Genomic DNA, 72089 nt, shown 5'->3' with positions numbered 1-72089 from the left:
TTCCCACGAACAAGCACTCCGGGTACTCTAAGAAAGAAAAAATTGTAAGGGATCGAGTGAAGAGATCTCCAGGAATTAGTTCCCAAAGTGTAAACATCAACAATACTGCCCTTATATCCCTCCAATCCTACAACTTTGGTTAATTTGTAACCATATATTTGGGAATCATAACCAAATACACAAATGTCAACTTTTTCTTTGAAAACTACATTTGGTGACTTAGGTAATGTAATGATTTCCGCTGTAATTGGATTCCAAATACGAATTACTTCCTTAACTTTATCATGATGGCTTTCATACCAAAGTGCAACAAGTCCATTATAAGTACCCAATAACTCAATTCCAAAATAATATGAATCATTATCAAAATGAATCATTATCAATATGAATTAACAACATCATCATCATTGTGAAACCTAATATCTTGACTTCAAGTATACACTAAACAATCAACATATTGGTGTCTAAAGACTATTTTTGGCTTGTTTCTCTGAAGAGTAATACTGAGATGCAATTTGAAAAAACTGGGATCAGAAATGATACCTAACCATGTTTTGCAGACACACTTACAGCTGGATGTCGATCTGGATGGTACCCCTTGAAAGAATTTCATAAATTATCTCTTCTGAAAATACTTCTCGATTCTCCATCTTCTGATTCTTCCGGCGTGAGTCAGAGTTTATCTCTTCCAAATCGGTCGACATTGCTTGATTCGATTTTGTTGGGAGTTTCAGTTTTCAAAGAAAAGAGAGAGATTGGGAAATAACCAATCAGAACATCGTGGATGGAAGAATCAAGAAGAACATCAGAGAAACGATTGAGGATGGGAGAATCAAGAAGAACATCGGAGAAACGATTGAGATTGCAGCAGACTAGTAAAAGATTCAGTAAATATAGACATGATCTTTATAATGCTGATTCTTTTTCTTTTCTGTTGAGTGATACGAGAGTATACACCCGGTATGTAATGACAATAACACCCCTCAAGGCTTCCGGTACACTCTTTTAACTCTTCCGGAAGTCAAGATCAAGAAGTCAGAAGTCAGTTTGGCTGTCAAATTTTAAAACGATTTCTAAAAGTCAAAAAGTTCGCTTTTTATGAAGCAAAATAGTTTTGCTTCTAACTACGACTTCAGAAGCAGATTTATCCAAATGCGCTAAACTATGTTGATGGAGAGGTTTGGTCATGAAGAAGAAGATTATACTTTGTTGGTCATATTCATCATCGTGTGTTGGGACTGTGTTTGTATCCTAACATCGTGATAATAGATGGAGTCCATCTTTGGACTGGGAATATGGTGGAGGAAACCCTCACACGATCTATCTTTTCTCAAAAGCATTATGATTTATTCTCTCAAAATAAAAGTAACTCCTCCTAATTGTCTTTCATTTTCTTTAAATTATTATATTTATCTTCATTCATTTGCTTTAAAAATAACTTTGTAGTTCTATTTGTTCTAAACTTGGCACATGGAAGTGTATGCCAAGGGGTCTATGAAATTCCATCTGTTTAGATTTAGAACTTACAACAATTTTAATGTTTTTGCAACATCAACTTTGCTGGTTATGTAACTCATATGAGATTAGATTTGTCTAGCTTATAGGACCAACTTAAAAAATTACAACATTTTTGCAACTGATTTTTAAGAGGTCAAGTAATAGAAGTCTCGACCTTGTACACTTTGAAACCATATTTTTGTTTTTTCATGCTAATGTCAGTGTGGGAGATGCATGGTTGGCCTTAATGTTAGATATGGCTAAGTGCATATTTCTTGGTTTAGGTCTAATGGAAATAGTAAAAGTAATACTTCACTAGAAATAACTCGTGTCATAACGGTACTGGTTTGATCGTGTTTTGTTACAGAAAATATTAGTCGCGCAACCACCTAATTATGAGACGGTTATATTTTGTATCTTGCAGATTTAATGTCCATATATACTCACACTAAAATCAACGCCTCTACATGACCGAAAAAGCGACAACCTGGTCCTTAACTTAACATATGTATAAGATTGTGCGAAGTTATACAAATTACAACTGAAAAAAGAGACTTAGGTGAAAATTCCCCGATAACACCAACAACTATCTAATTTTGTTCATGATCGGATTACTCCTAAATCAACGGGGAACTCACTTAAAACACCAATAGCCAATATAATGCAATCGTGAAAAATTAGCCCAACATATTCCAAAAAAAATAGACAAAGTTAGTACAATGCAATTATTATAGATCCGAATACGTATAACAACAAAAAAAGAGCAAAATGTATGATATTAATGACCAAGAATCTAAATTTTCAATCTAGTGGATGTTTTACATCACATCAAAAAAATTTAACCTATAGGTTGATAGAGTCCGACGCATAATCCAAGTTTTCAGCAAAGGAAGATGGATGCTAAAATGAAAAGAAACCAATGGAAAGAAAATATACATAATTAATTTTTCATAATGATAGGAGATTACTATCTAAAACTTTGTATCTTCATTTATATTTACTCTGTATATGATCCACATAGTAGATAGTGATATTCAAATCATATGAAACCAAATCTTGATATCATCGATTTGAGAAGCAAAAAAGAAGTTGGCCTTATTTCGATTTAATTAAGAACACACTTTCGTTAATAATACTTAGAGAAAATGATTATCTAAGAAGCTATCAGCAAAACTAATATGCTTCGAAAAAAGAAGAAAAAAAAAACTAACATATCGAAAAGAAACTCCTTTTTGAAGTTTTGTAATATAGTTTAAGGCAGAGAGACTCTAAAAAAAAGTTTCACCATTGTTTTTGGACCGTTCCACAAAAAAATTGTAATTTCTTGAAACCTGCAAAAACATAAGTAATGCAATCAAACTTAGCAGATTATACATATAAGGAGGAAATAACAGATCTTTAATTATTAGCCAGAATAAATGGAAATATACAATATGAAGAAAAACAAAAGGGGCACATGAAACTGATTTCTTTCTTAATCAGGGTTAAGTCTTACAACCTTAAACACAAATAGGTAATACTTGTTTTTTCAAAACCTTACTCCATAACACAACCTAAACAAAAAATCTTTACACAGCTTGTGAGAAATGGATTATAAAAAAAATACAACGCGTCAAATGTCTGAAAAAGCTACCTACCCGGGAAAAAAATTCATTAAAGAAAGAAAAACATTATAAAAAAATGCTAATTGAGAACTCAACCAAATACAGTCATGAATGAAGAAACACAAATGGCCTATTACCGTGAAAGAAGTGTCCTTTTGCAATAGGCAACAAAACAATAGTTGTATCATACTTCAAATCAATTCAATATTATAATTACACATATAAACCCCTGAATCGATTAATAATGTTTGTCACTCCATTTTATTCATTATCAAAACCCGACAAAAATTTTTTGCCGGATATTAATGGATTGGAATCTTTACCAGGATAAGTGAATTAAAATTTCTACAGAATTTTAAAGATTGGCTAGAATGTTATGACTTTATTTGAATTAAAATTTACCATAACATTCTTTACCATAACATTTGAATCAAATGTTATGACTTTATTTGAATTAAAATTTATGACTTCACTTATCACTTTACCAGGATAAGTGAATTAAAATTTCTACAGAATTTTAAAATTTCTACAGAATGTTATGATTGGCTGTGATCATAACAGCCAATCATTGAGAACAAAAAGAATCACATATATAAATATATACTATCAAATGAATTAATAACACGAATCCCCCCAGTACAAAGTTACTCACCTTTAGAACAACTATTGACTTATATAAAACTTCAAATTGTCAAAAACTTCTTGATTTGATGCATACGAATGGAAGATGTTCTCATAACATTTCGATGAAAGAGACGTGTCTTGGATATTTATGGTAGATTTTCTCATTTATATTTGAAGACTCTTCAAGATTGGCACCCAAAAAAATACGTTTTTGTTTTTTGTCTTGTTGATGAAACTATTATATAGATAATTGTTTTTAATGCACAATTCTTTAAGTTGTTGGAATTTATTATTATTATTATTTTTTCTATATCATTGTTGATAAGTCTCTGAGATTGATTTTTTTTTCACTTGATTGATGAAGATTTTTTTTTTTACAGATATATACATCATGCTTGTAACTCCGAATTCCAAAAAACAATGAATAATCTTAATTTTTTTGTATCATTTTTACCATTAAGTTTTGTAACTTATGAGTGGAAGCCCAATTAATGCAAATCTATAATGATGGAGGTTACAACTTACAGGACCGTCAGATGTCCTTGTCTGGGATGAGAGTGCGCCCTGTCGAGAGATCTCCAAGAACTAGTTCCCAAAGTGTAAACATCAACAATACTGCCCTTATCTCCATCCAATCCTACAACTTTGGATAATTTGTAATCATCTATTTGGGAATCATAACCAAATGCACAAATGCCGACTTCTTCTTTCAAAACTACATTTGGTGACCTAGGTAATGTAATGACTCTGTAATTGGATTCCAAATACGAATTACTTCCCTAACATTATCATGATCACTTTCATACCAAAGTACAACAAGTCCATTAGAAGTACCCAATAACTCAATTCCAAAGTAATATGAATCATTATCAAAAGGGTATGGTACTATAACAACATCATCATCATTGTGAAACCTAATATCTTGACTTCTGATATACACTAAGCTATCAACATATTGGTTTCTAAAGATTATTTTTGGCTTGTTTCTCTGAAGAGTAATACTGTGATGCAATTTGAAAAAATTGGGATCGTAAATGATACCTAACCATGTTTTGCAGACACACCTACAACTGGATGTCGATCTGGATGGTACCCTTGAAAGAATTTCATAAATTATCTTTCTGAAAATATTTCTCGATTCTCCATATTCTGATTCTTCCGGAGTGAGTCAGAGTTTATCTCTTCCAAATCGGTCGACATTGCTTGATTCGATTTGTTGGGAGTTTCAGTTTTCAAAAACAGAAAAGAGATAGATTGGGAAATAACTAATCAGAACATCGTGGATGGGAGAATCAAGAAGAACATCGGAGAAACGATTGAGGATGGGAGAATCAAGAAAAACATCGGAGAAACGATTGGGATTGCAGTAGACTAGTAAAAGAACCAGTAAACATAGACCAAATCTTGATAATGCTGATTCTTTTTTCTTTTCTTTTCTTTTCTCTTCTTTTGTGTTGAGAGTATACACCCGGTATGTAATGACAATAACACCCCTCAAGGCTTCCGGTACACTCTTTTAACTCTTCCGGAAGTCAAGATAAAGAAGTCAGAAGTCAGTTTGGCTGTCAAATTTTAAAACGATTTCTAAAAGTCGAAAAGTTAACTTTTTATGAAGCAAAATAGTTTTGCTTCTGACTACAAATTCAAAAGCAGATTTGTCCAAATGCGCTAAAACTATGTTGATGAAGAGGTTTGGTAATGAAGAAGAAGAATATACTTTTTTCGTCATATTCATCATCGTGTGTTGGGACTGTGTTTGTATCCTAACATCGTGATAATAGATGGAGTCCATCTTTGGACTGGGAATATGGTGGAGGAAACCCTCACACGATCTATCTTTTCTCAAAAGCATTATGATTTATTCTCTCAAAATAAAAGTAACTCCTCCTAACTGTCTTTCATTTGCTTCAAATTATTATATTTATCTTCATCATTTGATTTAAAAATAACTTTGTAGATCTATTTGTTCTAAACTTTGCACATGGAAGTGTATGCCAAGGGGTCTATGAAATTCCATCTGTTTAGATTTAGAACTTACTGCAATTTTAATGTTTTTGCAATATCAACTTTGCTGGTTGTGTAACTCATATGAGATTAGATTTGTCTTCTTACAGGACCTTACAACATTTTTGACTGTTATTTTGTAACAGATTTTTAAGAGGTCAAGTAATAGAAGTCTCGACCTTGTACACTTTGAAACCATATTTATGTTTTTTCATGCTAATGTCAGTGTGGGAGATGCATGGTTGGACTTAATATTAGATATGGCTAAGTGGAGATTTCTTGGTTTAGGTCTAGTGGAAGTAGTAAAGTAGTACTTCACTAGAAATAACTCGTGTCATAACGGTACTGGTTTGATCGTGTTTTGTTAAAGAAAATATTAATCGCGCAACCACCTAATTATGAGACAGTTATATTTTGTATCTTGCAGATTTAATGTCCATATATACTCACACTAAAATCAATGCCTCTACATGACTGAAAATGCGACAACCTGGTCCTTAACATATATATAAGATTGTGCGAAGTTATACAAATTACAACTGACCAAAGAGACTTAGTTGGAAATTCCCCGATATCACTAACAACTATCTATTTTTTTCATGATCGGATTACTCCTAAATCAACGGGGAACACACTTAAAACACCAATAGCCAATATAATGCAATCGTGACAAATTACCCCAATATATGCCGCAAAAAATAGACAAAGTTAGTACAATGCAATTATTACAAACCCTAAGACATATAACAACACAAAAAGAGCAAAATATATGATATTACTGACCAAGAATCTAAACTTGAAATCTAGTGGATGTTTTTCATCACATCAAATTTTTTTTAACCTAATAGGTTGATAGAGTCCGACGCATAATCCAAGTTTTCAGCAAAGGAAGATGGATGCTAAAATGAAAAGAAACAATGGAAAGAAAATACACATAATTCATTTTTCAAAATGATAGGAGATTACTATTTAAAAATTTGTATCTTCATTTATATTTACTCTGTATATGATCCACATAGTAGACAGTGATATTCAAATCATATGAAACCAAATCTTGGTATCATCGACTGATAAAAGCAAAAAAGAAGTTGGTCTTATTTCGATTTAATTAAGAACACACTTTCGTTAATAATACTTAGAAGAAATGATTACCTAAGATGCTATCAACAAAATTAGTATGCTTGGAAAAAAGAAGGAAAAAAAAAACTAACATATCAAAAAGAAGAAACTCCTTTTTGAAGTCCTTATAATATAGTTTAATGCAGAGAGACTCTAAACAAAAGTTTCACCATCCAATCAAACTTAGCAGATTATACATATGGGGAGGAAATAAGAGAGCTTTAATTATTAGCCGGAATAAATGGAAAATATACAATACGAAGAAAAACAAAAGGGGTACATGAAACTGATTTCTCTCTTAATCAGGGCTAAGTCTTACATTAGCCATAAACACAAATAGGTAATACTTCTTTTTTCAAAACCTTACTCCATAACACAGCCTAAAAAAAAAACTTTACACAACTTGTGATAAATGGATTCTTAAAAAAAATACAATGCGTCAAATGTCTGAAAAAGCTACCTACCCAGGTAAAAAAATTATTAAAGAAAAAAAAAACGCTAATAGAGAATTCAACCAAATACAGTCATGAAAGAAGAAACACAAATGGCCTATTACTGTGAAAGAAGTGTCCTTTTTCAATAGGCAACAAAACAATAATTGTATCATACTTCAAATCAATTCAATATTATAATTACACATATAAACCCCTGAATCAATTAATAATGTCTGTCACTCCATTTTATTCATTATCAAAACCCGACGATTTTTTTTACGGGATATTAATGGATTGGAATCTTTACTCGGATAAGTGGATTAAAATTTCTATAGATTTTTAAAGATAACTGTATTGTGATCATAACATCCAATCATTGAGAACAAAAAGAATCACATGTAAATATATACTATCAAATGCACGAATCCCCCAAGTACAAAGTTACTCACCTTTAGAACAACTATTGACTCATATAAACTTCTAATTGACAAAAGATTCTTGATTTGATGCATACGAATGGAAGATGTTCTCATAAAATTTCGATGAAAGAGCATGTCTTGGATATTTATGGTAGATTTTCTCATTTATATTCCAAGACTCTTCAAGATTGGCACCCAAAAAAATACGTTTTTCTGTTTTTTATCTTGCTGACGAAGCTATTAAAAAGATAATTTTTTTTATTACAATTCTTTATGTTGTTGGAGTTTATTATTATTATAATTATTTTTTATATATTTTTTTTCTTGAAGCATGAAATTTTATTAACTACTAAAGGGCTATTACAAAGTGGTACGTGATACCCGTAAGATCGAATACAGTTGGACAGATAAGCCGAGAAATAATAATAACATGGTATTGAATCATAATGCAAGTAGCATTCGCCAGATTTAAATTGCAGCGGTTGTCGTTGGAATTGGAGAGGATGAGTTTGTCAAGGCTTCACAGAGCTTCGACGAATGCTTTCCACAAGAAAAGCTGTGTTTTTGACGGACGTTGTGTCCAGAGGAACTTGGTTGTTGGTGCTGTGGTTCGTTGCAATTGATCTGAGATGTTGGTTAGGCATTTGTCTCCAGATGTTGAGGAGTACTGCTCAATTGATTTCTGCCAATCTTCTTGTTTAACGGCTTTATCCATGACTTCAAACTGTGTTTTTTTGGATTTGATTGTGTGTGTTGAAGTAGAATCCAATCTCTGCCCTCAAAGGATGAAGCTTATTTCTATATCATTGTTGATAAGTCTCTGAGATTGATTTTTTTTGTTTTTCTTTTCACTTGATTGATGAAGAATTTTTTTTTACAGATATATACATCATGCTTGTAACTCCGAATTCCAAAAAACAATGAATAATCTTAAATTTTTTGTATCACTTTGACCATTAAGTTTTTGTAACTTATGAGTGAAATCCCAATTAATGCAAATCTATAATGATGGAGGTTACAACTTACACGACCGTCAGATGTCCTTGGATGAAATGAGACTGGATGGTCGGATCAGCCATTTGTCTCTCAAAACATTATCCGACCGTCGGTTGCTCAAAAAACCCTTCTGTATTGTATTATAGATTAGCGGAATCTCGTCTTCCCAAGTCTTGTCGAACTGTGAAAAACCTTTGAATTTCAGCACAACAACAAACAAATGCTCACACAGCTCTAAGAATTGAGTGATAAACTAGAGTTTTTGATGTGGAGAAGAAGAACCAGATGAGAGGTGGCGGAAGCCAAAGAAAAGAGTTTAGTGGAGTGCGAGCACATTGGTTTTTGGGATAGGGTTTTGTTCAATAGTTTGTTGTATCCTTCATTTAACATCAAGGTTTTGATGTTTTAGAACCTGCAAATGCGACATATGGAAATAAAATAATTAGACTTAATCTGAGTCATTGATCTTATGATCGAATACTAGCAACTAAGCACATGCTCAGTAAGTGACGAACCACTAGTCGGGTCATTTAAGTATGTGGCCACCTTTTAGCACGAGAAAAAATTTGAGCAATTGAGATCTTTCTATGACAACAACATAAATTTTGATTTCTCGCCTACAGATCCTCGGATACCACTCTTTAACTCATGGGGAACCAGGAATTTTTGTACGAATGGGATTAATTTGTTTTCCATGAATACTCATCCGAAAAAATTATAGGTACAGTAAAGTTGTAAAAGTACTTAAAGTTGGGAATAACATTATAGTTAAAATGAAAATAAACATATTTTTTAGAGCTAAATAACACGGTCATACTTGAAAATAAACTTGACTAACATCCAACACTATGCTTATATATAGTTAAACTGACTAACATGTCAAGATTATTTCAATAGTTATCATTTTGAAAGTAGGGCAGTTAAAATAATCTAAAAGTAAATTTGTTGCGTCGAAAAAATAAGTTGTGCTCTCAAAACCAAGATGAAGATTGTGTACACAATCAGATGGGGAATAGAGAACTTGTTACAACTAATAAATCCTTGATATTTCTTTTTGTTTTTGAAATGTACCTTAATTAATATCGAACGATTCTAGCTATTTAAAAAAAACATAAAAAAAAGATGAAGATTGTGTACTTTATATGTAATAAGCTATTGAAAAGGATTTTTCTTAAATATAATTTAAACTCATAACTAAATGTAATTATAAATACAATATAAGGGCTAATCTAAATTTATAGGTGGGTTAAATATATATTTTTTTATGAAATTATAAGGGTTCAAAGATGCTTTTTAGAAATTTGGAGTGGGCTAAACCCACCTTAGCCTCCCTCCGTGCTACTCATAGATTAGTGTCAAAACATTCATAATACAATTATAGATTATATAGGTTCTTTAGCTTTAAATTATACATTGTTACGGTGTATTTTGGAACATATAGGGTGGAGTGTGTCATTATAATCACACCGGATTTATTTGGTTTTGGGAATTGCTATTTTCATTTTGGGTTTCATAAGAGTGTCGGGGTCGGAAATTAGCCCAAAATCACTGTTCAATTATGATATAAGGGCACAACTACGTTGAAGAGCTTATTTCAGTAACTGACACATATACATATTGCCCGACATGGAAACCTACGACAACAATGGGTTCTCAAACTGTTACATACATGGGTCCTAGTCAGACGGTTGAATTACGTGACGAAGTTTTTATGTGTATAACTCGAAGCATTATTTATTTTACCCAATTCAATTTGGTAAACTAAAAGATTTTATTCTTTAAGAAGGATAATAGTATTTCCTCTGAATCTGAAGCCAAACATATATTTTGGCAATGTTTCAAAACAATCCATTCATACATGATTAAGTACCTTAACACCAAAATTTCAACCATAGTTGTAAAAACAAAAATACACCACTATTTTTTAGCAACCGCCCTTTATTGTTCTGGCCACTTTAGGACATTATGAAAAGAATAATGAAAAGAATGAGGACTAATGAAATTAAATATCCCAACAAACCACTGACAAATCTATTGAGTAAAAGTGCAATTTCACAGGATACGGTCAAGGTTATCTTGATTATTTTCACGGAAACACCACGTACTAAACCCTTTGTTCGTAACATTCTTTTCTTAGCACAAATGTTGTTTGCTATCTACCAAAAATTACTTGAAATTGAAGAATAATACTTGGACGATCTCAAAAATTAATATCTAAGATCAATCTAGTCATATCCAAGTAATCAAATCGTAATTCTTCCAAGTATGAAACTTGTTATCCATCTTTCAAGATACAAATTCTACAATAACGATATTGGTAGGTTTCTAAAAAGACCTACAAACTAATACCGCAAGTGCACGGTGTCGATTGTAGCTTGTGCAAATACGGGTCGAATCCACAGGGACTAGGGTGTGTAAGTTGAAGTTTCCTAAACTGTTTTCTAAGCTTAACAGAGAACAAAGGCAGTAGCCAAAGGCAAGGCAGTGAAGTAAAATAAAGACAATGAAACAAAGGTAACAGTGGCAGTGAGGCAATGAGGCAGTGTGGGAAAGAAACAGTGACTTTAGGCTTAATCACTAAGGCTTTTGATTCCACCTCTAACCTATGCTAAGTCAATTTTCAATGCTAACTCATGTTCTTGCCCCTTGTTTAGATATTAGTGAGATTCTAGCCTCAGCTAACTATCTAGATAGCAGTGGAGGTTCAAGCCTGCTGCTTATCAAAGAGGTGGTTTTAAGAGAAGGATTTAGGGTCACTAAGTTAAGTCTAGTCCTAGTAGTAATTGGGGCTCTCACACTGCAACTACCCGCAGATAAGCCACTTAGATGATTAAACCTTTCTAAAGGATAATCTAATTACAGCTAAAATGTTCTTCCATAGCACTAACTGTCTGATTAGAGCACAACTAGTCTAAGGTTTGAACAATAAACATTAATCATGAGCTGCAGCACCATCAATCACAGGGTTATCCTAACTACAATGTATGCTTGACATACACCGTGAGAGCAATGTGATGAAATGCTTAAATTATAACTGTCCTACACAGTTTCAGAACACAAGAACATTGTCTACACATTAACCAACTAGCATTAGCATGGAATCTTCATCTCAACCTTAGCAAGTGATAAATTAAAACATGATGAATATGTGAAAATAAAACTGAATTTGAAAGTGAAACAAAAACAGAACATGAACAATTGAGGAACTGGCTAGTCCAGTCCTCTTGGTGGTGCACTGGCTAGTCCAGGCATAACCACAACACATACCCACACCTTCTATTTATACCTAGAATTCAAAATTAGGGTTTACAATGTTTTCCCCCAAATTCCCAAATTCAACAGTGACAAAATTAGGGTTCCACTCACCTAATTCGATTAATTAAATCACACCCATGTCGTCTTTGTTCTTCTGCTTGCTGTATTTTCTCCGTCCTCAGCTATTTTTCTCTGCCACGTCCATTAATTCTCGTTCCCAATTTTCAAAACCCTAGCAGTAGGGGAAATCAGTGAAAGGAATTGGTAGACGTTAGAGAGAGATAGGGTAGTGATGGGTTGGTGGTATAGGGTGGTGATGATTTGATTTCTCGAGCTCTGCTCGAGTTGGTGGAGGCAGCAGGAGAAGGTGGTGGGAATGGTGGTTGCAGAGGAGGTGAGGGAGAGAAGAACGAAGAGAGAAGGGGGTTGTTTGGTTTGGGTATAGATATTTAGTGCTCGGGTGTTGGGCGGTTGTAGCAAATTGGATGAACAACGAGGATGAGCCGTGGGATGTGGAGATGATGGATCGATCTAACGACGAGATGGAAGGAAGCGAGGAGCGACCGTTGGATGCGGAAGTACAACGAAACTGACGTCTCAAGATGGAGTTAAGTGCTATAGTGTTTTTCAGGATCTTCAGATTTTGATGCACTATGATGAAGCGACCGTACGATGCTGAGATGATCCAATCTGACGGCTGAATATGAAGGCGGGTATGGATATTGGAAATGGGTTTGGGTGAGGGTTTTGGGCCTTGGGTATGCCAAGCCCATATCTTCTTTAAGAACAATTCTTCCTCTTCAAGCCCAGTTCTAGCCTTTTGGTCTTGCGCACAACATTCTTCGCGGCTTCCTTGTGTGATTCCTCTTGGCTTCCACCAATTTTCTGCTCTTTTTGCTCCGCTATTCATCCAAACTTTATTTATTACCTAAAAATGCAAAATTAGTTAATAAAAATATTTATTCTTGAAAACAAAGAAAATACAGAATATGGGATAAAATGTAGAATTAATGCACAAAAGATGAGTTAAATGCCAAGAAAAATATATTGAAATATGCACTTTTTAGGACTCATCAAATACCCCCAAACCTGAATTTTACTTGTCCTCAAGTAAAACAAAACTAAGGAAATCCTACCTATACCACTGTCGCTGGTCTCTCGAATGCATTTAGCATATGCACTAAGCCTTTTAAACCACTAAGTGTCCCTAGTGGACGAGTGAAGTCTCGTGAAGGTTTGCTTAGAACGTACCTACAAAGTTCTAGGACAAAATATAAGCTCATATTCCATCAAATGTGACATGTGCAAGACAGTTTAAGCTCACAGCAAAATGGAGATGTCATTCTAGCTATCAAAGGCACAATCCTAGCACTGATAACAAATAAAGACACGTGATAAGAGTGTAAAGTGTATCTACACATGTTTCTAGAATGACCTGAAGTTATGACTACTAATCACCAAGAGATAGTTTTTAGTCTAAGAACCGAATTCTAAGCCAAGCTAGCTGCCCGGCTTTACGAGAATTGTGAATGTTCACCCAATGAGTTGGTGATATTTCAGTTTATCCGCGTTATACATCGATGGCTGCACCCTCCTTGCTTATTACAAGACTATTTACAACAAAAAGATGACTCTTTACATGACTCTTATTTACGTTGATTACTCTCTTTTATTTTTGGAACAAGAGAGAACTATTGTCTTTAACATGACAAAACATGGAATAAATAAATACTTGATTTTTTTTTATTTTTTTCTGATATTTTTTTGATTTTTCTGAATTTTTCTGATTTTTCTGATTTTTTTTTTTTTTGAAGAAATAACTTTGATCTTTACAACATAGTGACACTTTTGATACATGAACAAAAAGAAAAACATAATTACATGACTCTTAGCAAGAGGTGGCCCTTATCGAATGCATCCGGTCAAATTCTATGGTTGCTTTTCTTAACGTATCCTCCAACTTCTATCCCAGCCAACCAAAGAACAAGCTAGTCAAGTCTCATTCAGTATTCTAAAGTGATTAGCAATCTAACTTCCTATCAAACACCTTGAAGATCGAGGCTATACATGTATTGGTAGATCGTGCGCATGCAAGTTTCTTATCACATGTGAATTGTGCTAGAATCAGGGTGCCTAAATATCTAGACTAAGACTCCTAAAATTTACATATTTGCACAAGAGTCAACATTTCAAGGTAAATGAGCTCCATTTTTATGTTTTTATCATTTTTTAATTTTTTAATTTCAATTTTTCAATTTTTTCAAAAAGAAGGAGTTATTGTTTTCAATTATAACATGTTATCAAAGTATCTACTCTTTACCCCCAAACCTAAACTAAACATTGTCCTCAATGTTTCAAAATATGAAAAGAACTATAACATACGAAGAGGATTATGCTGAGTAGAGAAAAAGGAAAGAGAATACCCGATTTGACGGCGAAAGCAAAATTAGAAATCCGTTATTCAAGGCAAAAATCCAACATATTTCAGTTAAGAGTCACATTGGATTAGCAAAAATATGTACAAAAGAAACAAAAGATTTAACTAAGAAACTATCTACTAGATTCTATACAAGAAAATTTGGTTTTTAATGGGATTGGACTTTTTGGGAAAAATTTGGTTTTGTCGGAAGACATTTGGTTTTGTTGGGAATGAAAAACATTTGGTTTTTGATGGGAAAGAGAAAATTTTGGTTTTAGGGAAAAAGAAAATTTTGGTTTTTAGGGAAAAAGGCCCAGCTGACAACTTATAGTTTGAGTACGAGGCCCAACTGTTCAGTAAACCAAGCCCAGAAGTTAAGTTTCAGTTGGGTTTTGGGCTAGCTGTTTATCCAAAAGACTAAGCCCAACTGGGCTTTGAAAACGTTTTACAAATTTTTGTTATGGGTCAAGCCCACAGTTCAGAAATTCAAATTTCAGGGTTGAAACCCACAGTTCAGAAACATTCAGTTGCTTGCAATCATACAATTTCAGTTTCAAATTTTTGCTAAGAGCCCAGAGTTTTAATGGGAGAATACAATACCCCAAACCCAGTAAACTGGGTTGTATGCTTAGCTGGTTTTTGCCTCAGCCCAGTTGTTCTGTTTTTCTTTTTAGTTGCACAGCCCAGTTGTTCTTGGTTCTTTGCACCAGGCTCAGCAACAGCAGCTACAGCAGGTTCAGGCTTCAGCAGCAGCACAGCAGCAGGCTCAGCAGTAGCAGCAGAGACTCAGCAGCAGCAGCAGCACCATAAGGCACAGAGCAACAACAGAAACAACAGCAGCTGCAGCAGCTCAGCAGGCAGCCAGCAACAACAGCAGCAACACCAGCACCAGGCAGCCAGCAACAACAGCAAGTCAGGAAGCAACAGGCCAGCAGCAAGGTGGCAAGCCCAATGGTACCTGCACTCAACAGAGATGATCAGTCTCTTTGAAGAAAAGTGAGGCAGAAGCAAGGGAAGAATGCAATAATGAATATGTAGTGCAAGATGCAAAAATGCAAGATGATGCAAATATGAAGATGAAGATGCAATGATTACAGCTAAATGCAGATGATGATGCAGGAGATGCAGAACTACAGTTACATGCTAAGTTACAGCTAAAGCAGCTAAAACAGTTATACTAAGTTACACTAAACAAGCTAAGTTACAGCTAAGTTTGAAAAACAGAAAAGCAAGAGCACAATTTTTTTTTTTCAACTACACAGCATCAGTCCCTGGCAGCGGCGCCAAAAACTTGGTATGTTTCTAAAAAGACCTACAAACTAATACCGCAAGTGCACGGTGTCGATTGTAGCTTGTGAAAATACGGGTCGAATCCACAGGGACTAGGGTGTGTAAGTTGAAGTTTCCTAAACTGTTTTCTAAGCTTAACAGAGAACAAAGGCAGTAGCCAAAGGCAAGGCAGTGAAGTAAAATAAAGACAATGAAGCAAAGGTAACAGTGGCAGTGAGGCAGTGAGGCAGTGAGGGAAAGAAACAGTGACTTTAGGATTAATCACTAAGGCTTTTGATTCCACCTCTAACCTATGCTAAGTCAATTTTCAATGCTAACTCATGTTCTTGCCCCTTGTTTAGATATTAGTGAGATTCTAGCCTCAGCTAACTATCTAGATAGCAGTGGAGGTTCAAGCCTTCTGCTTATCAAAGAGGTGGTTTTAAGAGAAGGATTTAGGGTCACTAAGTTAAATCTAGTCCTAGTAGTAATTGGGGCTCTCACACTGCAACTACCCGCAGATAAGCCACTTAGATGATTAAACCTTCCTAAAGGATAATCTAATTACAGCTAAAATGTTCTTCCATAGCACTAACTGTCTGATTAGAGCACAACTAGTCTAAGGTTTGAACAATAAACATTAATCATGAGCTGCAGCACCATCAATCACAGGGTTATCCTAACTACAATGTATGCTTGACATACACCGTGAAAGAAATGTGATGAAATGCTTAAATTATAACTGTCCTACACAGTTTCAGAACACAAGAACATTGTCTACACATTAACCAACTAGCATTAGCATGGAAGCTTCATCTCAACCTTAGCAAGTGATAAATTAAAACATGATGAATATGTGAAAATAAAACTGAATTTGAAAGTGAAACAAAAACAGAACATGAACAATTGAGGAACTGGCTAGTCCAGTCCTCTTGGTGGTGCACTGGCTAGTCCAGGCATAACCACAACACATACCCACACCTTCTATTTATACCCAGAATTCAAAATTAGGGTTTACAATATTTTCCCCCAAATTCCCAAATTCAACAGTGACAAAATTAGGGTTCCACTCACCTAATTCGATTAATTAAATCACACCCATGTCGTCTTTGTTCTTCTGCTTGCTGTATTTTCTCCGTCCTCAGCTATTTTTCTCTGCCACGTCCATTAATTCTCGTTCCCAATTTTCAAAACCCTAGCAGTAGGGGAAATCAGTGAAAGGAATTGGTAGACGTTAGAGAGAGATAGGGTAGTGATGGGTTGGTGGTATAGGGTGGTGATGATTTGATTTCTCGAGCTCTGCTCGAGTTGGTGGAGGCAGCAGGAGAAGGTGGTGGGAATGGTGGTTGCAGAGGAGGTGAGGGAGAGAAGAACGAAGAGAGAAGGGGGTTGTTTGGTTTGGGTATAGATATTTAGTGCTCGGGTGTTGGGCGGTTGTAGCAAATTGGATGAACAACGAGGATGAGCCGTGGGATGTGGAGATGATGGATCGATCTAACGACGAGATGGAAGGAAGCGAGGAGCGACCGTTGGATGCGGAAGTACAACGAAACTGACGTCTCAAGATGGAGTTAAGTGCTATAGTGTTTTTCAGGATCTTCAGATTTTGATGCACTATGATGAAGCGACCGTACGATGCTGAGATGATCCAATCTGACGGCTGAATATGAAGGCGGGTATGGATATTGGAAATGGGTTTGGGTGATGGTTTTGGGCCTTGGGTATGCCAAGCCCATATATTCTTTAAGAACAATTCTTCCTCTTCAAGCCCAGTTCTAGCCTTTTGGTCTTGCGCACAACATTCTTCGCGGCTTCCTTGTGTGATTCCTCTTGGCTTCCACCACTTTTCTGCTCTTTTTGCTCCGCTATTCATCCAAACTTTATTTATTACCTAAAAATGCAAAATTAGTTAATAAAAATATTTATTCTTGAAAACAAAGAAAATACAGAATATGGGATAAAATGTAGAATTAATGCACAAAAGATGAGTTAAATGCCAAGAAAAATATATTGAAATATGCACTTTTTAGGACTCATCAAGTATCGTAATCGATCACAATTAAAATGGACGTATCTATTAGAATTGAATACGTACTACTTGTGTAATTCTATAATAAAGATATACAAATAAATGCGGAAAATGAAAAACACAAGACACCAGAAGTTTTATTAACGAGAAAATCGCAGCTGCAGAAAAACCCCCGCACCTCGTCTAGATTTGAACACTGATCAAATGTATTAAGACGATACAAACACTAGCCTACTATCAACCTTTAGACTGGAAAGTTGTTGAGACCGAATCAACCCTATAAGAAATTCAGCTGCAGGCGTGCTCCTTACGTGTCTTGAACCTCGCAAGGATTTACACAATTGATTCCCTTATCTGATGTCCTTTACATCCTAAGAGTTGCTTCATACTAAGTAAAATTTTTGATAGCAATCTTCCTCTAACAGATAAGCCTATTTGATTTCGCTTTAGATCAAAGATCACGATATGGAAATCTGTTTACATTAGACAAATTTAGCAAACTTCACAAATATGGAACACTTACACTCGGTTAGCTGAGAAGCCTGGATTCTTAACCACCACTCTAGAAAAATCGTGAACTAATCAATTAAGAATAGTTTTCATATACCTATATTTAGGAACCACAAAGTCTGAGACGAAGAAAACTTTGTGATTTCTATCTATCTCGATCCTGAGAGATATCACTAAGACCTCAATAACAAAAGTCCAAGCTCCAGATACATGAACTATCAAGCTAAAGATAGTCGGTCCTGGCTTCAAGAATCCCAAAATGTAGTCTTTCAGTTGTTTACCTAATTATGTTTCTCATAGGAAACTTAGATCAACAGAGTAAGACTCTAACAATTAACTATGACAAAGAAGTTTCGGGGTTTAACTTCCCAGTTGAATGAGTCTCTCTATTTATAGATGCCCAAGACTGAGGGTTGTTTATAGTTCAAGCTAATATAACTTGATATTCAAGCAAACACTTTCTCTGTTTATATGAAACTCTAATTAGGGTTTCAAGTAAGCATGTGAGAAGTTTGTCTTGAAATCACAGAATAATATACATTATAATCCGGGTTCATGAACCGTGTATAATGGTAGTTCTTGGAAAATATGCCTTTTGAACTAGAAAGCAATGTCGTTTTTATTTAAACACTTAAGATTTTAATTATGATGCACATACACAAGGTGTTTTAATGATAAATGATGTCCTAGAGGTGTTTATGAGAGTCATAACAATTCTAAACAAGTTTATAAAAATTTTCTTTGAGCATCTGCTAATATTCACTGGGACGGTTAGTAAAACAGTTCGTGAACCGCTAGCCAGTTCGTGAATTCAGGGTTCTACAATTCGTGAACCGGGTTTGATAGAATTTTAACCTATATGTGAAATAACCATAATCGCACGACGTCTACAATGTAGAAGTGGCAAATACGGGTCGAACCCACATGTAATGTGAAAATACTACTACTAACTAATACCAATAACTAACTAATTAAATCCAATACTTCCGAAATCTAAGGAACTATGAAAGAATAATAATAGAAAAATGTAACGAAAGATGTGAGAATCGGTAACCATGGTTTTAGGCTATCCACCGCTACTTCTATTTAATTACAGAAAAGAAACACAATCATGAATGTATGTTTCTCTTCCGTTCTATTCACATCACCTATTATAAGCATATAGTCGCAAATGTCACTAGTATACTGTATACATAAGCATATCACATCAAAAGATTAAACCCAAGCTGCACTATCAAATTGTATTAACGAAAGTCATACGAAATAAATATTAGTTTACAAATATTATTTGGCAATTCTAAGCATAACCCATTACAAAAATTAACCCAAACATGGCCTATCAAATAATTAGTCAAACGTATTTGTAAAACTATCAATTACGCACATAAGTTTTTAAAATCGGTAAAGCAACATCTTATTTTCCGATCAATCAATAAAACATATTAAGGAATTGATCTATTCAATATAATGGTTTATTACTATAAAATTCAACTCAAAGTAGCCTAATAACCCAAGTAGTTTCGACTAGAGGCGAAGCTATTAGAGAGATGGATGGGTCACTGAACCCACCTAATTTTTCAGTAAATATCAATCATGTATTAGTAATCTATCCACTATCTAGTACTAGTCTCATGCTCGTCTATTGGTGGGTACACCTACTCGACTACCACCCATATATAGCTTCCATACAATCAAGTAACACTTGTCATATTTCTGTATAATTAGATTACAATCGTCCATTTTTTTGTTATGCTAATAGCATATCTATGACTATTAGAGTGATAATCCAAACCATTTCCAATTGGCTATTACAGTTATCCATTCTTATTAAAAAATTACTTCTTTAAATTCCAAGACTAATAAAAAGTTTATAATTTGTTAATTTTTAGCTAATATGATTAATGTAATGTAAATATGATATTAACATTTTCGTTTAATGTTTATATTGAGATTACTAGTTATTGTTAATTCACATGTTTCTTATCACTTTATATTAAAATTACTCAATTTTAATCTTCGAATTAATTTTCGCCCTAAGAGAATTAAAAATACATTATTTTCTTTAGTAAGTACGAGGAAGTAAGTATTACAAAGAGTTAGGAGATGCATGTCTAGTTATTGTTACTTCACATGTTTCTTATCACTTTATATTAAAATTACTCAATTTTTATCTTCGAATTCAATTTCGCCATATGAGAATTAAAAATTGGCTTTCCTTTATATACTCCCCACTAGTGATACCCCTAACTGTTAGTTATGTTAGTTGCGATTCTATTACTATGAAAAACATAAAATTATTCAATTTTTTTTTATAGTTATACCCCCTCTCTCTTCTCAAAATTTTGTTATATTTACGTATAATTAGGGCACATATCATATAGCCATTGAATAACGGTGAAAGAAAATTATTGATTATCATAGAATAAATTGCAATCCGGGGGGAAAAACTATTTTGGGAAAAAAAGGCAAGTGCCCGAATCTCGAACATCAAGCAATGAAATCGAATTAGGTCTCTTGTGGGATCAACTGACAGTTGGTTTATCATGGAAGGAATCATCACAATTGAAACAAAAACCAAAACAAACAAGTAACTTAAACATTAGACTGATGGCGGATCGATTCATTGGTATACCTACTGATGCCAGGATCAATTCATTAGTAGTACATCAAAGGTTTGATTTCCATGACTGATATTGAAAAGACTAATGCATGCAATATTCAATCTAAAACAATCCAAATGTCACAGAAAAAGACGTTAAAATATATGATCACATTGTCCACTTTTAGCTTCCGATCTTATATGGCCATAGCCTCTTATAACTAAGATAAGTGAGGGTTGGGGTATTTACATCAATGATCAATAGGATTAAAAGTTAGAACTGAACTTTGTGTTCAAAATATTGCTAATGGTTGGTGCGATCGTGTGGGTCATGCGATAAAATCTATTTTCTTTTGTTTTTTTAATTCAACATTAAACGCAGTGCGTTCTTTTCAAATTGATCTGTTATGACTCGAAAAAAAATTGAAGTGATCATACTTAGGCGGAGTTGTTTATCATACAACAAAAGACTTTGAACGATGAATCTAACATTCAAAATCAAGTATCTAACTTCATGCGAGTGAGGGTTTTCTACTGACTTTGTACATATCTCTTTCTCATCCGTGATTTTTTTTTTTTAATAACCTATATCACGATGTATATAAAGTTAACACATTTCATGGGTAGGTAGATAAACAAGGATGGTACAGAGATAATGGGATATCGTTAGTATTTTTAGGAGGTATATAAAAGAATGCCCATAAAAATACATTGTTTTCTTTGAAGGTACGAAGAGGTATGTATTAGGAGATGCATTTCTTTTATTTTAATTTTTTTTCTGTATTTTCCATAATTTGTGGATTAACTTTTTTAAGAATCTCCTCTATTTTAACAATTTTTTCTTTTATATTGTGTGATGCAAACTATTATGACTTGTTTATAGAAAGAACATCAATTAAATTGCAAAAAAAGAAGAAAAAAAAATCTATACAATGCTCCACCCAACCAAATATTTCTGCTTCCCCACTGATTTCAACCATAGACCTAATTACAAAAATTTAGCAAGACATGGCTTTTTCAAAAATCAAGAAATAAAACTAGCTAAATAAAACGAGGACAAAACTTCAAACCCCTCTTTTCTGTTTTCCGCTCTGTAGCCGCATCCCCCAGTTGAGTTTCTCTCACTGATAACATCTCGATATTGTTGTGAGGAAGTCCAATTACTACCTAGCAGTGTCAAGGCCCAATGCACCGATATCCAAATCCAACTCCTTCCTAAACTGACCACATCACTACTCTATTCCTGACCATCTTAATTCCTGCACCCACCAATTTCTGTCCATCTCAGAACCTAAACAGCTACCATTAGCCAGCTCCAAAATTAGCTCGAGCACAACACCATCTTCAAACCTCCTCATTATAGTAGCTTGACCCCAGATTAGGCCATCTCATTCGAACCAAAACTTGCACCACCAGCTCCGTGATTGTCATATACTCGAATTGTTTCAAGAATTCTCATACAACAAGCTATCTTTCACGACTTGTACCCATCCTTCCCTGTTCCGGACTCACTCCACTCGAACCCTCTAAACTAAATTGTCAAGTCATGAACGATAAATTGTTTCAGCAAGATCGAAACAATTTTTTCGAACCCTCTAAACTCAATCTCTTGTGACAATCTAGAGGTAAGGCAACATGCCATTCCGTATATTAGACAAGAATCCATAAAAAAATGTCTAGCAATCTATATTAATATTGTTATAATTAAAATTATCTTAGTGATTAATGATTAATATTGTAAAGAAAAATTAAAATTGTTAAGGAACACTGAGAAAAATCGGAACTTGCTGTTGTTTACTGCAGTGAATGATTATACATCCATGCTTTCTTTCTTTTTTTCATCAGAATCCTTGTTTCTTTGTACCTAATTATTCGTGGCAAAACAAAGCTCATTTGTATTTGCATTTCTGAAACACCAATCTGCAACTTAGTTCCGATCTCCATGTTGTATTTGCGAACCAATGAATTCCAATTAGAGCCAATCAAGACTGGTAGGCCCTCACCTTGGCCCTCATCTACAGTAACCAACACCAAATCTTGAAATCAATTTCTGATTTGGTTCCATCTGGCTCAACCAATGTAACTCTGAATTCCTTCTTCTCCTTGCTATTACTCATCTGACCCTGCAAAACCCAGTATTTTCTATGCTCGGCAGGCGTCAGAAGATCTCTCACTGCTTGAGATATAAATATCCTTCCTTGTCGGGGTGAAACATCGCTCCTACGTAGAGTCTTCTCGAACAACCAATATACTGGTTTTGTGCCACCAATTTCCATAACAGATATCCGCATGACTTCAGGAATATCTGGAGGTAGTGGTGGTGGTTGGTTCATCGCCATTGCCTGATTATAAAAATAGCATAAAATTGAAAAACAATACATGTACAAATAATTTAGGTTCTAACTAACAATCATTATTGTACATTACAGTTAGAGATGATGAAAATCCATTGGTAATGACCTCCTAAAAATATCACTGTTAATCTGGCATGATCACGCCAAATTGTTTTTTATATCGTACCGTAATTTCGTTGTAACATGATTTCTCTTTAGAAAAGATCTAATGAACTAATCTTAAAAATACCTATAGCTTGCTTTTCCTCCTCAGAAGATAAAGACAATCAACACATGAGCTATTTTTTCTTTAACATGAACTACTTCGGAAGATCGAAGATAAAGAAAATCAATACAAATGGGTCGAGCTACATAACGCACATCAGTGAGTAACAACAACACACAATGTGCGTATCCTTAAACTATCACACAATGATTTGCATCTCTGTAATACAAATTTGACGGCTTAGCTAGAATTGCGTTGCAAAATAAATATAATATGAAGAAGCAGATATATCAAGAAATTGCTGCTTCAAAAAAAAAAAAAAACAACAAGAAATTGCTTTAAAAGAAGAAATATCTGGAAACAAAAGAAAAGAAAAAAGAAAAAAAAAGTTACCATTTTTATGCAATCAACGGACAATTTGGCCGAGTAAATCTTTTTGTAGAGCACCGTATAAGAGAAGAAGCTAAGTTAAGAGAACGAGGTCTAACTCTCCATAGTATTTACAGTTGAAGCAATTTCCTTATTTGTAATGCTTTCTTAATACGAGTTTAACAAGAACTAAGCTAACTTGGGATTAGCCTAGGTGGCAGGGGTTGAACTCCTAAGTAATCAATGTTCTAAGGAAAGATGGTGTCTATATATGATAGACAAAGGACGGCGGAAATTATTTCTAAGCTCGACAGCTAAGATACAATTAATGGACAGATCTTGTAAAAAACAAGATGTCAATGGATCCGTTTTCTTAGTTATAAAATAAGTAGTTTGCACAACTATTGTTTTCAGTCTTAATGTTTTTTTATTTATAGAATCTCCACTTCATAACACGGTTGAATTCTTTTGGTTGCAAAAAAAAATCGTTAACTCGTACCTTGGGTTAGATGACATCATAACACATCAAACATTTTTTTTAAGGCAAAGAATAAAATTTATTAAAAAGATTCTTTATCACTAAAGAGTGATATAAAGACCTGATAAACGTTACATGGATGTGGAGATAACAACATCCCAATAACACATAAGACTAGAAAGAGTGAGACCAGCAAAAATATCTGAATGCATAGCCCAATTGTATAATAATGCTTTAACTTCCATGAGAATCTTCTTAGTGTGTCTACTCAAATTATTGTAAAGTATGTTATTCCTTTCTCTCCACATACTCCACCAAATAGACAGCCCTAAAGATGTTTGATCCTCTTCTTACTTTTCTTATTATTCCACCCCACAAAGTTTTTCTAATATCATTTGCAAAAACCGATCTGATTCCAAAACTAAGCAAGAAATAAGACCATACCTCAAAAATTGTTTTGTAATGCAAAAATAGATGAGGATTGGTTTCCTCATGAACGCCACACAACAAACAGTTAATGTTCTGCACTATACCTGCCTTGTATAAATAATCGTATGTTGGGGCCCCATTATACCAGAAAATCCAAACTAAAAATGAGACTTTAAGTGGTACGTACCTTAGAATTCCAAAATTGTTTATCTTGTGAAAGAATCAAAGCCTTCTATTTCTAGAGCCTTGCAAAAATATCATCTTTATATAAATTGTACCTTACAATTATATAAATGGTACCTTATAAAAGCTTTATTATTATTGAATCATCTTTACATAAGTGACAGGGAGATGCTGTCATGAATTGCACAAGTTGGTAATAGTGGCTTACTGGATTTAAGATAAGATTTCATTGAGAAAAAGAGGGAAGATGGCGATCCATAAATATAAATATTACCCTTAGAGCGTCCACAGTGGTGCGAGCATAACTAAAGACCAAAGACTAAAAAAAAAGATCAAATTTGGGTTTAGTCCGTCCTGTGACGTAGCGGGTGACGAGTAAATTTGGTCGCGCGTTGATATAAAGTCCGTTTCATCGTCCAGCGTAGATAAAGATTACGCCTGGCATGGGGCGTTGATAAAGATAACGCCTGGTATGGGGAGTTGATAAAGACAACGCCTGTATGGGGCGTGAACTATAGCAACGCCTGGTGTGTGGGACGGAGATTATACGTTCGCCCGGGTTCAAAAAAAAAAAAATGGGGCGTTGATAAAGACAACGCCCCAACCAAAGTTTTGTAAACTTTTCAAATTTGGGTTCATGACTATATCAACGCCCCATTCAAATTTGGTGTCCGGCGTTGATTATACCAACGCCCCATCCAGGCGGACATTATACCAACGCCCCATGCCAGGCGTTGATTATACCAACGCCCCATCCAGGCGGACATTATACTAACGCCCTGCATCAGGCGTTAACTTTACCAACGCGCGGCTACAGGCGGACATTATACCAACGCCCGTCGGGTAGGCGGACATTATATAAACGTCCGACTATATTTGGATTTGGTCTTAATCGCCGACCAAATTTGGTCCGAGTTTTACTCTTTGGTCAAATTTTGATCGATGGTCCGTCCCATTACGCCAGCCCACTCGACACCAAATTTGGGTTTAGTCGTCCAATACAGTTGCTCTTAGAGCATAATAGGGTGAATTTGTTTTACTCAACCCATAAAGAATTAAACGAATATAACAAATATTGATTGGTGTAGTTGGGTCAGGATTTAAAAGGAGAATTGGTAAAATCTACGCACATGTTGGTTAAAGCAACTAATACGACAAAACCATGATCCTTTGCAAAAAGTACAAGGATGCTCGATAGGATTGTTAAATGTGAAAAATACTAGAACCCCCTATTATATGGGTTCAATATATAGAAGCCCCATTAAATGGATCATTCACTGTCAATTCCATACTTTAGGAAAATGATATTGCTAGGCCCAAAATATCAATTTTTCTTCAGATCTGACCCATAATTAATTATTACAGATTTTGATAATGACAATATTACCCTTTAGTATATATACAAGAGAAATATCATAAGATATTTTCATTTCTTTATTCCATTTCTCTCTCTTCTTCGTTCGCTCTCTCTCAAGCTCTTCATTTCTGATTTTTTTTCTCTCTCTCCAGTTCTTTCAGAAACACATTTTAGGGTTCTAAATTGATTTTGAGCAGAGACAATCGATTGATGTAATCGATTAATTTCGTGATTTCCAGTTTGATTAAATTTAGGTTTGAATCGATTAATTTCGATAAAAACGCCGTTGTTGTTGTAACCTCTTTGTTCTTGGTTTGTTCTCTGAAATTGGAAAGATCCAAGAGTTTGAACAAGTGTTGTAATCGATGAAGACGATAGAGATCATAAATCCACCACCAAAAGAAGGAGGAGCATCAATTGCAGTTGAAAACATAAATCCAAGAAACAGATTTCAATAACTGATCTGCAGCTTCAACACGAATTCATCAACAAGCTAAGTATACAGGTAAGTATCCTTCTCTTTGTGATGATGCTTCAATTGAGAATTTTTAGTTGATTTAAGTCAGAATTTTTTTCTTCAGAAAAGTATATTAGGGTTTTAGAAACCTAAATCTTTAGATGCTTCTCAATTTACTTATATGAATCGAAATCAGAGCTTAGATTTACAATTATCCGCTTACTTTGGTTGTTTTAATGTAAACTTTTTGAAAAAATTTGAACAAATTCTCGGATCTGTTCTTCGTTAAATTCGTTGTATGTATTTATATCTAGTTTCAATCTATCTGTTGATGTTGATGAGAATGGTTTTGATTATTCATCTACGGGTGAAGCTTGGATAGGTCGTAATTCATTTTGAATCTGTTTGGAGTTGATGTGTACATGCAAGTTAGGGTTCGATTTGGTCTTTATTGATTTTGAAATCAAGAAAAGAAGATGGTGTCGTTACTGATGTTACTAGAGTTGTAATGGAATTTGGAGATACATTGAAGAACAAATAAAAGATGGATGGAATGACACTAAGGTTTTGATCTTGGATTTGGTGTTGAGTAGAAGCCTTGAAGAATTGTTACAGTTGGTGGATGCAAAGAAGAGAAGATTGATTTCCTGAGGTTTGTGCTTGTACTTGATGTGTTTCGCTTCCATTTATAACTTGTTCAAGTTTGTATTGTTGGAACTGAATGTAATTGTTGCCAAATGTAGGTGGCGAAGATTGTTGCAGACTGTATGCATAATTATCTGCTCTTTGAGCACTTGTTGCAAGTTCATATTATTCCAACAGAGAAACTTCATCCTAAACTGTAAGCAATTCTTCCGATTTATTTGGTATTGGCTGTAAAACAAGATGTTGTGATGGGTATGAAGCTTTTACCTTGTGCATTAAGAGTCATGACCTATGAGGTCTGGATCCTTATTTTGTTTTGAGATATTCGTTCTTGATACTATTATTTGCGCGCATAACGGATATTATAGGAATCTGTCCATCTTCGTTTTCAGCATACCCAGTTTCGAATGCTGGCTGTTTGTAAGACACTTGTATTAGACCTTTAATATGCTAACATATGAGAACTACTTTTGTTTGTCATTTACTTGGAATTTTTTCCTCTGTATTGAGATTGAGAAATAAGGATAACTAGTTATACTTAGATGAAGTGTTTACAACATTGAGAGCTCAACCCATGACCTGGGTCCTGTGTCGTTAGACATCTTAATACTACCAATGCATGTGAAAATATCTTATTGGTGAAAATGAGAGAAGAAGCTTGGAATTCGGTTGTTGTTGTTGTTGTTGTTGTCTTGCAATGTTGAAATGTGTTATTGTATTGTCACACACAACTTTGTTTGCCTGTCTTTATGACCATCGCCCATGCCATATCTGGTTACCCCATAAGTGTTATTCCCAAGCAAGAGTCTTAGTATGACTTTCAGCATTATCATGATCTGTCGATTCTTATATTAGCAAGGCCCTTCTTTGGGTTGAACCAATAATGTTCTTGAGTTACTGGAAAGCCTGCTAATCTTGTGGTATTCTTTTATAGATGGTATGGTGTAATCCAGAATACAAGCCGTTGAACTGGACTCAAATTGAACGCAACCACCATAACAAGGTATTGTAATTTTGAACTACACATTGTTGACAGCAAGTACTAGTATCCAACGAAGCTTAACACCACCAAAGCAGACTTCACACTGTATTTTCATGTCACTCTTAACGCTTTATCATAATTTGTGTACATGAAAGAAAATTGGAAGAACATAGAAAATTGGTGGAGGGAATCATGAAGCGAGACATGAAACGACGACTGAAGATAGAGGTTGCTGGTATTGGTTACGAATGCCCAAAAATTGTAAGAATCACTTTATTCGCTTTGCTAGTTTTTTTCTTTCTCATTTTGCTTTTCACTGGGATTAATAGATCAATAGGTTACTTCACTGATCTAGTACTCTATTTTCCTATTGCATGGTAAATTAAAGTAAATTAGACTCGCCTCCAATGACAGTTTGCACATTTAACTAGCATTGGCAGACTATATATGTGTAACTAGTAGTTACACATCTAATCAAATGTGTAACTTCTAGGTACACAAGCTAAATGAATGTGTATCTACTAGTTACACATGATGATTGTATGTGTAACTTATGCTAATATGCATGTGTAACTATTGTTTACATGTGTAACTACTGATTACACATGCATTTTGTTTTCCTGGGTTCATATCTATACCCTGCTGAATCAGTTGTGTGATCATTTTTTGCGATATTAATGTGCTAGCACAAGGTTCCCAGGTGTTTGTATTATTCTGCCAGTATAATTACTGTCTGAAGCTTTACTTTCTGTTGCTTAAAATGTCCTTCGTCATCGATAGTATGAAAATGGCTTAGGTACATCTAGACTAGCGCTGTAAAACGTCTTTCTGTTAATACAGTGCTAACAACGTCTTTCTGCTAAAGCAGTGATATCTTAATTAAGAGCTTATCATTCACTTGCAAGGTTAACTGTATTATTTTATGACTGGTAATTGCTTGATAGTCACCTCTCGTTTTTGCTAGTGTTATTCATTTAGAGATGAATTTGCTGATTTTATGTTGACATATCTAAGTCAGATGCATGTGTAACTCCTAGTTACATAATTCAGATGCATGTGTATCTGCAAGTTACACATGTTAATTAGATGTGTAACTTTTACTTACACATACTGATTTTGGGTACACATATCAATATGTATGTGTAACTCCTAGTTACACTAGTCATATGCATGTGTAACTGCTAGCTACACTAGCCAGATGAATGTGTATCTCCTAGTTACACATGTTATATGCATGTGTAACTCTCAGTTACACAATTCAGATGCATGTGTAACCGCTAGCTACACTAGTCAGATGCTTGTGAAACTGAAATATACATTGTTTTATGTACTGTTCATTTTAATCGTATAAATACTGATTGCTTGTTGTTATATTTCAGGTTTTAGATAACTTCATAAAAGCTAATTGCTTAAACGTGGTAATGGTCTCGCTGGAACTGGAGTTGACGCTGAATACACAAGTCAGATGCATGTGTAACTCTCAGTTACACTAGATAGACACATATGTCACTCTCAATTACACTAAACAGATGCGTGTGTAACTTCTAGTTACACATGCTAAGAAATTATTGTAAATGAATATTAAAGTAATAACTTTTTTTTTTGTGTTTTTTTTTGATGTCTATTTATTTGCATATATATACAAGTGTAACTTTGCATTACACATATCATAAGGATGTGTAACTTCTGGTTACACATGCCATATGCATGTGTAACTTCTGTTTACACCTTCGAACTGTATTTTAATAATTTCGGGCCTAGATTTAATAATTTTGGGCCTAGATTTAAATTTTATTTAATTATGGGCTTGACAATATGCATAAGGGTATCAAGGTCTTTTAAAAACTCGGGGCCTAGATTTAAACTTTTTTTAATTAAGGGCCTCATATTATGGGTTATCCATGAGTTGGGCCTGAGCCTAATTTCCCCTTGTTAAATTTCCCATTTCTTTCGGTTCTTGCTACAGCCGGGATAATAAGGACTGATTCGCATTTGGGACAAGATGTGGCATAATTTGAATGGTAGAGAGTGAGGAGTGACTCTCTCATTGAGATTGACAACGGGGTGGAGAGGGGAACGATTAAATGTCCGGATTATCATCCGAGATTTGGCCCATATTATTTGCCCATATTATTCCGCATGTCGTCTACAAAGTGACACACGTAGCACAGTTACACCTCCTTTACTCTTTAACTTTCCCAGTTTCCCACCACTATTCAACGGTGAGGGTTTTGACTTTCACGTCGCTTCAAAAGTAAATTCTATATACAGAAAGGCTCATATATTCTATTTATGTAATTGTCATCAAGATTTTCCCGTTCTATAAATTAGCGGTTGAGCTTTTCACTGTGCTCTTGATTGTCAGATCTTCTATCTACTTCAATCTTCACTTCCCTAAAATCGTTTCCTTATGAAAACCCAAGTAAATCAAACAATGAGTGATTCTAGGGTTTCTCTTGAAACTCCCCCAAGACCATTAGCTGGGATCATTACCAAGATCCATGTTGAGAACTTCATGTGTCACACTAACATGGAGATTCATCTTGGTGATGGCGTATTTTATCACCGGTCAGAATGGAAGTAAGTTAATTAATCCTTGTTCATGTTATTTTGTTTACTATTCACTGAAATTCCACTTATTTTGTTTGATTGTGAAGTTTTTACATTCTTTTTTGGGGATTTTTACCTTAGATAACTTTGGATTATGGGCACTAAATTTATCTGTTAATTAAAGTCTAAAAATGTCTCATGGATTAGTTGGTTCATATGGCACATATGTTACAAATTAGGTTTAGATTTGTCCTCTGATGGTCCTTGAGCAAAACATTAGGTTCAGGCCTATTTAATTTATACTCGAATTACAGAATGCATGTATGCTAAGTTCTTTTTGTGGTAATTTCAGGTGGAAAGAGTGCTATTTTGACTGCATTATGTGTTGCATTTGGGGTACGAGCAAAAGAAACACAAAGGGCTGCAAAATTGAAAGATTTTATAAAGACTGGTTGCAGCTATGCTCTTGTTAGAGTTGAAATTAAGAATCAAGGCGAAGAGGCTTTTGAACCGGAGATATATGGTGATGTTATTGTTGTTGAACGCCAAATTAGAGACTCTGGGAGCAATACTACTGTCTTGAAAAACCATCGGGGTGTAACTATTGGTAAGACTAAAGATGTTCTGAAAGAACTTGTAGAACATTTTAATATTGATGTCGAGATCCTTGTGTAATCATGAGTCAAGATAAAAGCCGTGAGTTCTTGCATTCTGGGAATGACAAGGATAAGTTTAAGTTCTTTTACAAGGCTACGTTACTTGAACAAGTGCATGGTCTACTGGATGATATAGGCATTCAGCTAGAGAGTGTCTCGGTGCTGGTTGATGAATGTGAATCTTCCGTTAGACCCATTATTAAAGAACTCGATGTGTTGAAATTGAAGATTGAAAGCATGGAACATGTTGATGAATTACATCATGAGATGCAACAGGTTCGTAAGAAACTGGCATGGTTATTGGTATATGAGGGTGACAGGAAAATCCAGGAACAAGCTTCTACGATTGAAAAATTAAAAGAACGAATACCTAAGTGCCAAGCGAAAAGTGATCAGTGGACGGATACGGTGGTGGCACTGAAAGACCAATTTGAAAAAAAGAAAAGAGAAATTGATTGTATTCTGGAAAAGATGCCAGAATCTGCAAGAAAGATGGACGAGTTGCAACAAGATCTTACTCTGGCTACAAAAGAGAGGTATGAGCTTGAAGAGAAACACACTCACACATCTAACCATATTCTAGAATTGGGTAAGCGTGCCAGCTCGCTTGAGAAACAAATTAATGAGTTGCAAGAGCAACATGTCAGAAACACTGAGGCCGAAGGAAATGAGGTAGAGGAGAAACTGAAGGCCCTGCAAGAGGATTTTGATGCTGCTACAAGAATTATTGCTGAATTAAAGGTAGAAGAGCTTACTGTAACTGAAAATGTTTCAATGACTATGCAGAGAATCAATCAAATTGCTTCTGACATTAAAGAAGGTGAGCGTAACCACAGGAAGATCATTTCTCATATAAGTAAGCTTCGACTAAGTAGTACAAACAAGGTGACAGCCTTTGGAGGAGAGAAAGTGCTTCAACTTTTACGTTCTATAGAGAGACGCCACAGAGAATTCACAATACCTCCGATTGGTCCTATCGGGGCTCACCTCAATCTAGTTAATGGTGACAGCTGGGCATATGCTGTTGAAGCTGCAATTGGATGGATGCTAAATGCTTTCATTGTGATGAATCATGGAGATTTTCAATGTTTACGAGAATGTGCTAAGGAAGCTGGCTACAAGGCCTGGCACAAACTTAACATTATCATTTATGACTTTTCAATACCATTGTTGAATATTCCGAGTCACAAGCTTCCCCAAACTAGTCATCCAACTGTTCTTTCGGTCATACATTCGGAAAATCATACTGTAATGAATGTCTTGGTGGATAAAGGTAGTGCTGAGAGACAAGTGCTTGTTAGTGATTATAAAGCGGGAAAATCTGTGGCCTTTGACCAGAGGATATCAAATCTGAAGGAGGTTTTCACAGAAGATGGGACAAATATGTACACCCGCGGTTCAGTTCAGAGCATTCATCATCCAGACAAAAAGATAATATCTGGTCGACTATGCGGTTCTTTTGCTGGTGAAATTGACCATTCTGAAAAGGAAGCATCAAAGGTGCAGAATGAAGTGAAACAAGGTCAAGCGATAAAGAGAAATGCGGAGTCTGACCTTGAAAGCTTGCAGGGAAGATTAAACACTATAAAAAGGCGGCGTCTAAATATCGAGCTGGATTCCACGTCAAAGGAATTTAATTTGCAATCTTTGAAGAATTTGTGCAATTCATATGCCTCGGAGGCTAATTCATTGTCTGCTCCTAATGTTGATGAGCTTCAGGAGGAAATCTTGAAAATCCAGGGGGAGATAAAGGCAAAGGAAATGATCTTAGAAGATTTGCAAGCGAGGATGAAGGACGCTGAGGAAAAGATCAAAAATTTGAAAGTGTCAGTTCAAAACCTAAGTGAGTTGGCCAAAGGGGAATCTAAAGCCTACGATGAAGCCGAAAAAGAGCTAATTGCTATTACTGATAACCTGTCCAAAGCAGAAACAAAGGCGTCCGGATATGAAGAGATCATGCATAATAAGGTTCTTCAGGAGATCAAAGACGCAGAAGCTACACACCAGGAACTTTTGCTGAACCATCCAGAGAAGCTTAAGACGGCATCCCTCATTTGTCCTGAGAGTGAAGTCGAATCTTTGGGAGGGTGCAGAGGGAGTACGCCTGAGGAACTCAGGGCCCGTTTAAATAGACTACGTCAGAGACATCAACGAGAGAGCCAGATACATTCAGAATCGCTTGATGATTTGAGATCATTATATGAGAAGAAAGAGAGCAAAATATTGAGAAAGAGAAAAACTTATGAAGCTTTACGCGGCATGTTGAACTCATGTCAGAGCGCCCTTGAAATGCGTATAACCAAATTCAAGAAAAATGCTCATTATTTGAAGAGTGAGTTGACCTGGCAATTTAACAATAATCTGAGTAACAAAGGAATAAGTGGACACATCAAGGTTAATTACAACGAGAAGACTCTCTCGCTCGAAGTGAAGATGCCACAAGATGCATCGAAAGACAAAGTTTGTGATGCTAGAGGGCTGTCAGGTGGGGAGCGCTCTTTCTCTACTTTATGCTTCACATTAGCTATTCATGGAATGACTGAAGCTCCGTTTCGAGCAATGGATGAATTCGATGTGTACATGGATGCTGTTAGTAGGAAGATTAGCTTGGAGACTCTTGTGGAGTTTGCGCTGGAACAAGGCTCCCAATGGATATTCATTACCCCTCATGATATCAGCACTATAACATCAGGGGACAGAATTAAAAAGCAGCAGATGCCTGCTCCTCGTTCTTGATTTCCTGGAGGCCGTGCATCATTAATCAAGATCTGGCAACAGCAGAAAGCATAGTACAAGAACAAGCGCAGTCTAAAAGGCCAGGTCTTGGGTCGAATTCTAGTACTGATGTTCAGCAGCTGAGTAAACACAATAACTAAGGTTTTTGTAAGCTTGTTGACATTGAATTAGTTTATTTTGTTTTGGAGCTTAAAATTTTGCTGTACAAACGACATTGCAAAATTTAGAATGAATTTAATCTTGATTTGTTTACTTCTTAAGAGCAGAAAGTTTCGAATGAGCATTATTGTCACATGTTTCATTAGAAGGCCGTGAAGATAGTTGCACTGCGGCCAGCAATAGGCCTTCACATGAAGCGTATTGGAGAAGGATCCAAAATCTTCATAACAAAAAAGTCTAGCAATCTATATTAATGTACTTGTAAGATTATGGTCCAACCAGAAAACAATTAAAAATTACTTAGAAAAGATTGATAAAATTTACGAAAAACCGCAACTTGCTGTTGTTGGCTGCAGATGCTAGTTGGCATATGCAAACCATGTTTATCTTCCATGCTTTCTTTTATACCTTGTTATTCATGGCAAAACAAAGCTCGTTTGTGTCTGCGTTTCTGAAACACCAAAACTGCAACTTAGTTCCGGCTTCCAATTTGTATTTGCTAACCAATAAATTCCAATTAGAGCCGGTCAAGACTGGTTGACCCTCACCCACAACTGGTTTACCACTACGCAGACTACCCCAAATCTTGAAACTAGGAATTACCAATAGGTACCATTATAGTGTTCTTAGTTAGTGTCAGGTCCACCCATTAAAGCCCACTAATCAGAGGTCCATAATTAAGAGAAAACATGAAAATGGACCAAATTTTTTAAGCCAGGTCCTGTACACGTGCGACACAAATTGTACGAAATTTCTAAATACCTAAACTACCCTTCCAATCCTACATATATTAAAGCAGTCTATTTCAAAATTTCTAAAAAAAATTTCAGCCGATTATTCTTGGGAAAATTCTGCTATCTTTCTTCTTCTGGATTTGGAACTAGGGTTTCTGAAGATTTCTTCTGCGATTTTTAACAGGTATGTTGCTTAATCTTTTCGTTTTCTTCTTTCTGCTACAGTTTAATGGAGATAGGTTGTGTTCTGTTTTTTTTTTTTATGATTCTTGTTCGTTTTTATTCAGTTATTTGGTTAGATTGTTAAGTTTTTAGTTTATTTTAGCTTTCGATTTGATTATCTTTCTGTTTTCTTTTCAAAATCAGTTTTGTTTTCACTTTCAGATCGTATTATCCAGCAGTACATATATGACATACTCATTGTTTGTGCTACAGTTTTTGAATCATTATAAGATTTGAATTTTGGATCATGGAGATTGGTTGTGTTCTGTTTTGTTTTTTATGAATCTTGTTCGTATTTATTAAGTTATTTGGTTAGATTGTTAAGTTTTTAGCTTATTTTAGCTTTCGATTTGATTATCTTTTTGTTCTTTTTTCAAAATCAGTTTTGTTCTCACTTTCAGATCGTATTATCCAGCAGTACATATATGACATACTCATTGTTTGTGCTACAGTTTTTGAATCATTATAAGATTAGAATTTTGGATCATGGAGATTGGTTGTGTTCTGTTTGTTTTTTATGAATCTTGTTCGTATTTATTCAGTTATTTGGTTAGATTGTTAAGTTTTTAGCTTATTTTAGCTTTCGATTTGATTATCTTTCTGTTTTCTTTTCAAAATCAGGTTTGTTTTCACTTTCAGATCGTATTATCCAGCAGTACATATATGACATACTCATTGTTTCTGCTACAGTTTTTGAATCATGTTTAAGATTTGAATTTTGGATCATGGAGATTGGTTGTGTTCTGTTTGTTTTTCATGAATCTTGTTCGTATTTATTCAGTTATTTGGTTAGATTGTTAAGTTTTTAGCTTATTTTAGCTTTCGATTTGATTATCTTTCTGTTTTCTTTTCAAAATCAGGTTTGTTTTCACTTTCAGATCGTATTATCCAGCAGTACATATATGACATACTCATTGTTTCTGCTACAGTTTTTGAATCATGTTTAAGATTTGAATTTTGGATCATGGAGATTGGCTGTGTTCTGTTTGTTTTTTATGAATCTTGTTCGTATTTATTCAGTTATTTGGTTAGATTGTTAAGTTTTTAGCTTATTTTAGCTTTCGATTTGATTATCTTTCTGTTTTCTTTTCAAAATCAGGTTTGTTCTCACTTTCAGATCGTATTATCCAGCAGTACATATATGACATACTCATTGTTTCTGCTCTTAGATTCTGTTTCTTGCATAGATCTCTCACTTTTTTTAGTTTGACCCATCAGTACGTATGTGAAATACTGTATTTTAATACTGTTACATCTTTGTCACATTTGCAGGTTCAAAACATGTCTGATGCAGAGTGTTCCAATCCAAATACCTACTGCTATGCATACATTTACTATAAGCATCATCATTTTGCTCACCTCGTTACTTTTAAGTCTAGTATTGATGACCTGAAATTTCTTATTTGTGAAAACTGGAGAACCTTGAACCCTTCTGAGATTATCATCACTTATGTTAGAATGGTGTCAAAGTGCCTGTGATTGCTGACTTTCAACTTCATGGTCTCGCTGCCTTGCATTTTTCAAAGAAATCGGCGTTCTTTGAGCTGCATGTGGATTTTCTTTCTGCTGGTGGATGTAGTTCCTCTACATTCAGCGACGTCGACAACAATTCAGAACTGATTAGGGCAGATAGAGATAGTTATGAAACTGATGGAAAAGAAATTGTTAAACCTCTTCTGTCCGATGGGTGGGAGAATGTTTTTGATGATCCTAACAAGCTTTTTGTGGTGGTGTTGATGTGTTCGGTTGGCCTGTCAAAAGTATTGTTTGAAGACTGGGTATCGCGTAACAAAGGTGAAGAATGATCGTGAAAGGTTCACAATGAAATGCAGTAAAGTCCCATGCACTTGGATGATCCATGCAGTTGCTATTGATTCTACTTGCGATGTTTTTAGGATAAAAAAGTATGTTGGAGGCACACTTGTGGAGCTGGTGTGAAGTTGAGAAGTCCTAAAGTATCGAAGAAGCTGGTACACAACCTTATTCATGATCGTGTGATGCACAACCCACTTATCAAGCCTCGCGAAATTGAAGATTATATAAAAGTTGGTGCTGGTGTTAATATCAAATATCACCATGCATATCATGGTTTGGAACGGTCACACCATGAAATTTTTGGGAATGATGTAAAGTCTTACTCTGATCTGGTTTGGTGGGTGAATTCATTGAAAGAAAAAATCCTGGCTCTTATGAGGATTTTCAGTTTAACGATGCAACTCAGACATTTGAAAGGTTATTCATCGCAATAGGCGCTTGTATTGAAGGTTATAGACTTTGTCGACCAATGATTTTTGTTGATGCAACTTTTCTGACCGGGAGATTTAGAGGTACCCTTATGGCTGCTACTTGTCTGAATGGGAATCAAGGCAAGTGCTCTTTGTTACGTTTTAATTGTTATTGTTTACAAGTTATTCACTGCTTTTAATCGTTGGAACTTTTTGAGTATACCATTTATGTACTGAAAAGTTATGTGTCTAACACACATTAATTCATATATGTAAGCATAAGACCTTTTTTTGAGTACAATATGTCTATTATGTACTGGAAATTCTTAGTCTATTTTCCAGTACATAATATATGTTACGTCTATGAATATAGCAACATATTTAGTGACAGTATATAATATATGTACTGTTTGTTTTTTCCAGGTTTTTATCCGCTAGCCTTTGGATTGGTCCCAGGAGAGGATGTTGACAATTGGGATTGGTTTATGTGCAATCTTAGCAACATTGTTGATGACCGTCCTATCACCTTTATGTCTGATCGTCATGAAGGATTGTTGAGGGCTATTCCTAAACACTTTCCTACTTCCCATCATGGCTATTGTTACTACCACTTGCAAGGAAACTTACCAATCAGGAAATCGGACGAGAAGTACAAAGAAGTTATGGCTTGTTTCAAAAAAGCAACTTATGCTCTCACACCAGCAAGATATGAAGAAGCACTAATGGAAATGGAGTTAATGGGAAGGCCTGGGGTTGCTGAGTATTGCCGCAATATGCCTAGGGAACATTGGTCCAGCGCGTTCTTCACTGGCTGTAGATTTGGTCAGACTACATCAAGCGTTGCTGAGTCCTTCAATAATTGGATTCGGAAAGACAAGAGGTTGCCTGCCTGCGCCCTCGTTGACATGATCAGGTTTGTGTGTGTTTTTTTTTGTTGGTGTTTTCTTTGTTTTTGGTTCATTTTTTTTTTGTTCAAAATTTATTACAGTTTTCTTTTTGTTCCATTCATAGGTTACGCGTTATGGAGTTGATGAATGAACGTCGCGAAATGAGTCTTTTGATGGACCCAGAGAAGCTCACTCCTACCTACGAGGCGTTACTTAAAGAACATATTCAAATTGGTCGAGTTTGGAATGTTACTCAGTCATCTGCGTATGAGTATGAGATTCATTCGCCTAGGTTAGCTTTTCCCATAAAACAACTTTTACTGTACTATAGCATACATGTAGGAGTGAATCATATGTTTTGTTTTTTGTATTTGCTTGCAGTGCTGCATATATGTACTGCTTTTTAAGTTATTTGTGCTGAAAAGCTTTTTACGCATCTGCAGGTCTCACACTGTTGATCTGCTGAACAAGACTTGCACCTGCCAAAGATGGCGTGTTTATGGTTTTCCATGCTCTCATGCTACAGCAGCTATATCTGCCAAGGGTGATCGATACGTAGATTATATCGAAGACTACTTCAAAGTTACAAATTTTCAGCAGCTGTATTCAATTGCTATCAGACCAATCCCCAACTACAACAGGCCAGAGCAGTATCTGCCAGAGGATACTATTTTTCCACCCCATCCACGAGTTCCACCAGGTAGGCCAAAGGGAAATCGTATCAAGAATGCATGGGAGAAAGCTAGGAAGTCCGTCCGTTGTTCCAACTGTAAGAAGAAAACTCACCACAACAAGGCAACGTGCACTGTCATTCCTTCATACCCATGAGTTTTAGATTTTCAGTTCTCCCTTATTAGTTCTATTGGTCACAATGCAGATTCTGTTTTGCGCATCATTTTAAATACTTTTGTTCGCTTTTTTTAGAGTGCTGAAATTATGTACTGTTTGATATCTTTCTGGGACAAGGTACTTTGTGCTCATTTAAGACTCTTTTAATGGTACTTTGTACTGCATTATCCACTTTCAATATTATTGGTTTTCAGGTTGATTTCCAAGTTTGTTCAAGACTTTCTGAGCACAACTATTATGTACTTTCTGTTCAATTAAGACACACCAAACAAAGAGACCAGCTCTGAGATTCATGTTCTCTCCCATCATGATTAACAAATTTAGAGAGTCATATTCTTCAATTGACTCTAATAGCTGGTCTATGTTACATAATACACAACAAAACACTTCATACTATGGACTTTTACCATCCAACATGTCAACATTTTTATAAAGCCAAACAACTGTACATAGATTAAACACAAACACCATAGTTTCGAGAACAATTGTTATCAAAATAAATAAGAATAATTACTAAACTTTGATATTGTCTAAAACAAACTAGCAAACTCTGAATATGTTCTCTATGATAACTTCTACTATGCATTCCTAATTCATATAAGCACTGTCTTAAAAACCTTTTGGAGCATGAATATTCCAGCTCTCCTCAGGAGGAGATGTTGCTGAGAGTATTTTGCATGCTAAAGAGATCCTCTTCTTATGTATTTTGTCCTTTAGTTCTTCTGGGTCTCCCAAGCTCATTCGCACTCCATCAATTACTTCCTCCTTTGCAACTTTCTTCATGATGTGCATGATATATATTGCACAATCTGGATAGTCTCCCTGTTGAGGTGTTGGGTAACTAATCATCTTTACTCTGCTTACAAGTGGAAGGCGCAGGCTCGACAAGCGTTCATTAATTGCTAACAAGCAGTATTCTGCCATAAGATTAGCATTATCGAGACACTCATTTTTGGATACAGCTTCCCAAGTGTTGTAGTGGAAGAATTCGCCTTTCTCGCATTCATACACAAGAAGCGTCCAATGCACGTTTTGGTGTGACATTGGAATAATAATCTTCCTGGTTCCTTCCTCCATATTCCTGATGGGTAAGAATACAGCAGTGTTTGCTGCTACTTGATGTACTGGGTCACTTAAATAAAACTGAAAAAGAATTAAATTTATCAGTGTAGTAAATATGTACTGAAAATTATAGTGTAAAACACATATATGAAAGCATAATATTTGTTACAACATCAAAAAAAAATTGTTTCGTTTTAGTTTCGCAGATATGCTATGCCCTTTACAAAGACATGATGCATGTTGTTTATAAAGATAAATTGGAAAACATACCCAGCCTGTTGGATCAATGTGGAGTACTGGAATGTACTTTCTCTGTCCATTCACTGGTTGCTCATTATGATATGCTTTTTTCAGTTGGTATTGCCAGTAATTTATAAGATCTCCCTCTAAAGCCCTGTTATGTAGCAGATCTTCAAAGGTCTCTGCAGATAATATGTGATGACCAATCACAGCAGGAGCTTTCCAAGCACTGTTGCTGCAAATTCAAATAATCCAAATCAATTATAAGTTTGATTCTAAACGAAGTACATAAAGTTTTGTTAAAATGAAAGGGACTATCCAAGAGAGACTCACATTGAGGTAGCTTTGTCAAAAAAGGAGAGAGAAGCGCTCTTTGTTGTGAACTCAAATCCTTATAGAACGGAGATTTCCTTAGGCTCAACAACATTGGCGTGCATTCTTCACTTTTTTAGTAAGTTCTTGCAGATTTGGATCACCTTTAGCTTTTCTCTTTCTCACATTCTCGCTATCCTTTTTCTGAACTTTCTCTGTTGGGCAATCTTTTCCAACTGGGTTTTCAGTTCTGGACTTTGTTTTTCGCCTTTTATGTCCCGACAGTCCTTTGCCACTAGCAAACTCAGGATCAACTCTTTTCTGCGGGTGGCTCCGAGTTACTGGCTTCTGAGGGGTGTATGTGATTTTTGGAGTAAGTTTCTTCTCCTTGGCTGAGATAGTCGGCTTTTTCTTCTCCTTGTCCATGACTGACGTGGTCGACTTCGCTATTGGTTTGACTTCATTACTCTTTGTAGCCAGCCTATCTTCGAGTCTCTTGGCAAGTGTTACGTCATCTTCCTCTGATGTTTGACTAACTCCAGGTTCGTTATCCTTCAATATACCATAAACGTAAAAAAAAAGAGAGACTAAAAAAGCAAAAAAAAAATGAACAGAATAGAACATATGTATTCTTGGATTCTTTTCAGTACAGAAGTTATGTACTTTTAGTTTCACTGAGTACATAACATATGTACTGTTGGTTTTTCCCATGTTATTGAACATATGTAACATAAGTGGTCCATTAAGTATTGATAAATTTGTTACTTTTCACTTTTTTGGTAATTATAATTACCTTCTGTAGCTCAGAAAGAAGTTGGAGAGTCTCAGCATATGCTTTAGCTTTTTCGGCGCTCATATTCTTCTTCAGTCGAGCTTCCTCTGCCTTTTCAGCATCTAAAACTGGATACTTCTGTTTGAGAATCGGCAGCATTAGTACATATGCTAAAAGCATCATTAAAAACAAAACATAAATTCATTAAACAGAAGTAGATTTAGGTACTTACAAGACTCTCTAATTTTTTAGTAGGCTGTTGCTTTCTGTCATTCTTCATTTTCTTCTTCCTTTCTACTTCATTGAATGGAATGGGATCCCAAGGTTTCCTTATTCCCTGCATTTGAAACAAATCAGACTACGAGCTATTTGACCAAAAATTGATATACGTACTGCTGGTTATATGTATCAGAAGGATATATGTACTAGGTTTAGAACATGTTCATACTTCTTGTTCAGGTTGCTGAAGATCAGCTTTCAAACGAGCTTTTTCAGCTGCAGCTAAAACAATTGCAGAGGCTTCATAAGTGTAGGTGCAGTATCGATTTGAGCTTGCTCATCCGAGGGATCCGTTTGAGCTTGATCTGATGCTCCTCTAGCAGCTGGAGCTTCATTATGCGCAGGCGCAGCTGCAAGATGGATTTGAGGTGGATCAGGTGCACCTAGATCAATTGCAGGCTGCTGCACCTCTTCTCCATTTTGATCACTTGGTCCTAAACCCAAGTCAAAAGTTGGTCTTGAAACTTGTGATGGAGGATCCAGATCTTTAGCATAAAATTTGTCGAAGATTTGAGAAGATTCCATTTTTTCCAAGCTTGGTAAACTACCAGTCGACGGGTACTCCAGACTAAGAATTCCTAAGGATGGATAAGGATCTCCCATAATTTCAGCTTGTAGATATTTTGAGTACTCATCGGTATAAATACCCTTCCCATGGATGGCCAGGTCAATCAGTTTCTCCATCGGCACGGTATGCAGTTCTTTGAGACTCGGCAGCTCACAAACCAAAGGCATAAACTGCATATTCGGCAACATTTCTTCAAGCGATGCACCCTACATAAATGCAATGCCAAACCGTATTATTTTATAGGATGACAAAGTATAAAATTGGTAACTAGTGTAACGTTCAATTCGCTCACCTGTCTATCTCTAAGAGAACCAATTTCCACTTCAATATTACCCAGAACTTGTGTCGCTGCTGTTTGTTGGAGTTCAGCCTTTTCAGTCTGTTATTCAACATAAGGTGATATGTTTTTAATCAGTATTGCAGATATGTACTTGTATGTTTTTTCAGTATAGTAGATATGTACTGACAAGTTTTAGTTTTTTACAAACTAAACTAATACTAGAAAGAATATAACTTACCTGTGATGGTTCTGGCATGCTCTTTTCCTCTTGCAGCTCTTTCACCTTTCGCTCCAAATCAGATCTAGCCCAAATTTTAAACTGTGAAACTTCAATATCGAACTGTGTGAGATTTTCTTCAGAGCCCCCCATAACAGGCATTGTTGGAGTAGCATTTCCCTGTTCATTCGACTTTTCTTGGGTATCATCTGGAATTTCCTGTTCATCCTCTGTTACCAAAGGAGTAGTTGCTGATGGAACGGTGTCATCCAAATCATCATGCCCTTCTTCAGAGCTACTGCTAGATTCTTCTTCTCCCGAGTTTGGTTGTGGAGGTGGGTAAGCTCTGTGATATATATCATTCAAAAGCTCTTCTAGGATACTCACATCAATGGGGAGGCCGTCCTCTTTCCTGCTCTGTAATTCACACCATTTTTCTGCAATTGTCAGCCTCAAATCTTCATTCTTTACTTCCAAATCCTCGAATTTTTCTTGCCAATCTACTGTCAATGGCACTTCTTCAACTGGAAGCCTTTGAGCAATTTCATTCAACATTTCTTTTTCATACATAGTATATTCATCCTTAAATTCTTTAGAGAACTGGAAAAGTACATATAACGCACACATATAACCAGTTTTTGTATCAGTATAACATATATGTACTCAAATAAATAGTGCATATGACACACACACAATCATTTTGGTCAATCAGAAAACTGCTTTTCTGATAGTGTCCTACCTAAAACAAATCATTTAAGTATAATTATTTATGAAAACACAAATAATTATACTTAAATTCATCAACTTTAATCAGTTTTTTAGATATGTACTGGTGCATCATTGTTTCCTAAACCAAAACTACAAGAAGCATAATGAAATAAAACTTATCCTAGTAATATGTATTGTTTTTCTTAGGGACTTACTGTGTATTGCGAAGCCTCCATATCCTTTAGAAACTCAACAGATATTTCTTTGATGTTCCACCTTGCCGCTCTTGGAAGGTATCGATCATCTGGTAACGTCACTGGTTTCACCAAGTGAGTATGCTCCGCATACAACAACTATGACAAAAATAACATCAATAGAATCAAATACAGAAACTTAAATGACAGTAGAGTAAATATGTACTTGGAAAAAAAAAGCTTGTACTAGATGATCGATACCAACAAATAGACGACACAACCAGTGATGTCCTCGGGAGTGTTGTAGTTCTGATTGATTTTCTTCTCTAAGAAACTATGTATCAGGTCAGCCAAGATACATTCTTTGACTTCTCAAGATCATCAACTAAACCAAAGTATTTTCTTTGAGTTTATGAGCATCTTTTGTTGTAAAAAAACAAAGTAATACACATAAACAGGCATAATAGCTTAACCATATCTTCAATTGTTGTTCGAGTTTACTCTTGGTTCCTGTACCATATCTTCATCATCTTCACTATCGGTTACTTGTTCATCATTGTCATCATCACTGTCTCGCCACCTTCAGATTTACAATTCTTGATACCAGTACGCTTGAGCAGTTTCAAGATGGCATCTTGTAGCATTGGTCTTGTAACCGTGTTGCTATCACCAAAGTGTCTAATGTAGAATGGTTTCTTCCTCCATCCACCACCTACCATCAAAAAGGTGTCATCAGTTCTTCTTCCTGCCATTCTTGGCATTCCAAACATTACACCCATTTTTTCTGGTGTCGACGTGATAATGTGTGTTTCACCTCTTCTAACAAACTCAAATGTGAGCTCATTCTTGACTCGACCCCTTTTGTAACACTTCAAGTACTTCTTCACTGCAGCTTCCAACTTTTCCCAATGACTTTCTGAGTACTTAGTGTGCCAGAACATCAAAAACATATGTCCATAAGAAGATTCGACTATCTTTTCCAATGTGGCTTCACTCAAAGTATATTTACTCGCCTTCATTCTGGCAACCAGGCTATGTAGTGCTGTGAAACCAGACCTATACAACTTCCTAACAGATTTTGGCACAACCTTACCTGCAAAATTTAATTGGTTTTATTTCAGTACAACATTTATGGACTACACATTCATCATCTCAGAAACACAATCAATCACTATTGGCCTTATGTACTTCATATCCAAAGATCATTATCACATAAACAAAGAAACAGATGAATTTAGAGTACATAAACACTACAATGTCTCAGTTTTTTAGTTATGTACTGCCAATTATGTGCCAGAAACACAAACAGTGGTAAATAGACACATAAACAATGTTACCCATTCACTACTGGACTTATGTACTGCCAAAAAACAACCTAATTAAGAAAAAACCTCAGTATTTGATATATGTACTGCTGGCTCTATGTATCAGAAATAAAATGAAACAAATTGCATATCACTTTTGATTCTTATTCTGCAGTTTTATAGTTATGTACTGCCAATTCTAAGTGCTAGAAACACAAAGTAGAAGTTGCATGTAGATAGGTTTTCTGAATCAGTACCTTTTTTCTTCGATTTCGGTGTTTCAACCTTTTTACTCTTTTTTCTCTTTGATTTTCGTCTTGAAATTCTTGAATCGTCTTCTGATGTTCTAGGAGCAGTGCTATCATCCATTATTGTTTCTTCTTCTTGGATTGTTCTTGTGATTTTTCTTGTTTTAACCATTATCGGAAGAGAAGAGAAATTTAGGTTTAGGGTTTTTCAAACTAGCAAAAATCTCTGAATGATTTTTGAGATCTGTTGTCTCAAAAATCTCTAAATGAATTTGGGATAGTTAGGATTCTCTGAATTCTCTGTGAAGAGAAAAAAAATTTCTCTTAGAAAACGAATGATTTTTCTGACCGTTTCAGCGGTTTTGTACGGGAATAGATAGTGGGTGCATTCTTCACACGTGGTAACTACTAGGGTAAGCTCGTCATTTTGCTCTTTTCAAAATATTATGGACCTAGTGATAAGTCTAAAATCCAGTTGGACCCTACTATAAATAACCTTATGGGCTTAGGACCAAACAAGAAATTTTCCATCTTGAAATCAATTTCTGATTTTTTTCCATCTGGTTCAACCAATGTAACTATGTATTCCTTCTTCTCCTTCTTCCCATTACTCTTATTCAAAATCCAGTATTTCTTACGCTCAGCAGGTGTCAGAGAATCTTTCACTGTTTTAGACATAAATAACCTTCCTAGATTAGGTAAAATATCGCTGGTATATATAGTCTTTTCAAACAACCAATGTATTGGTGTTGCGCCACCTCAGGACTGCAGACATGTCCTGAGGTGGAGATGGTTCTCTCGAGTTCGGCTTCTTTGTCATTTTATTCCCTCGAGCCTTCTTCTTCTGAGGCTTCTCTTCTTCTTCTCCTTCCTCTTCGTCGTATTCGCTATCGGTTGTCTCTGCCGTAATATCCATTTCAGGTTTATCCTCATGGTTATTATCTTTTTCATTTAACACTGATCTTTTCTTCTTAGTAGTCAGTGGGGGCCATAATTCTCTGTTATCATGATCACTAACTACTTCGTCACCGTCAGATCTTTCCGCTTCAGACATCTCCCTTTCTCCATAAAGTACTAGTTCTTTACTGGTATCATACGCATATGCAGCAGTATCATCCGGGGTTTCAGCATATGCAGCAGTCACATCTACAGCCTTTTCTCTTGCAGGCTCCACATGACAATTCTTTGCGCGCTGCCTTTTCCTTGCGGACCTTGTGGGTCTGCAAAGCTTCTCATCGCTCTCCTTTCTATTCTTTTCAGTTATCTTTTCTTCGTGGCTTTGGAATTCATCATACTTAGGAAGAGACACAACCGTATCACAACGCTGCTCTCCACTCATTGCCATAAATTTTTCCATTGCCTGATTATAGCAATAACATAAAAGTAAAAAACATTAATACATGTCATATCTGTAGTACAAAATTTGATGACTTAAAATGTGCGTGTTTCATTCTTCACTCATGCGCGTTACGTACAACACTAGTCAACCAGACAGTTATATTATGCAGTGCAAAGTATAAAACAAAGAAGTAGAAATACTACAAGAAATGAAAGAAAAAGGTGTACCTTTTTTCGCAACTGTCGGATAATTCCACAGAGTAAATCGTCTTCTTCTTCCGGGGAGAGTAAATCATCTTCTTTTTCTTGGGAGAGCATATTGCTAAGAGAAAAAAATCAAGAGAATGGGCTTGTTTAACTCTCTTTAGTACTTATATAGTGGAAGCATTTCCTTATTTGTAATGGTTTCTTTAAACAAGTTCAACAAGAACTAAGCTAACTAGAGTTTTGGTTCAACGCCTCTTTTTATAGCTACTCGGGAAACAAATTTCCAGCGTTTTCATAATAGACTTCGTATGTCTAACACGGCCGCCGCCGCCAGAATCACTACCGAGACCAAGAACACTACAAGAACGAATCGAACATATTGAGGCAGTAATGTATTCAGTTTTACTCTATTTATAATGAAACAATATATATTCGGTTATAATTATCTTAGAATTATACTTATGTAAATGCACACTACAACCATAAATAGTTCCAGTACAGAACGATTTTCGTTAAAGCATTAAAAATTAAGAGGAAACACGGTCCTGACTTTCTTGCGGGTTTTTCGATGATATGTTTCCGTAGATTGCAAGCTATCCAGATTCCAGCAAAGAATTACTTGTTCAGCTATGATTTCAAATGGAAAGATGTGTCCAACAGTGTCATTTTTCCGATTTTCGTAGGGCTCAGCCCACAATACTATGAAATATGAGCTACGGTATATTTTTTTTGTTGATTTAGTCATCTAATGCGCCATCATTCGTCAAGTTAGGGCTTTAAAACAGATACTGTAAAACAGTTGATGTAAGATATAACAATTGATGTTATTTCGATATGAGAAACAATCTTGCTTCTTCCTCCATGCATACATTCTTCTTTTTTTTCATTCCATACTTCCGACATAATTACGTGTATGGGTGAATATGCTAGAATACCATTTTTTGTGCCTTGCAATCTCGTGTCCAGGGGGAAGCCAGCTTGAAACATGGGTGGGAAACTGGCTCCCAAGCCTATTTTATCCTCTTTTTATTTCCGCCAACTTGAACTAGACCCGTACGGTGATAAGCCCACAAGAACATAAATGCAGAAAGAGAAGTACCCTCCATATCCATAGATTGTGCAGGATATATAACTCCAATGTATCCACAGAAAAGGAAGAACGGGAATTGCATTTTTGTGTGTCGTGGCAAGTCGAAAATTTACGGTTCATGCTGCAAAGGAGATCCATGAAAAACTATTATCAATTAAGCAATTAACTTACGCTTCACCTGCTAGTTCATAGACGAACCATCTAGTAGAGCCAAGTATAAAGTGGAGTCTCCAACCTTAAAAATAACAGAGAATACAATGGAATCTTAGATAAAAGAATCCTGCAACTGAGTTGTCGTGGGAGACTTACCGAAGGATACGATATGAGTGTTGATATTTGCTGAGATTGCAATGGACACGAAGGTGAGACAGCATGGGCCGTGGTACATGCGTACGTATGGCACAAGTACATTAAAGTAACTCTGAAGAAATCAAAATCTTGAAGATCTAGCTACCCACGTTAATTTATGTAAATTTTGAAAATGTTTATATCTACTTTTTGGTAACACCAGGTCTAAATTTTGGTTCCTGTTTTTGTTAAACAGCCAGATATATATGCCTGATGAACTCGTACGAATCCAAGAATCTGGTGGTCGAGTTATCTATATGGGATGGTTCCCCAGATCTTGGATTTCTTGCAATTAATGACTAGTGCTATTGGGGATGTTTTCATGAAACCATATATATGTATCAGAACCATACATCTCAATTACAGATCGAACTGCTGAAGGCGATTGTATGATACTAGCAAGTGATGAATTATACAAGGGACGTTGATCCAAATGAAACAGCTTGTAATATTAAAAGGGTAGATTATATACCTGCTCATAATGATAAAAAAAAAAAAAAAAAAATAATGGCATGCTTTGAAATCAAGATAAACCACTTGTATAAACAAATATTCTATTAGGGAAATTAAAAATAAACTTACACTGAAGATGGTTGCAACTTAAAGAACTAGCTAGCAAAGCAATTATTTAATATACTCTCTCCCTTGATTATGATTATATTATGCAAATCTAATCCCTAAATTTCAAAAAGAATCATTCATAAAGATCCTGCAGCATGAGGAAAATTGTTAGAATCATCAGTAAGGAGGCAACTCTCCTGGATATTCTTGTTCCAATGGAGCATGGCTTGGTACTGAAGCTATGTCACTGTACATCTGAGTAACACTACTGCTGTAATAAAGATTATTATAATTAGGAACAAGCTTATCAGGCAATGGTGGAAATGCATGACCATATTGGATCCTATCAAAGCCTCCTCCAGCAAAACCACCACCTTGTAATCCATTTTGGTTATCGACTATATTGCTATTTGCCCAGCCATTGTAGAAGGAATCAGTGCTTTGTCTGTTCATAGATGATCCGGGATCGATATGTGTAAAGGCAGGACTATAAGGAAATGCACTCATTGGTGGTTCCATGGAATCCTTCTGCAAGGATAACATATTTGACGTTGATGACAAACCAGCTACGTCAAAATCGCGAACACTACAATGGTCACTATTCATTATCCAATCGATATCTTGGACCAACTGTTCATTGATTATGTAATCTTGCTCATGATAATTAATTTCATTATGATTATAATAATGACTAAAATCATTATGGTTATAATGAGCTTGATCATTACCTACCTGAGCCATTCCATGTTGTTGTTGGCGATTATGAACATTATAGACTGCTTCTACTTTTTGAAGTCCACGGGAATCTCCTTGAGAAAGTTTTTTGCTGGTAATTTTACGATACGGCTACTTGGTTCTTTCTTTTTCCTCAGCTTGCTACTTGGTTCTTTACTTGGTTTTCTACCTGATCTTTGTCGTTCGAGATCTTTGGTATAGTATAATTTATATATAGCGAGTCCATCCATCTACATGCAAACAAACCAAACCAGTTAATTAACTACACATATATATTTTGTAACACCATACGTACAATATTGCATTCAAAATCGATAATAAAAATTAAAAAGTACCAGATTCTGGTTTGCTGGTTCATCTTTACTTTTGTGGTTAGGAATCCGATATTCCCACAAATACCAGTGTGTTGATTTATGATCAGGACTTGGGCGAAATACAAAACTACACTTCCTGCCTATTTCAACCCCCTCATGCATGACTGGTTCATCCGGTGTACTATTCTTCCATTTTCCGTGCTTCGCATCACGTCTTAGTTGTTTCCCATTAGGATATTTGCGAAATCTTGGTGAGAAGAGGTATACAACTCCTTCCTTTCCATGTGATTCTGAATAATAATAATAAGAAACTTTAGATTCATCCAAGAAAAAGAAACCCTAATTGAGAAAAAAGGAAATTTTAAATTCTCCAAACCCAAAAGCTGCAGAGGATGGCAGTCATCATCGTCATATATGTTCTTTTCAAGAATTAACGGAAAGTGATCTTCAGGCTTATCTAACTTCTTTTGCAAGTAACCAATTAAATGATTTTCTTCTGGTATAAATCTAAAACCAACAGGAGGAGGAGGAAGTTCAGAATGAACATTGCCGCCGCCGTCACCACCACCACAAACTCTGCAATAATAATAAAAAACAAATAATATTAAATATCCAGAATTAAGGGGTTTATTAATTATTACTAAAACTAGGGTTTTTGTTTATTTTAAATTAAATCCGATAATAAATATTTCTTTACCTTATCGACGATGACGATGACGATGACGATTTCAGCTGCTGATATCGACAAAACTCCATATTTTCTAGGGATCTTCTCGCTAAGTAAGGTATTAATCTCGTTGAGTATGGTATACTCAATATTGTTATTTATAGCTTATTAAGAATTTCGAACCTTACTTGGGTGCGGAAAATATATATATACCGTACAAATTTTGGCCCGAAGCCCATTTACTTTAGGAAAATTTCTTGTTTGGTCCTAGGCCCATGAGGATATTTATAATCGGGTCCAACCGGATTTTACCCTTATCCTAGGATCCAAAGTTCTTTGAAAACATTGAAATGATTAATATACCCTACTGTTTAAATACGTGTGAAATAACATAATCAAGGACCACAAATTTGAGTACATATCTGCTACACTGTTTACAAATTTGATTACATATCTGCCACACTGCTTACAAATTTGAGTACATATCTGCTACACTGCTTACAAATCTGAGTACATATCTGCTATACTACTTACAAATCTGAGTATATATCTGCCGCACTGCTTACATATAGAGTATGTATCCGTTGGACATATTGAACCTGTAAATGTGACCAGAATATAACAATATTAAAACACAACAACAAAACTAGCATCTATTTCAGTATTTCGCATACATACTCATGGATCAAACCAAAATAAAGTGGCAAAATTATGAATAAAACAAAATCAAAAGAAGTTTTTATCAGTACGACATATACGTATTGCAGATTCATAAACTAAAAACTCAATTGCATGTCAAGAAGTGATGAATCCATGAATATAACCGAATCAAATCACATACTTCAGTATTTCAAATACGAACTCATGGATCAAACCAAAAAAAGTGGCAAAACTCTGAATAAAACAGAATCAGAAGAAGTTTCAACCAGTACGACATATATGTACTGCGAAATTCATGAACTAAAACTCAACTGCATGTCAAAAAGAAGTGATGAATCCATAAAATCTAACCGAATCAAAGCACATATTTCAGTATTCCATATATGTACTCCTGGATCAAACCAAAAAAATAGGAGAAAACCTATAGATTCATAGTAAACACAAAAAGAAACAGTACGTCATATATGTACTGATGGTTAATACACAAAAGAAAACTGAAAAACAAACCAAAAACCATAAAAATATCAGATCTACTAATGAAATAAACATAAAACATGATTTTTTATTTAGATCTGAACTTATTTCATCAAAATCCATCAATATATCATATACGTACTGATGATTGATACACAAAAGCAACTCAAAAGCATATCAAAAACAACCAAAATGAAACTAAAATCAGCTGCATGTGAAAACCGAGTAATGAATCTATGAAAAACAGAATCGAAACACTTTTTTTTCAGTATTCCATATATATACTTCTAGATCGAAGAAGAAAATTATCCAAAACTACAAAAATAACAAAATTAAAGCATAATTTTTCAGTACACCATATATGTACTGCTGATTCATAATCTAAATTTCAGTTGCATGTGAAAAACAAGTAACGAATCTATGAAAAAATAGAATCGAAACACTTTTATTTGAGTATTCCATATATGTACTTCTGGATCAAACAAGAAAAATCTCCAAAACTATAAAAAACAACAAAATTAGAGCAGTATATTTCAGTATACCAAATATGTCCTGTTCATTAATAATATAAAAATCAGCAGCACGTGAAAAACAAGAGACGCATCATGAGATCGAACTACCAAAACCGCAAAAAGAAAGTGAAAACATCAAATTGATCGAATTTTCATGATTTAGTTGAGAAACAAAACAAAAACAAAGAAGAACTGGAGAAAAGATTACATAACATACCTGTAAGACCACGAAACATCTTCACAAGCCCTAGGTCTAAACTTTCATAAGCGGCAGCAGCAGAGAAGAGGAGAGGGAGAGAGAAAGAAAACGGATCTGAGAAGAAAAAGAAAATTGAGGAAAGCTTGCTTTTGTTTCTGTTATGTATAGTGAAGGTTATTTTGGGAATTCTTAAAATGCACGTAATAAGTTACACACATGTGCAGGACCTGGGCTTAAAAAATTAGGTCCATTTTTTTCTTTTCTTTTAATTATGGACCTCCGGTTACTGGGCTTTAATGGGTGGACCTGCCACTAACTAAGAACACTATAATTGGATGATTTGGATCTATAGGTAATTCCTACTTTAATTATGCCTAGTTGTCCGCCCTAAAAAAAATTTGCATTCCGATAGCAAGATTTCTGGCTCTACCACTTAACAGTTACGGTTTGAGGCAAGGGAGAAAGCTTAGAAGAGATATAGTAACTCAAGGAGCGTATACATTTAAAAAGAAAAATCTACCGATGATTTAGGAGCTGCAATCACGTCAGTTCGATCGCAGTCTTGTATCCAGGATAGTAAGTACTAATGCAATATATGCACACCTTTTGTTCTTCCTGGGGTGTTGCTTTACAAACTGAAACCGCTGAATGCTGCGCCGCTCCATTGCATCGAGTTGATTGGAGCTGCATTTGCAACAGTCTCCGCACAGCTGCTTATCCCTAGTGCTAGCCGTCTCCCAGCTGTAACCTGTGGTAATCAACTTGTTACTGTTACTGTTTATTATTATTATTATTATTATTATTATTATGAAAGGGGGCCATCGAGGCATTTACTAACAAAACCAGAAGAGAAATTACAGTGACTTGGTTGGGAGCCGCGCAACAATTTGCGCACCAACACCTTTCTGAATAATAATTCCTAGCCTATGAAATAGAAAATTACTTAGATGATTATTCACATCGTGATCTGCCATACAGTTCTTCAATCTCTTCACGAAATCAATGATGTCGTCTCCTAGTTCCCCTAAAGTTGAAAATGCCAAGACACCAAAACTGTACCCATGAGCGGAACATATATCAGCATACTTGTTACGCTTGCGGGTAATAGCGGCTGAAATAGCATATCCTGGGGTGAAGCTTCGGTTACCGCCTTTAGAGAATGGGGAGACGCCTGTGACGTCGAAACATATGTCGCGTCCATTTATCCAATTATAGACCATGATGTCTGCAGGTTTGATAGGAGTGTTCCTGTTTGTTGTAAGGCCAAGTGCGACTTCTTTCCTTGCTGCAACTCCAGCTTTGTAACAGAATTCTGCAAAGAGATCTCTTATCATATCGTGTCGATATTTCAGACCAACCTCACTAGCACAGTGGATGGCGTGATCCCCAAACCGATCCATGGCTCTTTTGCAGCAAGAACAGATGTTGTCGTCGTGGAAAAGAGGAATCCCAAGACGGTATTGTAGCACTTCCCTGAATTGACGTCGTCGTCGGAGATGACCAACTTATTATTATTATTATTATTATATTGTTATTATTATTATTATTATTATAATTTTCCTGGATATTTTCTTTTATATTATTACATGAAACTAGTTGGAAGCCTAACAAGCTAAGCTCCAACGACATATTATTACATTAATTGAACAGGTTGCTGTGCTAATCTATCAGCGAGCCTCATGGGTAACCTAGCCAAGAGAGCCTAAACGGCGGGAGGGGGGCTGAGATTGTGTCACAAGGGGGGCAAACTAACACTACCTTCCATGTTAATTCCTGCAATATTACGCCATTGGGGACTCGAACCTGTGACCTCCTGGAACGCATTAAACTTTGGGAAACGGAGATGACCAGCTTATTATTATTATTATTATTATTATATTCATGAACTTACACCTTATACTGTAAATTGTTTTGAAATTATTTCATGATTTCTAATTTCAGTTAATGCACAAGAAGAATATGCAAGAGGAAGATGGTAAATGTACAGTAGTAAGAATCTAGATATTGAGACTTCCAAGGTTTCATCAGATTGCCAAAAATAGCATAATACATCGAGCTAAAAGTTAAACCAAAGAAATTCAATTCAAACTCAAGAAAAAAAAAGTAAAAAAATAATAAAAAAGACTTGAAGCGATGACGAGTAGTTTTTTTATTTTTTTTTATTTTTTGGAAAAGATAAAATTCATTCACGAGAGAGTGCCGAGTTAGCGCTTGCAAGAAACAACACACCTATTCAAACAGGACAACACAAACACAAGTAAAGGGGAGTACAAACATGTAACAAAAAACAATTCCCCTATTACATGTTTGAAGCTAGTTACTGCCTAAAAACCTCCTAACCATGCATGGAATCCACAAACTTAAAATGCTTAGAGAATTCATGAACAATTACCCTTTCTAAATAAGCAGGGCGCTTCACTTGAATAATTACCCTTTCTACTGTTTTTTTCTTGTTTCGGAAAATTCTATCGTTCCTTTCTTCCCATGGAACTAGGTTTTTTGTGTCCTTACTCATGGAAGCATCAACATTTTGGGATACCCATGGAACTACAAGTCTAGTACCCCATTATGCCCGTTTTGGTGCTGTAAAACCATGAAAATTAAAAAAGGGTATCAGCTCTCCTCCAGGAAATAGTATCAAGATCCAAACCCTAGCCCCCTTTATTGTACCTTAGCTTCTTGTATTTATAACATCTTTTCTCTGCACTATGATTGAGATGTTCCTTTGAGATGTAACTAATTACAAAAACGACATCCCTTGTTTCTCAAGGAAGATTGACCCTTTGAGCAAACCTCTTTAACTGGCCCAAATTCTTTACAGTAACGTGTAATTTCAGCGTTTTATGCTCTATCAGCACGACTAGTCTCATGGAAATAATTACTTTTATACCCTTCTCATGATTTTGGGGTATCCACAGGTGCTCTCACTCGTAAACTAACCAAAACAAGACCATTCAATTCTCCAAGGAACTAAAATAAAATCCATGATAATTTGGAAGTAAATGAGTATATAGAGTACATTATCCATCTACCAATAAATCAAACCAAACAAAACCATTAAAAACGAAATAGGTTTTCTGTAAATCTAAAGCAAAAGATAAAACAATCAAATCTCCTGTTCCTATTCCTGCCATTCAATGTATTTTCTCCATTATCTAAGCTTTTCTATTGCAACGTACGAATTAACTCTAGAAATAATGCTTCTTGTCTGCCAGTCAATCCCAATTCACTCAAGGATACCGCACTCTCACCATCACTGAAAGCACACCTAGGGTATGGCCTCACCTGCAAATAAATAACGGCCAAATTAGGCAAAAGCTTTGTGAGAATGATAAATCCACATGACTAGAGTAGAAACTGATCCTCGCTTTTTCCGTTTAACTGAACTGATATTTTGCAACTATTGTTAGTTTATTGGGCGTACTTGAAACTCTTTGTCTTGATAAGAAATTATTTTTCTACTTGAACCACTTCTTCCATAATATTACATATTTCTTTTGTTACTATAATGTTTTGGTAATAATGCGCCATTTCAATACTTCGCAAGGCTAATAATGCGCCATTTCGTAAGGCTATTATTCATATATTTGTAATTTGTTTCCTACATATGCTATCTACTTCACCAAAGCTAGTTCCAGGATTTTCTTTCTGTGAATGGATAAATTACATGACATTGATGATATGGGTTATAGGAGAAGAAAATTTACCAATCTGTAGGTGCCAGGCTTAACCGTTCTTCCCACATCTATGAAATCGAAAAGAGACTGCAGTGGAAGAAATAACAATGTTCATTTACAATAGAGCAAAGATGCTAACAAGAAAGATTTAAATTACTAGCTTGTTCTTCTGTCCGCTTTACCTGTAGCTTGTCAGACTTCAGAAAGCGACGGCCGTGTCGGGAACCATCTGGCATCCGAACGAGAAGATCTATAACATTCTCATCATCTGGGAACCTTCTTTTGCAGCTAGCTTCCTCTCGAACTCCTGTCATCATCAATAACAGAAGTTAAACAAACAGTATGAAGGTGCACTTGTTTTCTTATCAGAAGTCAGGTCGGTCGAATATATCTTGTGTAAAAAAATGCTAAGAAAATATAAACAAACAAGCATGACTTATAAAAGGCTAAAAGAACTGAAAATATTTAAACAAGAGGGAAAACACAGATCAAAAACAAAGATATCAAGAAGTAACCAAAACTTGAGTTGATCAAGGCATGTCATCTTCTATAGTTTTTATGCATGTAGGGATGAGGTTCAGCAAAGAACAGAAAGTAGTGCTAAATACGTAAGAACTCATCGCAGCGATGATCACCAAATATAGAGTAAACGTTACCTCTTTCTCTTGTTCATCTAAAAAGCTATCCTCTTCCTCTTCCTCTTCCTCTATGTCATCTTCCTCTTTCTCTTCATCTTCATCATTCTCATCCACAATGGCAACTGCAAGATGAAACTTAGCTTATATAAAGACAACTCTCTTTATTGATGTTTAGAAAATCTCTCAAAACTAAACACAAGCTCTAATCTTGCTCATATGATCAACCACAACTTTGGTGATCATATATATATAGAACTATGAATTCCTTTTCCTAGTCCTATTACCTTATTACATGTCTTTCCTTTTCTTAGAACTAGATGACTTCTAATTCCCTTAGGATTACATCAATTGCCTTTTCTTATCCTAACCAACTTGTTAGAGATTATCTCAGGCTTAATGTTGAAGTTTAACCAACATTCTCCCCGTTAAGCTTCAACCTTACCCGTGACATATCTTGTACTCCAATCAGTTGTCTCATTTCTTCAAACTTGATCCGAGCTAATGCCTTTGTCAATATATCTGCTTTCTGCTCAGTTCCTGGTATGTGTTCAACGTTGATGATCTCCTTCTCGATACATTCTCGTATGAAATGATACCTTTTGTGAATGTGTTTCGTCTTCCCATGAAACACTGGATTTTACTGAGTGCAATTGCAGACTTATTATCAATCTTGATGAGAACTTTTTCAGGTTCTCTTCCTTTGATTTCACCCAACAGTTCTTGAAGCCATATTGATTGTTTAGCTGCTTCTGTTGCAGCCATAAACTCAGCTTCACAGGATGAGAGGGCTACAATGTCTTTCTTCTGTGAACACCATGTAATAGGTGCTTCTCCTAGATAAAATATATGACCAGTTGTACCTTTTCCATCATCTTGGTCAATATTATGACTGCTGTCACTATACCCAACAATTCCTCTAGATCCTCCTCGACCATACTTCAATCCACAGCTGATTTTTCCTCTTAGATATCTCAATATCTGCTTTATTACATCACCATGAGACTTGCGTGGACTCTGCATATAACGTCTTGCTACTCCCACAGAGAAAGCCAAATCTGGTCTTGTGTGTAATAAGTATCTTAGGCATCCAACATTTCTTCTATAACTCGTTGAATCAATCTCTGCTTCTTCTTGTGCCGTTGAAACTTTAAGTCCAAACTCCATTGATATCTTAGTTGGATTACAAGTTTCAAGTCCTTCTTCTTTCAGAATTCTCCTTGCATAAGCTTCTTGTTTAATCTGAATCCCATCTACTCCTTGATGGAATTCTATGCCAAGGTAATAAGTGAGTTTTCCGAGGTCTGACATCTCAAACTTTGATAACATTTCTCTCTTGAACTCATTGATCACCTTAAGGGAGTTTCCAGTCAAAAATAGATCATCTACATAGACTGCAATCACAAGAAGCGTTCCCTTTTCTTCTCTTCTGTATACTAATGTTTCTTTAGAGCACTTAACAAATCTTAATTCTCTTAAGATTTGATCTAAATTTGTATTCCAGGCTCGAGGAGCTTGTCTTAGACCATATAGAGATTTTGATTACTTATAAACCTTATGCTCTTGTCCTTTTACTTCAAAACCTTCTGGTTGTTCAACATACACATCTTCTCGCAATTCACCATGTAAGAATGCTGTCTTAACGTCTACGTGGTGAATTTCCCATGAGTTTGATCCTGCCTCTGCAATTAATAAGCGTATTGTTTCAATTCCAGCAACTGGTGCAAAAACTTCATCAAAATCTATGCCTTATTCTTGTACATATCCTTTAGCTACAAGCCTTGCTTTGTATTTATTGAAAGTACCATCAACATTCCGTTTTATTTTGAAGATCCACTTAAGACCAATCACTTTTACCCCACCTGGCTTATCAACTAGAAACCAAGTCTTGTTTCTGTTGATTGAAATAATTTCTTCTCTACATGCTTGTGTTCATTTAGTCGAGACCTTTGCTTCCTGAAAATTCCTTGGTTCATCATTAACAGAAAGTAGCATAATCTCACATTCTTCTGCAGCTTGAAGAACATAATCCTCCAGATACTGTGGCTTTTGTATCTGTCTTGTTGATTTTCGCAGTGGAATGGGTTGAGTTATTTCATCGATCTCCTCTTCTTCTTCTTCTTCTTCTTCGTTATTCTCAGTGTTTTCATTATTCTCTTCTTCTTCTTGATTAACATCATTGTTTCCATTGGTATTGATGATTATGGGTCCTTTGCCTTCATCAATTACTTGACCCCATCTCATGTGAAAAATTTCTGGATCCCTACTTGGTCCATCATTAGTTTCTTTCCAGTTCCAGTTTGCTTTTTCATCGAATACCACATCTCGACTCACTATTACTCTTTTCGTTGTTGGATTGAATAATCTGTAAGCTTTGGATCCAGGCTCAATTCCTAGATGCACAAGAGTCTGAGATCGATCATCCAGTTTCTTAAGAGTTGCAGAATCAACTTTTGCGTATGCTTTGCAACCAAACACTCTTAAATGATCTATGTTTGGTTTTCTCTTTCGCAAACTTTCATATGGAATCATGTCTTTCAGAGCTTTCGTAGGTATCCTGTTTATTAGGTATGTGGAGTGTCGTACAACTTCTCCCCATAGATAATTAGGTACCTTCATAGCCTTTAAAGAACTTCTTGTCATCTCCATTAGAGTCATGTTTCTCTTCTCCACCACTCCGTTTTGTTGTGGTGTATATGGTGCTGTGAGTTTCCTTTTGGTTCCATTTGACTCACAGAACTTGTTGAACTCTAAGGAAGTGAACTCTCCTCCTCTATCAGTTCTAAGCATTTTGACCTCCTCTTTTAACTCTTTTTATATCAGATTTCTGAAAGCTTTGAATCTGCCAAATGCTTCACTCTTTTCTTTCATAAGAATAGACCACATATATCTTGAGAAGTCATCTATAATAACAAATATGTATTTGTTATTTGCAAGGGTTTGTGGTGTAATAGGACCACGTAAATCATCATGAAGAAGCTCTAATGGCTTTGAGGCTCTGAATGTTGTTGCTTTTGGAAAACCTTGACGCGTTTGTTTCCCAACTAAACATGATTCACAGATCCTTGATTCATCGTTTATCTGTGGTATCCCTCGAACCATCTTGTTCTGAGACATAGTTTTTAAGGTTCTGAAACTTATGTGTCCTAACCTTGCGTGCCAGTTCCATGTCTGATCTTTCAGTCTCATATTCATACACAATGACCTTCCAATTATGAGACTTATCTTGTAGAGTCTATTATGTGAGCGTGAGACTCTAACTAAAAGTCTTCCACTTGGGTCATGAACTGTTATATAATCTTGTCGCATTCTAACATCACATCCAACTTCTGTAGATTGTCCTAAACTTAGAATGTTGCTTTGTAAGTTTGGGATGAAGTAGATGTTTGTGACAAGCTTCTGTTCTCCGGTCTTGCTCTGAAATAGAATTGATCCTTTCGCTTCAATTTCTACAGAAGATCCATCTCCAAACTTCACTTGTCCTTTGATTTTCTCATTGAGTTCAGAAAAGTAGTGTCTCTTACCAGTCATGTGATTGCTGGCTCCATTATCTAAATACCAGATTCCTTCTTCTCCATCCTTTGATTCGTAGTTATTTGGTATTAGTTTCCCTTCGTTTAAGAATACAACTTCGTGCATGAAAAGAGATGTATTTGCTTCCCTTGTTTCATTCTTGTTTGCTTCTTCCATCTTTTGTATTCTTTCAGGGCATACAGAGGAGAAGTGTCCTGGTTTATCACATCTGTAACAAATAATGTTTGATCTATCCTTCTTTTCTTTCCCTTGGGTTTGATCATTCTGACTTGTTGTTCTATCTTGTGAGTTAAACCTTCCTACCCTTCCTCGGCCTCTGTTTACTCTACCACCTCTTCCAAGACCTCTTCCTCTTATCGCAGAGTTTTGTTGGTAAGAATTTGTGTACAAGAGTTTTCCTTGAGTTTCTCCATTGTTTTCTTCATCAAGGATTCTCTCTTCATATACTTTCAATCTTCCAATTATATCTTCATAGCTAGTCTTCTTTAAATCTAAGACTTGTTCGAGAGAAGCTATGATATGAATATACTTGGATCTTGGTAAACTATTGAGAAACTTCTTTACCAGTTTATCTTCATCAATGGATTGTCCAAGTGACGCAGCTTTTGAGGCTATCTCTGATAGCTTTCCTGCTAAGCTATCAATAGTATCAGTGTCTTTCATCTTCACTCTTTCAAATTCATACATTAAGGTTTGCAGAAGGGCTTCTTTAACTTGATCATCTCCGAGATTACGTGCCTTTATTGCATCCCAAATTTTCTTTGAAGTTTCCTATTAACCAACTTGTAGAACAAGACATTCTGGTATTGCTTGAAAGAGTAATCCAATGGCAACATTGTTTTTGTCTGGGTCCAATGTATCAGGATCAATTGTTTCCCAAACTTTGTAGATTTTCATCAGTACCTTCATTCTCATGGCCCATACTGTGTAGTTTGTGGCATTGAGGATTGGAACTTGTATTGATGGTGGCGTGAACTGTTTTGCACCCACAATGGTGGTTTGGTTTTCCATGGCTCAGAAACAAGCTCTGATACCAATTAATGGCAACTGCAAGATGAAACTTATCTTATATAAATACAACTCTCTTTATTGATGTTTAGAAAATCTCTCAAAACTAAACACAAGCTCTAATCTTGCTCATATGATCAACCACAACTTTGGTGATCATATATATATAGAACTATGAATTCCTTTTCCTAGTCCTATTACCTTATTACATGTCTTTCCTTTTCTTAGAACTAGATGACTTCTAATTCCCTTAGGATTACATCAATTGCCTTTTCTTATCCTAACCAACTTGTTAGAGATTATCTTAGGCTTAATGTTGAAGTTTAACCAACAATCCACATCCTTATCCCCATCCTCATCATCTTTGGTAAATCCCTTTATGTAATAATTACCGGAGCCAATTGGAACTAAGCTTTCAAAATAATAATCGTTCTCACACCAATGCATTGGTATTGAAATATTTGATTCTCTGAGTGTACCACGCTCTGGGTTATATATGATTAGCATACCAGATATGGCGAAAAGAATCTCACCGTTCTTGATAGACAACACAAGCCTTATAAAATTATTATAATCATTCAAAAAATCTAGACAACTCTTTTTTTACATTCAAAAAAAGCTCATGGCTAATGACATAGCGTTTCTTCCAAGATTCTTGAACTCCATATTCCTGCATCATCCATATCTCAATGCCAACGTCTGCAGCATTAGTAATTACACAAAGGCACCCTTCCAACAAACCCACACTTCTAAGAAAATGGTTACTCTCCAGGGATTCATTTGGTAGATGTATTGCTTTGAACCACTCGTCACTTATATTGAACGAAACTATAACCTTAGACATGTTTTCCCCACAGGTTTCGCCTAACCAATGAAAGTCTCCATGAACAAGTACTCCATGTACTCTAGTATAAGGAAACTTATAAGGGATGGGATTGTTAATAGATTTCCACGAATTTGTTCCTAACGTATAAATGTCGAGCGAAGAATCCTCATCCTCAATAGGCTCCACAACTTTTGCACTTTAATGTGTAAAAATAGCCCCCCCTGAAAACAAGCTTCCAAAACTGTCACCCTTAAATGAAATATACGAATAACACCCTTTTGGGGTTTTATAGACATTTATACCCTTATTTAGAAAAGGTCTGGACCCTCTTGATTGAGTCATCTACCACCTCAGCAAAAAATTTAGCTGAGTCATCTACCACCTCAGCATAGATTTCACGGAGACGAATCTCTCGTTAATTCCGTCCTCTTGTTATTTCCGTCACTTTCATATCCTTCCCTGTTAACTCTTCCCTCATTCTTCCTCTTCAGTTCTCTCTTAAAAAATAAAATTCTCTGCAAGATTGAATTTCATTGATTTCATCCTTAACCCTAGCTCTCCAACCGTTCCCTCACTTTATCTTACTTTTCTCTCAGTTTCATCTCAGATTTAATCCGCTGCAAGATTGAATCTTTCATTGATATGCAGGACAAACAATGAACGATTCACAGCAAAACACCAATACCCTATAACAGAAAAACCCTATATTTTTACATACCCAATTCGCCATCTATGAAGAACTAATAAATACGGATTAAAAGTAGGTATTTGAAAGAAGAGATTAGGGAAGAAGATTTGGATAAATGGAGAGCCAAGAGAGTGCAGAGAAAGATATAACCCCAACTTCAAAACCAGCAGAAGAAGAAAAAAAGGTATGATTTAGGGTTTATATTTATTTTTCATCAATCTGAAATTAGGATTCAATTTTGTTGGATATCAAATGAAAGTCGGCAATGTTTAGTTAGGTGTTTAAGATTTAGAATGATATGTGGTTTTCTGAATTTTTATTTGGTTAATTGAAGATGAGATTTTTTCTTTAGATTTTTGGGGTTTGTGAAACTGAATCTTAGTTCGTTTATTTTTATGTTAGTTTCTGGTATTACCATAGATTATCATTTTGGTATTCTGGTGCTACAACATTCTTAAAATTATCATTTTCTGGTTTTGTGATAAGATGTGTAAATGGTGCTTCAGTTGTGGTTATTGTAGGATGTTTGTTCTATTTATGAGTTTGTCTAATTCACACTTTGCACTTTGTAAATATTCACTTGTTGTTTATTATTTGGGAAAAGTCATATAATGGGTGTTTTTATAGTTATGAATAATCAGACGGACTTTATGACATTTCGCTGCAGATATGAGTGGAATTTACTATATTGCAGAGAAATGGAAATGAAATAGTTCCTCTTTTTTGTATCTGGATTTGGTACTTGAGATTTTGGTTCTTGTAAGGCTGAGAATAAACTAGTAAACCAGCATCTAATGAGAAAAATGATTCATAAAATTCATGTCTGTGAAATTGATCTTCTGTTGTTGCTTAGAGTGAGGTTGCGGGAAAATCCGACTAGATAGTGTAAGTACTTATGCCGGATAGCTTGCACAGGAATCTTACTAGATCATACTTGCATATCAACAACATTTTTCCCATGTTAAACTATTTTAGTAGAAACTTCAACATAAAGAATCAGAAAAATGAGACAACGAATGTATACTGAATGTAAACATATATCTGTCAGATATGATGCAAAGAATTTGTAATTTATGAATATATGGTATGCAAGTCTCACTCTACATCTTATTGTGTTCAACCTCTTCTACTGTAGAATTACCATGAAATAAAAGTTAGTAGACCCTCTCCCTTGATATACCTCTCTCTTTCTATTCTATGATCATCCTAATTCTGGAGTACACCTCTTTGATGTCTGGAGACCAATTCAATTCATTGCACCTCTACGACATGATTACGGATAGAATGAGACTGTTTAGCGTTTACATTAGTCAGCAGCCACCAGGGCAGGTGTCCTAGACTCCCTAAGTAACTCAGCTCTGCTTAGGGTAAGGAAGACAATCACATTTGTTTCCTCTCATCACCCTAAGTTTCTACTTCATAGATGCTTTTTAGTTCAACATAACAAGAAAAATGAACTCATTGTTGTGTGCAGCTCTAACTCTAAATGAGTTTAGTCTTACTAAGGTTACGTGTCTATATATCATTATGATCTACGATTTTCATCTTCAGAAATGCACATTGTCTAACTTAGAAGGAAAATGTGCCACACTTCATATGCAGCAAAGAGAGAGCATTCCTTAGTGTTTAATTCCGAGCATCATTTAGGACTGGCAGGGGAACCCATTAGCATTAGATGTTGTTTATGGTGTCTCCAAACCCATCTGATATTCATCATTGTTCTTGAGTTGCAGGGAATAGAAGCGCCTCCTATTTACAGTAGAGTAAATCACCGATGCTGCATTTAAACTCTTTTTAATTGCTTAGATCTGGCAGACCACAAGACCCTGTTTAATTTATGTGCTTTACTTGCAATAAGTGTTTTGAATGATCACCAACATGACTGGTATCATCGAACAATAAATGAGTCACTTGCAAGATAAGAATTGACCCATTTATCGGGTTATCAGATCAGAAATGTCTTGTTCTCCTATCTAGTTATCTACAGAAGTAGTGTGGTAATGCTCAATTTATGGATAAAATTGGAAAAATTGCTACCTTAATCATGGGTTCTGTAATGTAGTCAACTGTGTGGACGAGTTTGAAAGGTAATTTTGGATATTCGTAGTGCAATTTAGTCTTCATTAAGCTGTGGTTTGTAATTTGATGATAATAAATAAGTAATTGCAACAAATTATGATTCTTGTGCAACTTAAAACACTGGCGTGTACCTATCTTTAAAATTTGATGCATAAGTGGTTCCTACTGTTATAATTTAAGATGGCATTTATTTGGCTTGTTGAGTGTGAAGGCTCTATCCTTCCACTTCTGTACCAATGATGCTCACAGTAAAAACTAGTTGATTTTTCAATTGGTAGCTGCCAGACAACCGTAGGGATGTGATATCCACAGATAACGCGTTTAATTTAGTCGCCTTTTCTTTCTTAGTTTGTTTTGGTAATTAGAGCTTTCAGATTATTTATGCTGGTGCTCGTATGTGTGTGTTGCACATAGTTTTAGGTACATAGGAACTTAGTTTTACTTAATCACTATAACTTTGTGTCGGGAGTTTACTTTGAGTAACTAAATAATCTCGATTATAATATGTTTGTAGGTTCTAAATTATGGGTGAAGGACAGAAGAAAAAGAAGTGTTCTAAAAAAGTGAAATTTGCTGATCATATGGAGAAAATTATATCACCGAATGACACTGTGGAGGACAAAAGAGTGGTATCTGACGATGGTGTTGAAAGGTAATAGGTGACATTTAGCCTAATATGTTGTGTCATGCCAAATTTTTTTTAATTGATGGAGATTCATTGAAAGATTTAGGACAAACGACATGTGATAACAAAAGAAAGAGAGGGTATATTAAGTACTAAATTCATTTTTAATCTGCTTCATCATTTAGGAATCTATATCATCGCTTAGTATTTTTCCCTCTTCTAATGTTCGTTATACTGTTAGAGTCTTTCATTTCATACATGAATTCATTATTATTTTGTTTTATTCTTAACTCCGATGGTACCGTTGAGCATTCCCTGTCAAATGCTGAAATGTATGCATTAATAGCCTATAAGTTAAATTTGAACAATAACAATAGTTTAGTTATTTATATATAAAAGAAAGTTAGATGCCTCTATGTGAATCCTATTTTTTCCATGTTGCTGCATTTTTCTTTCTAGGTGTATTTGGTATGAGCCACTTGTAAACGGAAACTAGACCGGTCATTCCTTGGGTCACTTTTACAACTTGAATACTGGTGGTTATTGGATTAGTTGGAATATACAACTATTTATCTATTTTTAATGTCTGTGCTTGCCTATCTCGAATACTTAATTCTAAGAACTTGTATGTTGTTATTGGTGTAACTATTTATTTCTATATGTAGGATGTTTATTCACCCTGCCAGGTACCGGGCTTATACCTGCAAAGTAACAACATACTCAAGCCCGAAGGTTTTGAAGTGGGTGCCTAACCTGCTGTCTCCTACTGAGCAAGAGAAATTTATGTCAACTGCAATTGGCTCCTTACTGCACCTGCCCATGCAAACGTGGTATAGTGCCTTATTTCACTTCTTATTGGCTAGTCAGATCTCCACGGGTGATGAAGGTGATAAGGGTAACTGTGAAGAAATGCGCGTAATGTTTTGTGGAAAGGAACTCTCCTTCGGAAAGAAAGAGTTCGCATTGATTTCGGGGCTTAGTTTTAGGAAGTCGAACCATAATTTTTCTCGTCCCGACACGAAGCCCTGCCTTAAGATGAAGTATTTCCTCGATGAAGGAAAACCAGTAACTGGAAAACGTTTGAAATTATTACTTTTTGGCAAAGTGGAGGAGGACGAGGATGAGGACGAAAAAAATCGAAGAAATGTAGCAAAAAGGAGGACAAAGAAAAATCGGAAATTTAACTGATCAAGCAAAAAGGAGGAGGAGGAAAAAAAATCACCTGAATGTCACCAATCATGCAGCTCTAATGCTGAATGTGAAATTGTCAAAGTCCCACTGGAATCTGATAACAAGGTGAAATTGTCGTTACTATATGTTGTCCACAGGTATGTCCTGGGAAAGGGAGATGACAAAGTAGTTGAGTATGATCATTGGTACCTGGTGGATAACCTCGTCGATTTCAACACTTATACTTGGGCTGAAATAGCATTCTGCAGAACTATTGTTAATATCAATGTTTCCTTAGATTATCAGATTAAGGCTAACAGGCCTGTTGGCAGTGATGTGACTTACAAGTGTCAAGGAATGGCTCATGTCCTAATGGTAAGAATCAGTTGGGTTGATATTTTCTAGTTGTATAATTTTTTTGCAATTATTGTTTTAAAGGTTTTCCTTTTCTCACCAAGGTTTGGGGTCTGGAAGTGTTGCCGAAAGTGCGGCGCAAGTTTGGAAGCAAGACTACTTTTGCAAATTGGCGCCCCCATATGCATAGTGTTACATGCGATTTAGTAATAAACCACGAGCCTCTATTTGAGATTTCGAAGGAGTCAAAGGTATGAAGTAATAACTACCTTAGTAGTTACTTTATTTTTTTGTTTGCTGTATTATTAATTTGGTTGAGTGACTTTATAAAATTACAGGATGAAGTGTGTGATGACATTATGTGGCATAAAGAAGATGCAAACCGTTTGGTAATGTTGGGGTTATGTGAAGGTCCCTTGGTAGATGACGAAGAAGAAGATTCGTTAAAGAATGAAAATGTGGTGGAGAAAGAAGATCTATTTGAGAAGGGTGAGGAAGAAAATATTTCAGAGTCTGAAAATGTTTTTGTGGATGAACAGGTTCCAGATGAGAGCAGCATGGATGATGAAGATGACGAAGAAGATCTGTTAGGGAATGAAAATGTGGTGAAGGAAGAAGATCTGTTTGAGAAGGATGAGGAAGAAGCACGTGTAGCACATCCTAGCTCCCAGCCTGATGTTCTTTGTTCCAGGACATCAACTTCAATCATTGCTTCTTTCGAGTCTTTTGTGAAAAATGTAATGATTGGTTATAGGGAGGATTTGAAAAGTATAGTGATTGGTGAAATTGAGGTATTTAGAAGTGCAGTGAAGGGTCAGTTGGAGGAGTTAAGCGTCCAGGTAAGTAATAGCCATAAAACAATGTTGAATAATTTGGAGTGTTTAACTGCTGAGATCAAATCAATAAAGGATAAGATTGGTGGAACCCTGTTTTTCTGGACGTGTATGGTGGAAAAAGATGTCAGTTGTAGTTCTAAATCTAAGTTAGTGGGGATGGAGTCTTGTACCCTGAATATATTTGTTTATATTTTGTTGATCATGTTATTATCCTCCTTTAGTTATGTATGTATAGCGGCTTGTCTCTGCTTTCAAACGTCTCTGTTTCTAAACATTGATGCTTAGATATTTTATCTACTTCATGTTCTTTGAAAGGAGTTAGAAGCTTAGATATTTTATCTACGTCTCTGTTATAAAAATATACAACAGAATAAAGGTTACAATAAAGGTTTTAGATCATGTAATATACGAACCCAGGACGATAAGCACTCATATAATCCATCCTCGGTTCATCCGAGTGAGAGACTGATGCAGAACAAGGATAGTCAACAACATTGGAATAAATGCTAGATTTCTGAATCAGACCATATATTTATATCTTCTCCATTATTCACCTGCCAAAAAACTCTTGGATTTTATTAATTTCATGAATAAAAGAATATTGATTTTGAGAAATTATTTTGGGAAGCAAAGGTTTTAATCTGTGTTAACATTTTCGTGTAATATACGAACCCAGGATAATAAGAACTCGTATAATCCATATCCAATTCATCCGAGTGAGAGACTCGGGTCTAACTCGTGCAATATACGAACCCGAGATGATAAGAACATATATAATCCATCTCCAGTTCATCCGAGTGAGAGACTCAGGTCGTTATACCATATTTGAATTTTGGATCAACACTGATCTTCATATTTATCGATTTTGACGATGTATCATGATAAGTTTGAAGCAGAACCCTCTTAGAGCTTCGTAGTTCATAGTTTGTATGATGTTATACCACATTTGAAGTTCGAATCAACACTGATCTTCATATTTATCGATTTTGATGATGTATCATGCTAAGTTTGAAGTTAGAACCCTCCTGGAGATTTGTGGTTCATAGTTTGTATGTCGTTATACCATATTTGAATTTCGCACCGACATTGATCTTCATATTTATCGATTTTGACGATGTATCATGATAAGTTTGAAGCAGAACCCTCTCAGATCTTCGTAGTTAATAGTTTGTATGTTGTTATACCATATTTGAATTTCGAATCAACACCGAGCTTCATATTTATCGATTTCGATGATGTATCATTCTAAGTTTGAAGTCAGAACCCTCCCGGAGTTTTTGGTTCATAGTTTGTATGATGTTATACCACATTTGAAGTTCGAATCAACACTGATCTTCATATTTTATCGATTTTGATGATGAAGTTATTACTGGTTCAAGACATCTCCTATCCTTTGGACCACTAGTACGCGCTGATAAAACAAAACATTCAACATTAGTGTGACAATTTGGTCAGGACAAACATAATACAAAAGTACAATACTAAGAGGGACAAATTAACGTACCTTTAACACCACCATCTCCCTTGTCGGTTTCATTCTTGGACTGATAATCCTCACTGGAAATCGACGTCAGATTGTTAAGAGGGGTCAAGGGAGTGTGGGGAAGCATCTTGGATCCGCTGTCATCTCCAGTAGTTGTTTTCGGAGTTACGGGAGAAATATCTAATTTTACTTCTTCTCCATATTTGATTGTGTAAAATCTTGGGACTCCACATGTCTGGCCAACATAAAAAATCAAAATTTCTTCGCTAACAATCTTAATCCTTTGCTTAAATGCGGTTTCCGGGACATCTATGAGGCCATACACATCAAAACAAGGTTGATGCAAGAAACCTAGAACATCCATTGCTTCCTTTTTCACATCCTCAAAAGTATACTTATCAGGTACCCCTGCAAGATGTGTCATACCTTTGTAGTTATCATTACCTTCTTTGTGCACCCATTCTCCATCGTAGTGGATGAGAACAACTTTTCTTATCATTATGGCGACGAAAAATTTGCAACTTCATTTCACAAAACATAACATACTATCAGTTATAAGATCATCCTGTATCATGAACCCTACATAAATTAAGTAACCAAACCAAAAAATTAAAGATAACTCATACCTTATTTCACTGTAAACTATATAAATAAACATGGATTCGAATCCCCAATACATATTTAAGAACCCTAACTTTGAGTTTCAAATTGAAATTAACCCAAATATAATTAACCCTAACTTTGAGTTTGAATTTGAAAGAGCTAAAAGTTAAGCTCACCTATAGATCCTTCCTTCTCTATCTCAGTTGGATGATTAGCTTTCATGGTGTAGCAGCTGCCATGAAAAAGAAAAAAAGGATGAAAGAAGAAGAAGAAGGAAGAAGAAGAAGATGGGTGGGTTATGTAAGGAAAAGAGGGGTGTAACGGGGTGTAACGGGGATGTAAGGAAGGTGAAGCGTTAGGGTCCCGTGAAACGGTAGGGTCCCGACTTAGAGGGTCTTGACCCTAGTAAAAATGTTATCACTTCGTTCATCCCCGTTGTCACCTACATGGCACCTACGTGGTCGAGTTGAGAAAGGTCTTTAGCGTAGGGTCCCGACTTATAAGTAAAAATGTCCTCACCTCGTTCGTTCTACTTGTCATCTACATGGCGCCTAGGTGGCCAAGTTAAAAGGTCCTTAAACTAAGGTCCTGACCTACTTCTAAGGGTCCAGACCTTTCAAATCTTATTTAATTCCATTAACAAGATTATTTTATTAATAATCCAAGAATCCAGTATAGGGTCCTGGAACTTGACAACAAAATATTAACAAAAATTATCTTATTTTAATATTTTTTTCTATTAGAAAATTAGAGTGGATCCAAAAAGGTTATGTCCGGAGTCCAGACCCTGTCTAGGGGACCCTAAACACTTAAATACCATTAAAAAAAATGTGATTTCCAAATTTTCAATTCAAAAAAATAAGATTTTTTAAAAATATGTTAGGGTCCAGTAGAATGTCCTGACCTTTTCATCAGGACCTTTGCACTGAAAACCACACACAAAAACACTTATTTTAAGTTTTGAAAGTTCGAAATAATATTAAACAATTAAGGATCCTCTAATATCAGGGGTACAAATGTCATACAGTGACACTTTTGGTAGATCCGGGTTAGGGTGGCACTTTTGAAAACACATTTCCAAGAATGGCATTTTTTAGAATTGAGCCCAACTTTTGCCATATTGTAATCGTCAATTTTATAATCATAACCAAATGCACAGATGACAATTTGTTCTTGATCGTAGATTTCACCATGTGGTGACTGAGGTAATAGCTTGATTTCTCTTGTTACTGGGTTCCAAATACGAATGATGTCTCGAGGTTCACAGTCCTGATTCATTTTAGCATAGCACAAGGCAATTAAACCATTACACGACCCCAGTAAGAGAACACCGTCATGTAACCAGCCATCATGAAAAGGGTAGTCTATTTCAACAGCATCATCCTCATCATCAAATTCACTATCATGACTTATGGTGTGTATTGCACTAACTTCGTCTTGGCTTCTAAGCCTAAGATAAGGTTTGTTTTTCTGAAGAGTAAGATTAAGATGCTTTTTGATAAAACTAGGATGAGAAATCAGATGTAACCAAGTCGTGCATACACACTTACAGGCATAAGTTGATCTTGCTGGTACCCTTAAGAGGATTTGAAGGTATATCTCTTCTGAAAGGCTCGACGTTGCTTTGATCTTCTTATTCTCGTTGATCATCCTGACAGAGAGAAGGAAGAGGTTAGGGTCTCGTGCTTGTTATATTTCTTCGTCTCTGACCTGGGAGTTGCGTTTCCGTTGATATTTCTGATTTTCTTAAACCCTAACTCTAGACGACAGAAATATATATAGTACAGTATATTCCATTGAAGAAAACTTACCTTGCAAGTGTATTACGTACAGAAATATATATGGTACAGAAATATATATGGAGTATTACGTACGTGGACAGTTAGAAAACTTTCCTTGCAAGTGTCCCAATAGATACAAAATTCTCTATGGGGTTAGAAATGATCTTCTTTTTCCTTTACTCAAACGTTAGTTCAAACTACGCATGGACTTTTGACCGGAGTTACACCTTAATACCACATACCTTC

At 35.6% G+C, this 72089-nt stretch overlaps 3 protein-coding genes and 1 pseudogene across 3 annotated transcripts; 2 read left to right on the top strand and 2 right to left on the bottom strand.

The window, feature by feature from the left end:
- Positions 1-30671: 30671 nt before the first annotated feature.
- On the top strand, positions 30672-34361 carry LOC113273577 (annotated as a pseudogene).
- Positions 34362-37629: 3268 nt separating this feature from the next.
- Positions 37630-39234, top strand: LOC113272097. The gene is made up of 4 exons (XM_026522003.1): positions 37630-37660; positions 37943-38432; positions 38531-38698; positions 38850-39234. Exons 1-4 carry the CDS (start codon positions 37630-37632, stop codon positions 39232-39234), a joined length of 1074 nt encoding a protein of 357 aa, XP_026377788.1.
- Positions 39235-39845: 611 nt separating this feature from the next.
- LOC113272096 lies at positions 39846-45560 on the bottom strand. Its single transcript, XM_026522002.1, has 14 exons — positions 45449-45560; positions 44480-44980; positions 44149-44255; positions 43909-44046; positions 43007-43585; positions 42781-42867; positions 42304-42694; positions 42090-42160; positions 41874-41978; positions 41663-41779; positions 40983-41421; positions 40891-40900; positions 40588-40792; positions 39846-40398 (listed from the first exon to the last, which is right to left on the bottom strand). Exons 1-14 carry the CDS (start codon positions 45558-45560, stop codon positions 39865-39867), a joined length of 3396 nt encoding a protein of 1131 aa, XP_026377787.1. The 3' UTR covers positions 39846-39864.
- A 3600-nt stretch (positions 45561-49160) lies between these two features.
- On the bottom strand, positions 49161-50788 carry LOC113272095 (protein ATAF2-like). Its single transcript, XM_026522001.1, has 6 exons — positions 50730-50788; positions 50409-50608; positions 50054-50322; positions 49888-49948; positions 49716-49792; positions 49161-49613 (listed from the first exon to the last, which is right to left on the bottom strand). Exons 1-6 carry the CDS (start codon positions 50786-50788, stop codon positions 49161-49163), a joined length of 1119 nt encoding a protein of 372 aa, XP_026377786.1.
- Positions 50789-72089: the final 21301 nt, after the last annotated feature.

The sequence above is a fragment of the Papaver somniferum genome, chromosome 4, assembly GCF_003573695.1.
Source record: "Papaver somniferum cultivar HN1 chromosome 4, ASM357369v1, whole genome shotgun sequence".
Taxonomy (NCBI): domain Eukaryota; kingdom Viridiplantae; phylum Streptophyta; class Magnoliopsida; order Ranunculales; family Papaveraceae; genus Papaver; species Papaver somniferum.
The sequence above is the reverse complement of the archived record's forward strand: the minus strand, read 5'-3'. Positions and strand labels throughout refer to the sequence as shown.

Coding starts and splice junctions, on each gene's coding strand:
- LOC113272095 (XM_026522001.1), bottom strand. CDS start 50,788: ATGGAGTTTTGTCGATATCAGCAGCTGAAATCGTCATCGTCATCGTCA. Junction 50,323..50,408: donor CCATCCTCTGCAGCTTTTGG/GTTTGGAGAATT, acceptor ATTATTATTCAG/AATCACATGGAAAGGAAGGA. Junction 49,949..50,053: donor AACCAGCAAACCAGAATCTG/GTACTTTTTAAT, acceptor GTTTGCATGTAG/ATGGATGGACTCGCTATATA.
- LOC113272096 (XM_026522002.1), bottom strand. CDS start 45,560: ATGGATGATAGCACTGCTCCTAGAACATCAGAAGACGATTCAAGAATT. Junction 41,979..42,089: donor TTCAGCAACCTGAACAAGAA/GTATGAACATGT, acceptor TTTCAAATGCAG/GGAATAAGGAAACCTTGGGA. Junction 41,780..41,873: donor CTAAAAAATTAGAGAGTCTT/GTAAGTACCTAA, acceptor ATTCTCAAACAG/AAGTATCCAGTTTTAGATGC.
- LOC113272097 (XM_026522003.1), top strand. CDS start 37,630: ATGGCTGCTACTTGTCTGAATGGGAATCAAG. Junction 38,433..38,530: donor GCCCTCGTTGACATGATCAG/GTTTGTGTGTGT, acceptor TTCCATTCATAG/GTTACGCGTTATGGAGTTGA. Junction 38,699..38,849: donor TATGAGATTCATTCGCCTAG/GTTAGCTTTTCC, acceptor ACGCATCTGCAG/GTCTCACACTGTTGATCTGC.